Source organism: Lepidochelys kempii, chromosome 28 (assembly GCF_965140285.1).
Source record: "Lepidochelys kempii isolate rLepKem1 chromosome 28, rLepKem1.hap1, whole genome shotgun sequence".
In the NCBI taxonomy this organism is placed as follows: Eukaryota; Metazoa; Chordata; order Testudines; family Cheloniidae; genus Lepidochelys; species Lepidochelys kempii.
The window spans coordinates 302596-370278 of NC_136407.1; the positions used below are offsets into that span (position 1 = coordinate 302596).

At 64.1% G+C, this 67683-nt stretch overlaps 4 protein-coding genes across 6 annotated transcripts; 1 reads left to right on the top strand and 3 right to left on the bottom strand.

The window, feature by feature from the left end:
• Window positions 1–2496: 2496 nt before the first annotated feature.
• On the top strand, window positions 2497–9431 carry VGF (VGF nerve growth factor inducible). The gene is made up of 2 exons (XM_078850880.1): window positions 2497–2539; window positions 6229–9431. The coding sequence occupies exon 2, from the start codon at window positions 6236–6238 to the stop codon at window positions 7667–7669; it is 1434 nt and encodes a 477-aa protein (XP_078707006.1). The 5' UTR covers window positions 2497–2539; window positions 6229–6235; the 3' UTR covers window positions 7670–9431.
• A 2920-nt stretch (window positions 9432–12351) lies between these two features.
• On the bottom strand, window positions 12352–27236 carry AP1S1 (adaptor related protein complex 1 subunit sigma 1). Its single transcript, XM_078850879.1, has 5 exons — window positions 27143–27236; window positions 25009–25187; window positions 15214–15322; window positions 14096–14233; window positions 12352–12950 (listed from the first exon to the last, which is right to left on the bottom strand). Exons 1-5 carry the CDS (start codon window positions 27143–27145, stop codon window positions 12903–12905), a joined length of 477 nt encoding a protein of 158 aa, XP_078707005.1. The 5' UTR covers window positions 27146–27236; the 3' UTR covers window positions 12352–12902.
• Window positions 27237–30482: 3246 nt separating this feature from the next.
• On the bottom strand, window positions 30483–36092 carry SERPINE1 (serpin family E member 1). 3 transcript variants are annotated; one of them, XM_078850830.1, is made up of 9 exons: window positions 35998–36092; window positions 34391–34653; window positions 33864–34097; window positions 33531–33725; window positions 33211–33409; window positions 32833–32933; window positions 32608–32694; window positions 32277–32360; window positions 30483–31775 (listed from the first exon to the last, which is right to left on the bottom strand). In XM_078850830.1, the coding sequence occupies exons 2-9, from the start codon at window positions 34650–34652 to the stop codon at window positions 31738–31740; spliced, it is 1200 nt and encodes a 399-aa protein (XP_078706956.1). In that variant the 5' UTR covers window position 34653; window positions 35998–36092; the 3' UTR covers window positions 30483–31737. The 3 variants fall into 3 exon arrangements, with proteins under 3 accessions (XP_078706956.1, XP_078706958.1, XP_078706957.1); XM_078850832.1 differs by lacking the exon at window positions 32608–32694; XM_078850831.1 differs by lacking the exon at window positions 32277–32360.
• Window positions 36093–47261: 11169 nt separating this feature from the next.
• TRIM56 (tripartite motif containing 56) lies at window positions 47262–50211 on the bottom strand. Its single transcript, XM_078850998.1, is given in 4 exon segments — window positions 47262–48349; window positions 49103–49583; window positions 49585–50022; window positions 50024–50211. Coding segments are annotated over 4 exon segments (1821 nt in total). The 3' UTR covers window positions 47262–47635.
• Window positions 50212–67683: the final 17472 nt, after the last annotated feature.

Below are 67683 nucleotides of genomic sequence, written 5' to 3' on the forward strand. Positions count from 1 at the left end.
ACACACAACCCCCCCAGCACAAACACATTTCTACACACACACAACCCCCCCAGCACAAACGCATTTCTACACACACACAACCCCCCCAGCACGTACACACACACAACCCCCCCAGCACAAACACATTTCTACACACACACAACCCCCCCAGCACAGACACATTTCTACACACACACAACCCCCCCAGCACGTACACACACACAACCCCCCCAGCACAGACACATTTCTACACACACACAATCCCCCCCAGCACAGACACATTTCTACACACACACAACCCCCCCAGCACAAACGCATTTCTACACACACACAACCCCCCCAGCACGTACACACACACAACCCCCCCAGCACAGACACATTTCTACACACACACAACCCCCCCAGCACGTACACACACACAACCCCCCCAGCACAGACACATTTCTACACACACACAACCCCCCCAGCACGTACACACACACAACCCCCCCAGCACAGACACATTTCTACACACACACAACCCCCCCAGCACAGACACATTTCTTCACACACACAATCCCCACAGCACAGACACATTTCTACACACACACAACCCCCCCAGCACGTACACACACACAACCCCCCCAGCACAGACACATTTCTACACACACACAACCCCCCCAGCACAGACACATTTCTACACACACACAACCCCCCCAGCACAAACACATTTCTACACACACACAACCCCCCCAGCACAGACACATTTCTACACACACACAACCCCCCCAGCACGTACACACACACAACCCCCCCAGCACAGACACATTTCTACACACACACAACCCCCCCAGCACAGACACATTTCTACACACACACAACCCCCCCAGCACGTACACACACACAACCCCCCCAGCACAGACACATTTCTACACACACACAACCCCCCCAGCACAGACACATTTCTTCACACACACAATCCCCACAGCACAGACACATTTCTACACACACACAACCCCCCCAGCACAAACACATTTCTACACACACACAACCCCCCCAGCACAGACACATTTCTACACACACACAACCCCCCCAGCACAGACACATTTCTACACACACACAACCCCCCCAGCACGTACACACACACAACCCCCCCAGCACAGACACATTTCTACACACACACAACCCCCCCCAGCACAGACACATTTCTACACACACACAACCCCCCCAGCACAGACACATTTCTACACACACACAACCCCCCCAGCACGTACACACACACAACCCCCCCAGCACAGACACATTTCTACACACACACAACCCCCCCAGCACAGACACATTTCTTCACACACACAATCCCCACAGCACAGACACATTTCTACACACACACAACCCCCCCAGCACAAACACATTTCTACACACACACAACCCCCCCAGCACAGACACATTTCTACACACACACAACCCCCCCAGCACAAACACATTTCTACACACACACAACCCCCCCAGCACAAACACATTTCTACACACACACAACCCCCCCAGCACAAACGCATTTCTACACACACACAACCCCCCCAGCACAGACACATTTCTACACACACACAACCCCCCCAGCACAGACACATTTCTACACACACACAACCCCCCCAGCACAGACACATTTCTACACACACACAACCCCCCAGCACGTACACACACACAACCCCCCCAGCACAGACACATTTCTACACACACACAACCCCCCCAGCACGTACACACACACAACCCCCCCAGCACAGACACATTTCTACACACACACAACCCCCCCAGCACAAACGCATTTCTACACACACACAACCCCCCCAGCACAGACACATTTCTACACACACACAATCCCCCCCAGCACAGACACATTTCTACACACACACAACCCCCCCAGCACGTACACACACACAACCCCCCCAGCACAGACACATTTCTACACACACACAACCCCCCCAGCACAGACACATTTCTACACACACACAACCCCCCCAGCACGTACACACACACAATCCCCCCAGCACAAACACATTTCTACACACACACAACCCCCCCAGCACAAACACACACACACTGCAGCAGCTGCGCCGCACCCATGGCACGAAGCCGGCCCTAAAATTTATGGGGGGGCGTCCCACTAACCAGCCCCCCCCCGCTCTCCCCCGGGATGGGAGGATACATTATCTCCACGGCTCATTGATTCCCCCCCCCGGGGGGCGAGGCCTCCCTCCCGCTAGTAAAAGCTCCCCCCCCCCCTCCGCCCCATTCATCCTTTCATTCATCGCTCCCCCATTGAGCCCCTCCCGGCTTCCTCTCGTTCATTCATTCATTCCGAAGCAGCGTCCCCTCGCGGCTCCGCGCATGTGTGAGGCTCCCCCCTCCCCCTTCCTCCAATCCCGGTCGGATTTTATGAATGGGCCATTGACGTCAATGGGGCCCCCTCCCTACCCCACGTGGGCTCGCGCCTGTCTATAAAGGCGGCCCCTGTCCAGGGTGCTGAAGGCAGATCGCGCCCAGCTCTGGGGAGGGGGACGGACACAGCCCTGCCGCACGGCCGGTAAACAGCCCCCCCATACCCGGGCGTGGGGGGGGGGTGTCAGTGGGGATCCCCCTCCCTTTGCTGCATGTGTGGGGTGGATCCCCGGGAAAGGAGCGCTGGGAATCGGTACCCCGCTGGGGGAATGGGGGGGGTCCCTAATACAGCGGCGCTAGGAAAGGGGGACTCCGCTGGAGGAATTGGGGATCCCTGACATATAGGGACGCTAGAAAAGGGGGACCCCTCTGCGGGAATGGGGGGTCCCTAATACAAGGGCGCTAGGAAAGGGGGACCCCGCTGGAGGAATTGGGGGTCCCTGACATATAGGGATGCTAGGAAAGGGAGACTCCGCTGGAGGAATTGGGGGTCCCTGACATATAGGGACGCTAGGAAAGGGGGACCCCGCTGGGGGAATTGGGAGTCCCTGATACAGAGGCGCTGGGAACGGGTACCCGGTCGGGAGAAATTGGGGGGGTCCCTGATATAGAGGGGCGCTGGGAAGGGGGAATGCGGTGGAGGAGATGTGGTTGCAGGTAGCCAGGGTGGGGATTCCCTCATGCCGGGAAGCGGCTCTCCCAGCAGACCCGCATGCGGGGGCGGGAGGGTGGGGGGAAGGGAAGCGGGCAGGAGGCAGGGCGGAGAGAAAGACCGGGAGGAGGGGGGGGTTTCTCCCTTCCCGTGGGGAGAGAGGAGGGGCAGCCGCTCCCCCTCAAGTCTTCCGCCACCCCCTTTCCCCTGCACTCCTCCCCTCTGCACCCCTGCCTCTAATCCCCTCCCCATCGCACTCCCCCTCCGCTCCGCACCGCCATACCTCCCTCCCCACCTCCTGTCTGCAGCCCCCCCAGCCCCCTTTCCCTATTTCCCCTCCGCAGTCCCTCCCCCCCCCCAAGATCTTCCCCATCCCTGCTAGGGCGGGGCGAGCCCCAGGCGGCAGGGACGGGAAATCCTGCAGGCTGAGTGGAGGGATGGGGGTGAAAAGATAGACGTGCAATTGTGTGAGCGTGGGCTATTGCGTGTGTGCGTTCGTGCCCTGCCGTGAGCGGTGCTGGGCGTGTCATTGTGTGAGCCTGGGCTATTGCGTGTGTGTGTTCGTGCCCCGCCGTGAGCGGTGCTGGGCGTGTCATTGTGTGAGCCTGGGCTATTGCGTGTGTGTGTTCGTGCCCCGCCGTGAGCGGTGCTGGGCGTGTCATTGTGTGAGCCTGGGCTATTGCGTGTGTGTGTTTGTGCCCCCCCGTGAGAGGTGCTGGGCGTGTCATCGTGTGAGCGTGGGCTATTGCGTGTGTGTGCTTGTGCCCCCCCGTGAGCAGTGCTGGGCGTGTAATTGTGTGAGCGTGGGCTATTGCATGTTCCCCCCCGTGAGCGGTGCTGGGCGTGTAATTGTGTGAGCGTGGGCTATTGCGTGTGTGTGCTCGTGCCCCCCCCGTGAGAGGTGCTGGGCGTGTCATCGTGTGAGCGTGGGCTATTGCGTGTGTGTGCTCGTGCCCCCCCCCGTGAGAGGTGCTGGGCGTGTCATCGTGTGAGCGTGGGCTATTGCGTGTGTGTGTTCGTGCCCCCCCCGTGAGCGGTGCTGGGCGTGTCACCGTGTGAGCGTGGGCTATTGCGTGTGTGTGCTTGTGCCCCCCCCGTGAGCGGTGCTGGGCGTGTAACTGTGTGAGCGTGGGCTATTGCATGTTCCCCCCCCGTGAGCGGTGCTGGGCGTGTAATTGTGTGAGCGTGGGCTATTGCGTGTGTGTGTTCGTGCCCCCCCCGTGAGCGGTGCTGGGCGTGTAATTGTGTGAGCCTGGGCTATTGCATGTTCCCCCCCCATGAGCGGTGCTGGGCGTGTAATTGTGTGAGCCTGGGCTATTGCATGTGTGTGTTCGTGCCCCCCTGTGAGCGGTGCTGGGCGTGTCACCGTGTGAGCCTGGGCTATTGTGTGTGTGTGTTCGTGCCCCCCCGTGAGCGGTGCTGGGTGTGTCACCGTGTGAGCCTGGGCTATTGCGTGTGTGTGTTCGTGCCCCCCCCGTGAGCGGTGCTGGGCGTGTAATTGTGTGAGCATGGGCTATTGCATGTGTGTGCTCATGCCCCCCCGTGAGCGGTGCTGGGCGTGTAATTGTGTGAGCGTGGGCTATTGCGTGTGTGTGCTCGTGCCCCCCCCCGTGAGCGGTGCTGGGCGTGTAATTGTGTGAGCCTGGGCTATTGCGTGTGTGTGCTCATGCCCCCCCCCGTGAGCGGTGCTGGGCGTGTAATTGTGTGTGCGTGGGCTATTGCGTGTGTGTGCTCGTGCCCCCCCGTGAGCGGTGCTGGGCGTGTCACCGTGTGAGCGTGGGCTATTGCGTGTGTGTGTTCGTGCCCCCCCGTGAGCGGTCCTGGGCGTGTCACCGTGTGAGCCTGGGCTATTGCGTGTGTGTGTTCGTGCCCCCCCGTGAGCGGTGCTGGGCGTGTAATTGTGTGAGCGTGGGCTATTGCGTGTGTGTGCTCGTGCCCCCCCGTGAGCGGTGCTGGGCGTGTAATTGTGTGAGCGTGGGCTATTGCGTGTGTGTGCTCGTGCCCCCCCCGTGAGCGGTGCTGGGCGTGTAATTGTGTGAGCCTGGGCTATTGCGTGTGTGTGTTCGTGCCCCCCCCCGTGAGCGGTGCTGGGCGTGTCACCGTGTGAGCCTGGGCTATTCCGTGTGTGTGCTCGTGCCCCCCCGTGAGCGGTGCTGGGCGTGTAATTGTGTGAGCGTGGGCTATTGCGTGTGTGTGCTTGTGCCCCCCCCGTGAGCGGTGCTGGGCGTGTAATTGTGTGAGCCTGGGCTATTGCGTGTGTGTGTTCGTGCCCCCCCGTGAGCGGTGCTGGGCGTGTCACCGTGTGAGCGTGGGCTATTGCGTGTGTGTGTTCGTGCCCCCCCGTGAGCGGTGCTGGGCGTGTCACCGTGTGAGCGTGGGCTATTGCGTGTGTGTGCTCGTGCCCCCCCGTGAGCGGTGCTGGGCGTGTAATTGTGTGAGCGTGGGCTATTGCGTGTGTGTGCTCGTGCCCCCCCCGTGAGCGGTGCTGGGCGTGTAATTGTGTGAGCGTGGGCTATTGCGTGTGTGTGCTCATGCCCCCCCGTGAGCGGTGCTGGGCGTGTAATTGTGTGAGCGTGGGCTATTGCGTGTGTGTGCTTGTGCCCCCCCGTGAGCGGTGCTGGGCGTGTAATTGTGTGAGCCTGGGCTATTGCGTGTGTGTGTTCGTGCCCCCCCGTGAGCGGTGCTGGGCGTGTCACCGTGTGAGCCTGGGCTATTGCGTGTGTGCGCACATGCCCCCCCTCCCGGTGACGGTGTTGGGCGTGCAACTGCCAGGGTACCACTAACGTGTCCTGGCGATTGCGCACGCAACGGCTGTTGAGCGTGCAAAAGGAACGATAGGATGCGACTGTGGGCGTGCCCCCGTGCGAGGGGCTGGGGATGAGGGGGCGCATCTCCGCTGCCAACGAACCCGGGGTGGGGGGTTCCCGACTCTGGTTACCTTAGCAGGGAAGATTCGGCACCTCCGTGACGCCGGGGAAAGGCCACGCCCTTTTCTCTGCAGGGAAAGCAGATCCCTGGCTGGCGTGGGAGATTGCCTCCGGCTGGGGTGAATCCCTGGGGCTCTCCCTTTGGGGTGTCGGCAGGCCCGACCCCCCCTCCAGCTGGGCTGGAGAGGGGGCATGGCTCTGAGCCCGCAGGGGACTGACCCTGGCTGCACCCCCCATTCTCTGTCTCCCCTGCAGAAGCACCATGCTGGGCTCACACGCCCCTCTCCGTGGAGCCGCCCTGCTCCTCTCCATCAGCCTCCTGACACAGAGCCGCCTGCATGCTGCCCCCCTGCCCCTGGGGGAGGATGCCCGCCCCGAGGAGCCCCGCCAGCCCAGCCCCGCGCCTCCCGCCAAGGAGGTCCGGGCGAGAGCCCTGCCCGCCCCCAGCCGGGAAGGCGGGGACGCCAAGGAGGAGGAAGATGAGGACGAGCTCTTCCGAGACGTGGACCCCAAGGTCTTGGCCGCCGCGCTGCTTCAGGCCCTGGGCAACGGGGGCCACAACTCTCCGGACAAGCGCCGGGCTCCGGACGAGGAGCGGGTGCAGAGCCAGAGCCGGAGCACCAGCCTGGGGGCGGGCCGGGCCCGGGAGCAGCAGCTGGAGGAAGAGGAAGAGGAGGAAGGCAGAGACAGCAGCTCCCAGGAGCTGGAGAGCCTGCAGGCCCTGCTGCGGGAGCTGCGGCCGCTCAGCCCCGCGGCCAAGCGGGAGGGCGACCAGGGGGACGCCGGCCACAACGCGGTGCTGAAGGAGCTGGAGGAGTACGAGCGGCTGCGGGCTGGCACCAAGCGCCGGGCCCCGCCGGCCGAGCCCTGGGCCGGTGCCAGGAAACTGAGGCAGCAGCAGCAGCTGGAGCACCAGCTCCTGCAGCGGCGCTATGAGGAGCTGGCCGAGAGCCGGCGGCAGGCCGAGGAGGCCCGCAAGGCGGCCGCCGAGGAGGAGCGGCTGGCCGACATGGCCTCTGACCTGCTGCTGCAGTACCTGCTGAAGGGCCGGGAGGACGAGGGCGAGCCAGGGGCCAACGCCCGCGAGGAGGAGGAGGAGGAGGAAGAAGAGGGCAGGTTCCGGGGCGGCCGGGCTAAGGGCAGCCCCTTGCTCTTCGAGGACGAGGAAGGCAACGTGGCGGAGGACAAGCGCTCTGACGAGGAGGAGGAGGAGGAGGACGACGTCATCGACCCCAACACCATCGACCAGCTGATCGAGCTCTCCACCAAGCTGCACCTGCCAGCCGAGGACGTCATCGACATCATCAACGACGTGGAGAAGAAGAAGAAGGAGGCGGCAGCGGCACTGCCGGTGGTGGCCAAGCACCAGGCCAAGCCGGCCCCCTATGCCCCGGCCCGGCCCTACTATCCTGCTGCCCCCTGGCGCCGCCCCAAGCCGGACGAGCGGGACTGGAACGAGGTGCTGCACGGGGACGACTACCCCAAGAGGTACCTGGCCAAGCAGAACGACTTCTCCAACTACATCCAGCCCAGGGCGTTCCAGCTGCCTCCGCCGCCATCCTTCCACCGCAGCCGCCACCTGCCGGGCTCTCTGGCGCCCAGGGACGAGGCCGCCGCCGCCAGCCGGGCCCGAGAAGACGAGATGGAGAACTACATCGAGCAGGTGCTGATGGACCATGGCCAGGCGTTCCAGTGAATCGGGTCCACCCCCCCACCCCGAAATCTCAATCCCCCCAGCCCCATCTCCCCATGGAGAAGCGTGGTCATTCTGAGTGTCCCAAGCATTTCAGGTTGTGCATGAGTCAGGAGAACAAACCCCCTCCCTCCCCGCGCCCGCGCCGCCCCCCCCGGACTTTAGGATTCCCAGGGCCCCACCAAACCTGCCGCGCTTGAAGGAACGGGGGGGGGGGTGTTGTGGAAGGCGTGGGCCTGCCCGGCCATCGAAGGAACACGCCTCCCCCCTCCTTCCGAGGAGACGCTCTGTGCAGGTGACAGGAGGTGCCAGCCCAGGGAGAACCCGATCCCGACTCTCTTCTCCAAGCCCCCAGGGACAAGACCCCAGTGTGTCGTCAGCTCTCAGGCGCGTCAGAATCCTCCAAAGCCAGTGGCCCCAGCCCCTTCTAGTGTGGACATGAAGAATGTCCCCAAACCCCAGTCGGATGGGCAAATGGAGGCAACTTGCTCACTTCCCCTCTTACGATCCTGGACAGCAGCCAGTGAGGGGAGTCCAAAAAAATCTAGACCAGGTCACTGAAAACAGAGCAAAGACCCAATTGGCTCCAAAATTACCATCCCACCAGGACGATCTCTCGGCTTCAGGGTGTTTTTCCTTCTCTCATCTCAGCACTTTCCCACCCTCCTCCCTTCTGTACAATTTTCAAACACGAACGCAGGGAAGGGACGCGCAATATGTGGAAGTGAAAAAACGGAGAGGGTTGGTTTCAACATGAACTTCTGGCCATTCCTCGCGGGAGGAGAAAGCCAGAGAGTCCTGAGGCGGCGGGGGGATTTATAGACTCGGGGGAAACTCTGCCCCGCGGGTGGGTAAAATCGGCACCACTCCGTTGACTTTAAGGAACTGGTGACTTGACTTCAGGGGTGCCGATCCTAACACTTACAGGGGCCACAAACAGGTTTCAATGCCATCCTGTCTGAGCTCTTACCTAACTCAGGTGGAGCACAGACCCCCAGCCCATATCTGGTGGTTGAGCCAGAGTCTCTTTGCGAGAGACTCTCGAGATGAAGACTCTGAATTCTGGAGAAGGGCGTCCAATAGGGGCGGTCATCAGAAGAGCTCCAGGGTAGCAGGTTTACATGCCCGGATCTAGGTCACCAACACACCTTCTCTCTTGGACGATCCCACACTGATCCTTCCTGTTGCCCCAGAATTAAGCTTTGCAGGTGGCCGCCCTCCAGAGAAGGAATGAGGGGAGAACAGAGTGAGATATTCCATACCAAACTGCCTTATCAAGCTATCTTTCCACCGGGTTGTTTCTTCCATCAACTGACACCGAAGCTCGAGGTTAAATATTGTGACTCTGCCAGTGTTACGCAACCCAAAAACATGCCCCCCCAACCCCTGCCAGGCATGCCGCGTGCTGTGTCTTGCTGCGAATTCACCACCACCCGAACACTCAGAACCAGCTTCCTAAGGAAACTACCAGCATTTCCAGCCAAGCAACTGATCAGTTCTAACCCACGAAGAGGCTGCCGTTGACGGCGGGGGAGCGCGCGGCTTGGGGATGGGCGTTGTACTGAGGGCGTTTGCGCGTGTATTTTCACCTGCATCCAGTTTCCGAGTGTGTGAGATTCTTGGCTTTGTGGCGTCCGGTTCCCGGTCCTGTGCCGTTTGTTTCGATGTCCTGACCTCTGTGTCGTACTTAATAAAACACATTTGGCCTGTTGTAAATAGCATGTGGAATTACTAGTTTTGCTAAGAAATAAAAGCAACTATTTTATTACGAGTTACTCTCATTATTTACAGATGGCACTGGGGTCCCCGAGGAGACATTACGGAGATCCTATGCCAGTGGGCCCGTCTGGTTCAGAACCTGCCTCGCCTCCACCCCAGGCCAATGGGGCCACCCAGGCTGGCATCCCCCCATCATATCAAACCAAGGGCGCATCTAGCCCAGATCCCACCACACCCACCAACGCTTCAGATCATACCAAGGGCATATCTAGCCTGGATCCCAGCGCCCCCGCCCACCCCTCAGGTCAGACCAATGGGTCTATCTAGCCCGGATCCCACCACACCCACAACCTCAGGTCAGATCAATGGGCGTATCCAGCCCAGATCCCACCGCACCCACCCAGAACCTCAGGTCAGATCAATGGGTATATCCAACCTGGATCCCCGGTGAAACCACCTTCCTTTTATCTTACTGGTGCATAGCCATTTGCCCCTGCAGGCCAGTCTCCCCCACAGTGCAGCAGCCAGCACCCGGGGCTCGAGAGAATGCCACCTCACCATCTACCTAGGGAGTGGTATGATCTTCACCCAGCTGTGCATAAGCCCCCTACCAACTGATCCACACTGCTCTTCGCCTTGTCTCCACTGCCTGGGATTGGCGTTACTGCTGAGAGCTCACAGACCCCAGCCGAGAGCGGGGACCCCACAGGCCCTCAAAGCAACTGGCCTAAGCTGCCTGTTACAGGCAGGATGCAGGCATGTCTGGCTGAGATTCCCTGGTCTGGGGTCCACAGGACAGATGGCGGTACGAAAACCTAGTAAGCTATTACACATATCATGGTAGCATCTAAGGCATTAACTTGGCTCATCATCCAGAAATGCCCCTTGTGCCAGGTGCCGCACAGACCACTCCCCCCGACTGAGATCAGGGTCCCCCCTTGTTCTGGGCACCTCACAGACTCCCGACCAAAATTGGGGTTCTCCCCTCTTGTGCTGGGCACTGCACAGACAAAGTGAATGACAGTCTCTGCCCTACAGAGTTTACAGTGTAAATAGAAAAGGAGGACTTGTGGCACCTTAGAGACTAACCAATTTATTTGAGCATAAGCTTTCGTGAGCTACAGCTCACTTCATCGGATGCATACCGTGGAAAGTGTAGAAGATCTTTTTATATACAAACAAAGCATGAAAAAATACCTCCCCCACCCCACTCTCCTGCTGGTAATCGCTTATCTAAAGTGACCACTCTCCTTACAATGTGTATGATAATCAAGTTGGGCTATTTCCAGCACAAATGGCCCAACCTGATTATCATACACATTGTAAGGAGAGTGATCACTTTAGATAAGCTATTACCAGCAGGAGAGTGGGGTGGGGGAGGTATTTTTTCATGCTTTGTTTGTATATAAAAAGATCTTCTACACTTTCCACGGTATGCATCCGATGAAGTGAGCTGTAGCTCACGAAAGCTTATGCTCAGGTAAATGGGTTAGTCTCTAAGGTGCCACAAGTCCTCCTTTTCTTTTTGCGAATACAGACTAACACGGCTGTTACTCTGAAACCTGTCATAATGTAAATAGACAAATTCTCCCCATTCACACACAGGGAAACCAAGGCTGGAGAGATGCAGTGACTCACCCAAGGTCAAAACATCCACTCAATGTGCAGCGGCAGCCGGAAAAGTGAACAGAATGTTGGGAATCATTCAGAAAGGGAGAGATAATAAGACAGAAAATCTCATGTTGCCTCTCTATAAATCCGTGGGACACCCACACCTTGAATACCGTGTGCAGATGTGGTCGCCCCATCTCATAAAAGATACATTGGAATTGGAAAGGATACAGAAAAGGGCAACCAAAATGATTAGGGGTGTAGAACGGTGGCCATACGAGGAGAGATTAAGAATACTGGGACTTTTCAGCTTAGAAAAGAGACAACTAAGGGGGGGTATGACAGAGGGCTATAAATCATGACGGGTGTGGAGAAAGCAAAGAAGGAAGTGTTACTGACTCCTTCTCATAACACACGAACTAGGGGCCACCCAATGAAACGAACAGGCAGAGGGTTTAAACAAACCAAAGGAAGTATTTCTTCACACAACGCACAGTCAGTGTGTGGAACTCCTTGCCAGAGGACGTGGTGAAGGCCAAGACTATAACAGCGTTCAAAGAAGAACTAGAGATGTTCCTGGAGGACGGTCCAGCAATGGCTATTAGCAGGGCTGGTGTCCCTAGCCCCTGTTTGCCAGGAGCTGGGGATGGGCGACAGGGGACGGATCACTGGATGATTCATTCCCTCTGGGGCCCCCGGCCCTGGCCGCTGTCGGCAGACAGGACACTGGGCTGGATGGACTGTCGGGCTGACCCGGTACGGCCGTTCTTGAGGCCACACAGAGGGACTATGTCAGAGCAGGAGCCCTGAGTTCCAGCACCGGGAGCCGGGCCCAGATCTTTCACGTCGATGCCAGCCGGGCTGGCTCTGGGGGGCTGCGTTCTCACAGCGGGAGAGGAGGGGCCGAGCAGCGCTGTGGGCCTGCTGCCGGGAAAGGAGCTGAGTTAAACAGCAACAATTTCCCGGAGGGGACTGAGGGCGGGAGAACTATCCGGACTGGCAGAATTTGGGCCTGACCCGAGTTCCACGCAGCAGCCCCAGGAACGGGAGAACTGTCCCCCCTTCCAGGCAGGCCCAGGCTTCAGCGCCAGGCTGCCCACCACCTGCTGTCCTGGCATCCTGCAGGCCGCCCAGCCTGTTCCAGGGAGCGGGTCCAGGCGGCCCCAGCCGCAGGGGGGTTGGTTGTTCTAGGCACGGGGGGTGGGGTGGGGACAGACCCTCGAGAGCGACCCCGGCTGCGGAGCCATATAAAACTTACTGCACACAGCAGACGGGGGGAGGGAGGCAGGTGCAGACGCACCCATTGGGGTTAGCTAGAACCCCCCCCCCCACAAAACTCACTCTACACGGCCAAGTTCTCCACACACACTTTATTCCAAAGGGGGGGACCCCGTTTCCCGAAGGGGGGGCACACGCACTCCCCCACGCCCTGAGCTCCCCGCCCACGAAGACGCCGGGGGAAATGGGACCCCGGGATCGGCCTGCAGCCCCCGGCCCAGCGGTACCCAGCTGTGGTGTCGCAATTGCTCCGGGCGGCAGCAGGATCAGTGTGTCGGGGCGATCGCTCTGCAAAGGCCCCCCCTGGCCAGGCAGTGAACAGCCGCTCCCCTCTCCACCCTCTCCCTACTCTGAGAGGCCATCAGCAGGAAGGAGAACGCCTGGGAGCAGGGAAGGAGACGGACCCGGGTGGGGGGCTCTGGCAGGGTCTCGTGGACCCCCCGAGTGGTATATATATCTTTACACACAGTTCATGGGGCTCACCCCCCCGTCGGCTCCAGGGAGAACTGGTCCCACGTCCGGCTGCTGCCCCACGGGGCGAGGGAGACGGAGATGCAGCCCCCGCAGTGTCCGACGAAGCCGGGACGGACTGGGGGGGGGCGGGGGGGGAGGCACAGCGAACCACTCGCTACGCCAGCCCCATCTCCTCCAGCACGCTGCGGGGTGACTCATCCTCCTGCAGCACAGAGATAAGGGGGGAGGGAGGGGACGTCAGGGGGCGGGAGACAGAGTCCCTCCGTCCTCCCCACACATCGTGAACAGGTTCGAGCCCCGTGGCAGAGACGCTGCAGGGGGCTGGGATTCAGGGACAGCCCCAGAGAGGGCAGCGACCCCTGTTGTGGGCAGAGTGGGGGGCGCTGAGAACTCTCTTTCCCCCTCCCCCCAATACTGGGCTGGTCTCAGCCTCGCCGGCCTGTCCCCAGACCCTGGGCCACACCTCTGCCCCCTGAGCTAGGCCTGTCTAGCGCCCCCCAGCCTAGTGCCCCCAGGATGGCTGGGACCCTGGGAATGTCTCTCACCACCCTGGCATTAACCCCCAGGGTGCCGGAGAGGGGCTGGATTGAGTTACCACCCTGGCCTGGCATTAGCCCCGCCACGCTGGCCCCACAGCGCCCTCCGGGGACGGGCGAGGGACCCAATCGCCCCCACGCCCCAAGCCCGGGCGTTAACCCCTCGGGCGCCGGGCGGGGCGGTTGCTGGAGTTTGCGAGCGAGAAGTGGCTGCTGGCAGCCCGGTCGCCCACGCTGAGCACAGCAGAGAGCTGCAGAGCCGGTGACTCATCCCCCTGCACCACACACCAGGCAATGAAACAGCACCTGCAGTAGGAGCTGGGGACCCCCCCACCCCACCCCCCGCACTGCGACACAGCTGGGGCTGGAGACACTGCGGGGGGGGGGGGGGCACAGGTTCCCAGCCCCCTCACCCCAGCCACTAGTGTATGTATGTGTGGGGGGATGACCTGGCTGGGGGGTCTGAATGGATGTGGTCATGGAAGCAGCACCCAGGGGACAACATGGGGGGCTGCTCAGGGAGGGGGCGGCTGGGCTCTGATCCCCATCCCCGGGAGCGCGGTGGCACCCCAGGGGTTCATGCCCAGCTGGAGGGCGGCCCTGTGTCCGGGGGTGCCGGCAGGGGTTAATTCCTGTCTCGGGATGCAGGCGGGAGCAGGCCATGCCCAGCCCCGTGGCATGAACCCAGCGCTCTGGGGCTCGCGGCTGGTGCTGCAACTCCTGGCTCTGCTCCAGCTGGGGGGGAAGCATTGGCAGGTTACCCCCGCTCCCCCGTTGAGAGGCCCAACCCACCCCCCCCAGCTCCCCCTACCTCCTGCAGCAGGTCAGCCTGCTCGATGGCCTTCAGCACGCTCTTCTTGGAGGTGTCTTGGATCTCCCCGCCCATGAGGAACTCGTCCAGGATGAAATAGGCCTTCTCGAAGTTGAAGATGATATCCAGCTCGCATACCTGGGGCGGAAGGGAAGGAGAGGGGAGAATCAGGGCTGCCCGGAGCGGGGTGGGGGGGAGAACCCAGGAGTCCTGGCTCCAAGCCCTGCCTGCGACGCGCAGGACGGTGTAACTTACGCCGCTCCGGGGGGCGTGGGGTGGAACATCCCCACCCCGGAGTGACACGACTTACTCCTGCCCGCGTGGCAGCGTTGACGAAGCCTCTGCTCCCACCGGGTGGGCTGAACGGGTCGTTGAAAGGACTGGCCATGGCCAGCCCAGATCAGCGGCAAACCCGGTGGCCCGGACATTAACGCCTGGCGGCAGATTCCCCGGCTCTCCGCAGGGAAGCTGGGCATGACCCCGGCTGGAGACCACAGGACGGAGAGTTGCGAGGCGGGGGACGCGCAGCGTGGGCTTTGGAAGACGCTAGCCGCTCTCTGCTGGCCTGCCTGGGGAAGGACAACCGAGAGCGCGAGCCGGGAAACAGGGGTCACCTCAGCTGGGCGGCGTGAGCTGGGCTGCGTCCCAGTGACCAAGACACCCCTGTTCCGGAACGGCGCCCGGGCGGGGGAGTCCCGGGAGGCTGGAGCCCGGAGGCTCAGTCTAGGAGGTGTTGAGGCCACGGGACCTGCCCTGGCGGCAGAGTGGGGCCCTGGGGTCGCTCCGAAAGCCTGCGGCTCCGTGACAGGGAATTAGCTGGATTAGACCAGGCCCCGCTAAGCCCAATTAGCGTTTCTATCCCCCGCGGCTCAGCGGGCAGGGCTCCTGGGGGGATTAAGGAGGCAGAGTTAATGCGCAGGGGATTAGCTGGGATTTGACGGATCAAAGGATCCCAGGGTCACCCAGGCCCCTCGCCTAGGATCAGCAAGTCCCGCTGCCCGTCTCCAGGGCACCACACCCACCCTAGGGTCACTGCCTGCCCCATGCCCCCGGGACCCCAGACCCACGTGCCCGGCTGCAGGGTGCACGTGGGGGGTGGGCCAGGGGGCCGCACTCACGCTGCCGAAGTATTTGTCCAGCAGCTCCACGTATCGGTGGATCAGCTCCAGCGTGATCAACTCGTTGTCCTGGCCTTCGATGGCACAGCAGAAGTACAGGCTGGCGTACCTGGGGGTGCACGGCAGAGAGCTCAGCTGGGGGGGGCGGCGGGGGCCACATGGGAGGCTGCACGTTCCCCATAACCGGCTCCAATCCCAGGGCCCCACAGTACGTGCAGAGTCAGAGACCCCTGACTCTTCCTGTTCCCTCCCGTTATGCCCCCTGCTCCTCCTGGGCCCAGAGCAGGGCAGTGCAAGGGGAAACTGCCCCCCACCCCCAGGTTCCCCATGGCCCGTTCAGCCCTCCAGTGCTTCTGCTTGGGCCGCCAGTGTGGCACGTGGCAGGTGCTGACAATGCCGTGTGGCGGGGCAGCTGGGCCCTGGCTCCCAGCCCGGCAACGGGTCTGCAAGGATGACGACAGACTGCAGGCTACGGGCCAGCGAGTGGCCTGGAGACGGGGTAAGACTGGGGCACTGACTTCCACCTGGCCCCCAGGGCGGGGACTGGCTGGCTCGGGGGGGGGGGCAGGGAATTGGGCCTTTTGCTTCTAGGGGGCACCGACCCCCATCCAGCCCCAGGGCGGGGACTAGCTGGCTCAGGGCGCCGGGGAATGGGACATGGGGCCTGTCCCCTCTAGGGGGGGCTGGCACCAGGAAAATTCCTTTCTCCCCTAGGGTGGTGGTGGTGGGAAAGGATCTGTGTCTGGAGGGGATTATGGGGGGTCTATGCATGCGAGGGGGGAACTGTGTGTGGAGGGGATTAAGGGGGTTCTGTGCGTGCGAGGGGGGAGCTGTGTGTGGACGGGAATATGGGGGGTCTGTGCGTGTGAGGGGGAGCTGTGTGTGGGAGGAGCTGTGTGTGGGAGGGATTATGGGGAGTCTGTGCGTGAGAGGGGGGAGCTGTGTGTGCAGGGGATTATGGGGGGTCTGTGCATGTGAGGGGGAGCTGTGTGTGGGAGGGATTATGGGGGAGTCTGTGCGTGCGAGGGGGGAGCTGTGTGTGCAGGGGATTATGGGGGGGTCAGTGCGTGAGAGGGGGGAGCTGTGTGTGCAGGGGATTATGGGGAGTCTGTGCGTGAGAGGGGGGAGCTGTGTGTGCAGGGGATTATGGGGGGGTCTGTGCGTGTGAGGGGGAGCTGTGTGTGGGAGGGATTATGGGGAGTCTGTGCGTGCGAGGGGGGAGCTGTGTGTGTAGGGGATTATGGGGGGGTCTGTGCGTGCGAGGGGGCAGCTGTGTGTGCAGGGATTATGGGGGGGTCTGTGCGTGTGAGGGGAGCTGTGTGTGGGAGGGATTATGGGGGGTTCTGTGCGTGAGAGGGGGAGCTGTGTGTGGGAGGGATTATGGGGAGTGTGCGTGTGAGGGGGAGCTGTGTGTGGGAGGGATTATGGGGGGGGTCTGTGCGTGCGAGGGGGGAGCTGTGTGTGCAGGGGATTATGGGGGGGTCAGTGCGTGAGAGGGGGGAGCTGTGTGTGCAGGGGATTATGGGGGGGTCTGTGCGTGTGAGGGGGAGCTGTGTGTGGCAGGGATTATGGGGAGTCTGTGCGTGTGAGGGGGAGCTGTGTGTGCAGGGGATTATGGGGGGGTCAGTGCGTGTGAGGGGGAGCTGTGTGTGCAGGGGATTATGGGGGGGTCAGTGCGTGAGAGGGGGGAGCTGTGTGTGGGAGGGATTATGGGGAGTCTGTGTGTGAGATGGAGCTGTGTGTGGGAGGGATTATGGGGAGTCTGTGCGTGAGAGGGGGAGCTGTGTGTGGGAGGGATTATGTGGGGGTCTGTGCGTGAGAGGGGGAGCTGTGTGTGGGAGGGATTATGGGGAGTCTGTGCGTGAGAGGGGGAGCTGTGTGTGGGAGGGATTATGGGGAGTCTGTGCGTGAGAGGGGGAGCTGTGTGTGGGAGGGATTATGGGGAGTCTGTGCGTGCGAGGGGGGAGCTGTGTGTGCAGGGGATTATGGGGGGGTCAGTGCGTGCGAGGGGGGAGCTGTGTGTGCAGGGATTATGGGGGGGTCTGTGCGTGCGAGGGGGAGCTGTGTGTGGGAGGAGCTGTGTGTGCAGGGATTATGGGGGGGTCTGTGCGTGCGAGGGGGGAGCTGTGTGTGGGAGGGATTATGGGGAGTCTGTGCGTGAGAGGGGGAGCTGTGTGTGGGAGGGATTATGGGGAGTCTGTGTGTGCGAGGGGGGAGCTGTGTGTGGGAGGGATTATGGGGGGTCTGTGCGTGCGAGGGGGGAGCTGTGAGTGGGAGGGATTATGGGGGGTCTGTGCGTGCGAGGGGGGAGCTGTGTGTGGGAGGGATTATGGGGAGTCTGTGCGTGCGAGGGGGGAGCTGTGTGTGGGAGGGATTATGGGGGGTCTGTGCGTGTGAGGGGGAGCTGTGTGTGGGAGGGATTATGGGGAGTCTGTGCGTGAGAGGGGGAGCTGTGAGTGGGAGGGATTATGGGGGGTCTGTGCGTGCGAGGGGGGAGCTGTGTGTGGGAGGGATTATGGGGAGTCTGTGCGTGAGAGGGGGAGCTGTGAGTGGGAGGGATTATGGGGAGTCTGTGCGTGCGAGGGGGGAGCTGTGTGTGCAGGGATTATGGGGAGTCTGTGCGTGTGAGAAGGAGCTGGGTGTGGGAGGGATTATGGGGAGTCTGTGCGTGCGAGGGGGGAGCTGTGTGTGGGAGGGATTATGGGGGGGTCAGTGCGTGTGAGGGGGAGCTGTGAGTGGGAGGGATTATGGGGGGTCTGTGCGTGCGAGGGGGGAGCTGTGTGTGGGAGGGATTATGGGGAGTCTGTGCGTGTGAGGGGGAGCTGTGTGTGCAGGGATTATGGGGGGTCTGTGCGTGAGAGGGGGAGCTGTGTGTGGGAGGGATTATGGGGGGTCTGTGCGTGCGAGGGGGGAGCTGTGTGTGGGAGGGATTATGGGGGGTCTGTGCGTGCGAGGGGGGAGCTGTGTGTGCAGGGATTATGGGGGGTCTGTGCGTGCGAGGGGGGAGCTGTGTGTGCAGGGATTATGGGGGGGTCTGTGCGTGAGAGGGGGAGCTGTGTGTGCAGGGATTATGGGGAGTCTGTGCGTGCGAGGGGGAGCTGTGTGTGGGAGGGATTATGGGGAGTCTGTGCGTGCGAGGGGGGAGCTGTGTGTGGGAGGGATTATGGGGGGTCTGTGCGTGCGAGGGGGGAGCTGTGAGTGGGAGGGATTATGGGGGGTCTGTGCGTGCGAGGGGGGAGCTGTGTGTGGGAGGGATTATGGGGAGTCTGTGCGTCAGAGGGGGAGCTGTGTGTGGGAGGGATTATGGGGAGTCTGTGCGTGAGAGGGGGAGCTGTGTGTGGGAGGGATTATGGGGGGGTCTGTGTGTGTGAGAAGGAGCTGTGAGTGGGAGGGATTATGGGGGGGTCTGTGTGTGTGAGAAGGAGCTGTGTGTGGGAGGGATTATGGGGAGTCTGTGCGTGCGAGGGGGGAGCTGTGTGTGGGAGGGATTATGGGGGAGTCTGTGCGTGAGAGGGGGGAGCTGTGTGTGCAGGGATTATGGGGGGTCTGTGCGTGCGAGGGGGGAGCTGTGTGTGCAGGGATTATGGGGAGTCTGTGCGTGAGAGGGGGAGCTGTGTGTGGGAGGGATTATGGGGAGTGTGCGTGTGAGAAGGAGCTGTGAGTGGGAGGGATTATGGGGAGTCTGTGCGTGCGAGGGGGAGCTGTGTGTGGGAGGGATTATGGGGAGTCTGTGCGTGCGAGGGGGGAGCTGTGTGTGGGAGGGATTATGGGGGGTCTGTGCGTGCGAGGGGGGAGCTGTGTGTGGGAGGGATTATGGGGAGTCTGTGCGTGAGAGGGGGAGCTGTGTGTGCAGGGATTATGGGGGGTCTGTGCGTGAGAGGGGGAGCTGTGTGTGGGAGGGATTATGGGGGGTCTGTGCGTGCGAGGGGGGAGCTGTGTGTGGGAGGGATTATGGGGGGTCTGTGCGTGCGAGGGGGGAGCTGTGTGTGCAGGGATTATGGGGGGTCTGTGCGTGCGAGGGGGGAGCTGTGTGTGCAGGGATTATGGGGGGTCTGTGCGTGTGAGGGGGAGCTGTGTGTGCAGGGATTATGGGGGGGTCTGTGCGTGAGAGGGGGAGCTGTGTGTGCAGGGATTATGGGGAGTCTGTGCGTGCGAGGGGGAGCTGTGTGTGGGAGGGATTATGGGGAGTCTGTGTGTGCGAGGGGGGAGCTGTGTGTGGGAGGGATTATGGGGGGTCTGTGCGTGCGAGGGGGGAGCTGTGAGTGGGAGGGATTATGGGGGGGTCTGTGCGTGCGAGGGGGGAGCTGTGTGTGGGAGGGATTATGGGGAGTCTGTGCGTGCGAGGGGGGAGCTGTGTGTGGGAGGGATTATGGGGGGTCTGTGCGTGTGAGGGGGGAGCTGTGTGTGGGAGGGATTATGGGGAGTCTGTGCGTGCGAGGGGGAGCTGTGTGTGGGAGGGATTATGGGGGGTCTGTGCGTGCGAGGGGGGAGCTGTGTGTGGGAGGGATTATGGGGAGTCTGTGCGTGAGAGGGGGAGCTGTGAGTGGGAGGGATTATGGGGGGTCTGTGCGTGCGAGGGGGGAGCTGTGTGTGGGAGGGATTATAGGGAGTCTGTGCGTGAGAGGGGGAGCTGTGAGTGGGAGGGATTATGGGGAGTCTGTGCGTGAGAGGGGGAGCTGTGAGTGGGAGGGATTATGGGGGGTCTGTGCGTGCGAGGGGGGAGCTGTGTGTGGGAGGGATTATGGGGAGTCTGTGCGTGTGAGAAGGAGCTGGGTGTGGGAGGGATTATGGGGAGTCTGTGCGTGCGAGGGGGGAGCTGTGTGTGCAGGGATTATGGGGAGTCTGTGCGTGTGAGAAGGAGCTGGGTGTGGGAGGGATTATGGGGAGTCTGTGCGTGCGAGGGGGGAGCTGTGTGTGCAGGGATTATGGGGAGTCTGTGCGTGAGAGGGGGAGCTGTGAGTGGGAGGGATTATGGGGGGTCTGTGCGTGCGAGGGGGGAGCTGTGAGTGGGAGGGATTATGGGGGGTCTGTGCGTGCGAGGGGGGAGCTGTGTGTGGGAGGGATTATGGGGAGTCTGTGCGTGCGAGGGGGGAGCTGTGTGTGGGAGGGATTATGGGGGGTCTGTGCGTGTGAGGGGGAGCTGTGTGTGGGAGGGATTATGGGGAGTCTGTGCGTGAGAGGGGGAGCTGTGAGTGGGAGGGATTATGGGGGGTCTGTGCGTGCGAGGGGGGAGCTGTGTGTGGGAGGGATTATAGGGAGTCTGTGCGTGAGAGGGGGAGCTGTGAGTGGGAGGGATTATGGGGAGTCTGTGCGTGAGAGGGGGAGCTGTGAGTGGGAGGGATTATGGGGGGTCTGTGCGTGCGAGGGGGGAGCTGTGTGTGGGAGGGATTATGGGGAGTCTGTGCGTGTGAGAAGGAGCTGGGTGTGGGAGGGATTATGGGGAGTCTGTGCGTGCGAGGGGGGAGCTGTGTGTGCAGGGATTATGGGGAGTCTGTGCGTGTGAGAAGGAGCTGGGTGTGGGAGGGATTATGGGGAGTCTGTGCGTGCGAGGGGGGAGCTGTGTGTGCAGGGATTATGGGGAGTCTGTGCGTGAGAGGGGGAGCTGTGAGTGGGAGGGATTATGGGGGGTCTGTGCGTGCGAGGGGGGAGCTGTGTGTGGGAGGGATTATGGGGAGTCTGTGCGTGTGAGGGGGAGCTGTGTGTGCAGGGATTATGGGGGGTCTGTGCGTGAGAGGGGGAGCTGTGTGTGGGAGGGATTATGGGGGGTCTGTGCGTGCGAGGGGGGAGCTGTGTGTGGGAGGGATTATGGGGGGTCTGTGCGTGCGAGGGGGGAGCTGTGTGTGCAGGGATTATGGGGGGTCTGTGCGTGCGAGGGGGGAGCTGTGTGTGCAGGGATTATGGGGGGGTCTGTGCGTGAGAGGGGGAGCTGTGTGTGCAGGGATTATGGGGAGTCTGTGCGTGCGAGGGGGAGCTGTGTGTGGGAGGGATTATGGGGAGTCTGTGCGTGCGAGGGGGGAGCTGTGTGTGGGAGGGATTATGGGGGGTCTGTGCGTGCGAGGGGGGAGCTGTGAGTGGGAGGGATTATGGGGGGTCTGTGCGTGCGAGGGGGGAGCTGTGTGTGGGAGGGATTATGGGGAGTCTGTGCGTCAGAGGGGGAGCTGTGTGTGGGAGGGATTATGGGGAGTCTGTGCGTGAGAGGGGGAGCTGTGTGTGGGAGGGATTATGGGGGGGTCTGTGTGTGTGAGAAGGAGCTGTGAGTGGGAGGGATTATGGGGGGGTCTGTGTGTGTGAGAAGGAGCTGTGTGTGGGAGGGATTATGGGGAGTCTGTGCGTGCGAGGGGGGAGCTGTGTGTGGGAGGGATTATGGGGGAGTCTGTGCGTGAGAGGGGGGAGCTGTGTGTGCAGGGATTATGGGGGGTCTGTGCGTGCGAGGGGGGAGCTGTGTGTGCAGGGATTATGGGGAGTCTGTGCGTGAGAGGGGGAGCTGTGTGTGGGAGGGATTATGGGGAGTGTGCGTGTGAGAAGGAGCTGTGAGTGGGAGGGATTATGGGGAGTCTGTGCGTGCGAGGGGGAGCTGTGAGTGGGAGGGATTATGGGGAGTCTGTGCGTGCGAGGGGGAGCTGTGTGTGGGAGGGATTATGGGGAGTCTGTGCGTGCGAGGGGGGAGCTGTGTGTGGGAGGGATTATGGGGGGTCTGTGCGTGCGAGGGGGGAGCTGTGTGTGGGAGGGATTATGGGGAGTCTGTGCGTGAGAGGGGGAGCTGTGAGTGGGAGGGATTATGGGGGGTCTGTGCGTGCGAGGGGGGAGCTGTGTGTGGGAGGGATTATAGGGAGTCTGTGCGTGAGAGGGGGAGCTGTGAGTGGGAGGGATTATGGGGAGTCTGTGCGTGAGAGGGGGAGCTGTGAGTGGGAGGGATTATGGGGGGTCTGTGCGTGCGAGGGGGGAGCTGTGTGTGGGAGGGATTATGGGGAGTCTGTGCGTGTGAGAAGGAGCTGGGTGTGGGAGGGATTATGGGGAGTCTGTGCGTGCGAGGGGGGAGCTGTGTGTGCAGGGATTATGGGGAGTCTGTGCGTGTGAGAAGGAGCTGGGTGTGGGAGGGATTATGGGGAGTCTGTGCGTGCGAGGGGGGAGCTGTGTGTGCAGGGATTATGGGGAGTCTGTGCGTGAGAGGGGGAGCTGTGAGTGGGAGGGATTATGGGGGGTCTGTGCGTGCGAGGGGGGAGCTGTGTGTGGGAGGGATTATGGGGAGTCTGTGCGTGTGAGGGGGAGCTGTGTGTGCAGGGATTATGGGGGGTCTGTGCGTGAGAGGGGGAGCTGTGTGTGGGAGGGATTATGGGGGGTCTGTGCGTGCGAGGGGGGAGCTGTGTGTGGGAGGGATTATGGGGGGTCTGTGCGTGCGAGGGGGGAGCTGTGTGTGCAGGGATTATGGGGGGTCTGTGCGTGCGAGGGGGGAGCTGTGTGTGCAGGGATTATGGGGGGGTCTGTGCGTGAGAGGGGGAGCTGTGTGTGCAGGGATTATGGGGAGTCTGTGCGTGCGAGGGGGAGCTGTGTGTGGGAGGGATTATGGGGAGTCTGTGCGTGCGAGGGGGGAGCTGTGTGTGGGAGGGATTATGGGGGGTCTGTGCGTGCGAGGGGGGAGCTGTGAGTGGGAGGGATTATGGGGGGTCTGTGCGTGCGAGGGGGGAGCTGTGTGTGGGAGGGATTATGGGGAGTCTGTGCGTCAGAGGGGGAGCTGTGTGTGGGAGGGATTATGGGGAGTCTGTGCGTGAGAGGGGGAGCTGTGTGTGGGAGGGATTATGGGGGGGTCTGTGTGTGTGAGAAGGAGCTGTGAGTGGGAGGGATTATGGGGGGGTCTGTGTGTGTGAGAAGGAGCTGTGTGTGGGAGGGATTATGGGGAGTCTGTGCGTGCGAGGGGGGAGCTGTGTGTGGGAGGGATTATGGGGGAGTCTGTGCGTGAGAGGGGGGAGCTGTGTGTGCAGGGATTATGGGGGGTCTGTGCGTGCGAGGGGGGAGCTGTGTGTGCAGGGATTATGGGGAGTCTGTGCGTGAGAGGGGGAGCTGTGTGTGGGAGGGATTATGGGGAGTGTGCGTGTGAGAAGGAGCTGTGAGTGGGAGGGATTATGGGGAGTCTGTGCGTGCGAGGGGGAGCTGTGTGTGGGAGGGATTATGGGGAGTCTGTGCGTGCGAGGGGGGAGCTGTGTGTGGGAGGGATTATGGGGGGTCTGTGCGTGCGAGGGGGGAGCTGTGTGTGGGAGGGATTATGGGGAGTCTGTGCGTGAGAGGGGGAGCTGTGAGTGGGAGGGATTATGGGGGGTCTGTGCGTGCGAGGGGGGAGCTGTGTGTGGGAGGGATTATGGGGAGTCTGTGCGTGTGAGGGGGAGCTGTGAGTGGGAGGGATTATGGGGAGTCTGTGCGTGCGAGGGGGGAGCTGTGTGTGGGAGGGATTATGGGGAGTCTGTGCGTGCGAGGGGGGAGCTGTGTGTGGGAGGGATTATGGGGAGTCTGTGCGTGAGAGGGGGAGCTGTGTGTGCAGGGATTATGGGGGGTCTGTGCGTGAGAGGGGGAGCTGTGTGTGGGAGGGATTATGGGGGGTCTGTGCGTGCGAGGGGGGAGCTGTGTGTGGGAGGGATTATGGGGGGTCTGTGCGTGCGAGGGGGGAGCTGTGTGTGCAGGGATTATGGGGGGTCTGTGCGTGCGAGGGGGGAGCTGTGTGTGCAGGGATTATGGGGGGTCTGTGCGTGTGAGGGGGAGCTGTGTGTGCAGGGATTATGGGGGGGTCTGTGCGTGAGAGGGGGAGCTGTGTGTGCAGGGATTATGGGGAGTCTGTGCGTGCGAGGGGGAGCTGTGTGTGGGAGGGATTATGGGGAGTCTGTGTGTGCGAGGGGGGAGCTGTGTGTGGGAGGGATTATGGGGGGTGTGTGCGTGCGAGGGGGGAGCTGTGAGTGGGAGGGATTATGGGGGGTCTGTGCGTGCGAGGGGGGAGCTGTGTGTGGGAGGGATTATGGGGAGTCTGTGCGTGAGAGGGGGAGCTGTGAGTGGGAGGGATTATGGGGGGTCTGTGCGTGCGAGGGGGGAGCTGTGAGTGGGAGGGATTATGGGGGGTCTGTGCGTGCGAGGGGGGAGCTGTGTGTGGGAGGGATTATGGGGGGGTCTGTGCGTGCGAGGGGGGAGCTGTGTGTGGGAGGGATTATGGGGGGGTCTGTGCGTGAGAGGGGGATCTGTGTGTGGGAGGGATTATGGGGAGTCTGTGCGTGCGAGGGGGGAGCTGTGTGTGGGAGGGATTATGGGGAGTCTGTGCGTGAGAGGGGGAGCTCTCTGCTGGGGCTGCCCCCCGCCGCTGGGACCCTCACCGCTAGACGAGCCGTTAATGGGCTCCTGGCGCCCCCTGAAGGGCCCTGGTACGCACCAGCCAAGGACTCCGAGGGGTGACTGGCAGGGGGAAGGGGGGGCACCTGGACACAGCCTTCAGTGGCCAGATTTTCAAAACGGGGCGGGGGAGGGCCCTCCCTCAAAGTCCCCCACCCCATTAGGGCCCCTGGCCGCTGCCTGTCCGGACGGGGCTACGACCGCTCCCCACGGGTCCTTCCCTGGCCCCCTCTGCTTCACGCCACCCCCGGGCCTCGCCCTAGCGGGGGGCAGGGCGGGGAGGCAGCTGCAGGTGCTGACTCACAGCGGGAGCCTCACCTGGCGGCGGGGTGGGGCCGCCGCTGCTCCCAGCCAGGGGGGCGGGGCCGCCAGGTGAGCGGAAGGGCGGGGTGGGGGCGGGGTGTGTGTGGGGTGGGGGGCGGGAATCACCTTTTGTAGACCACCTTGAGGTCCCTCCACTCCAGGAAGCTGCACATCTTGGGCTTGCGGGCGAGGACCACCTGCATCAGCTCCCGCACCATCTTCTTCTTCTCCTTGTCCGAGGTGGCCAGGTACCACTTCTGCAGCCGCAGCTTCCCCTGCCGGCTGAACAGGAGCATGAACCGCATCTGCCGGGGGTGGGGGGGGAGACCGGCTCAGACCGGACGCCTGGGTCCCACCCCCCCGCTCCGCGCCTCAGTTTCCCCACCCTGTGACACAGCGCGCGGCGGGTGGCAGGCTGGGGCAGCGAGGGCCCTAGCAGGCTGGCTGCGACCCCCATCCCCTCGGGCTGCCACGCAGAAGCAGCTGCTGCAGACCCCAGCCCCCGGCGGAGGGGGGTCCCGCAGCCCTGCCCCCCCCCCAGGCCCCACGTGAGGCCCCAGCCCCGGAGGGGCTAGCGAGGCGGCCAAGGATCGAGACGCCCGTGGCTGGGCGAGCCGGAAGCCACCTGCTCCGGGCCCGCCAGGGAGCCGGATGGAGACGTCATCGCCGGGCCCGGACCCGTCCCGGGCCCCGCCATTAGTCACGATGCACTGCCGTAGCCCTGCCCGGGCTGTTCGCTGGGGCAGGCCCGGCGACCCCAGGCAGCCCCACTCCTTTCAAAGGGGCTCCAAGGAGGAGCCGCTCGGACCCTGCGCCGGGCCCGGCCGGACGCACAGCTCCTGTCTACACTAAGGGTTGCAACAGCGTAGTCCCATCACAGCCGTTCGACTGCTTCTCCCCCCCACCCCCAACACACACGATCCCCGCACGGGCCACACAGGCCCTAGCTCCACCCGGGACAGCTCCGGGGTGTGACACCTCTCCTCGGCACGTCCGCACCACCCCGTGACAACCGTGCTGCCACACAGCACCCCAAGCGGGGCCCCATCACCCACCACGCAAATCGCACAGCGCCTGACACGTGGCGCGCAGGTCCTGTCTACACTAGGAGCGGCAAAAAGCCGGCCCCCTCGGGGTTGCAAACGTCACACGCAGCCCCCGCGTGTTGCCGCAGCTCAGGGGTTCAGCCCTGCCTCCGGCACCCAGGTCCTGTCTACACTAGGGGTGGCAACAGTGTTCGAAGCCGTTTCCCAGCAGGGACACAAGCCACGTGGCAGGCGGGTTCAGATCGCAGAGCTGGGGGCGGGTGGGGGGGGCACCGTTCACGTGGCTGTTCACGAGACAGTGCGTGGGGCAGATGCGCCCTGGGCCCCGACCCCCGAAATGTAACGGATTCTACGCCAACCCAGCCCCACTGGCCACCTCCGCTCCCTGCTGCCCGGACTCCTGGGTCCGTGAGCGCCCAGCGGCCCCAGCCGAGGGTGCCCCCCCGCCCCCAGCCCAGCCCCCACCCTGAGCTGCCACCTGTGGGCTGCCCCCCAGCTCAGCCTCCGCCCTTCTCCCCTAGCCCCCCTCCCCAGGGGCACAGTGCCCCACGGCCCCCCTCCCGCATCGCCAGGTGCTCCAGCCCCCCCATGGGCTCAGCCCCCCCCAGGTTCCCCCCACGGCCCCCCCAGTCCCCCTCCCGCATTGGCAGGTGCTCCAGCCCCCCCCACGGGCCCAGCCCCCCCAGGCTCCCCCCGGCCCCCCCAGTCCCCCTCCTGCATCGGCAGGTGCTCCAGCCCCCCCCACGGGCCCAGCCCCCCCCAGGCCCCCCTAGTCCCCCTCCTGCATCGCCAGGTGCTCCAGCCCCCCCCACGGGCCCAGCCCCCCCCAGGTTCCCCCCACGGCCCCCCCAGTCCCCCTCCCGCACCGCCAGGTGCTCTGGCCCCCCCACGGGCCCAGCCCCCCCTCAGACTCCCCCCACGGCCCCCCCAGTCCCCCTCCCGCATCGCCAGGTGCTCCAGCCCCCCCACGGGCCCAGCCCCCCCTCAGACTCCCCCCACGGCCCCCCCAGTCCCCCTCCCGCACCGCCAGGTGCTCCAGCCCCACCACGGGCCCAGCCCCCCCAGGCTCCCCCCACGGCCCCCCCAGTCCCCCTCCCGCATCGCCAGGTGCTCCAGCCCCCCCCACGGGCCAGCCCCCCCCAGGTTCCCCCCAACCCCCCCACATTGCCACGTGCTCCTGCCCCCCCCCACCGGCCCGGCCCCCCCGTGCTCACCATGGCGCCGCCTCCCCCCACCGGCCCGTCCGGTCCGGTCCGGTCCGGTCGCCTCGCTCAACCTGGCCAGGTACCGAGCCCGGGCCCGGCCTCGCCGCGCTGCGCATGCGCCGGGGAACGCGGGGCAGGAGCCACTTCCGGGAGGGGGGAAGGGGGGAGCCGTCTCCCTGGCAACGGGGGCAAGAGGGCGGGGGCGGGGGAAGCCGTTTCCATGGCAACGGGGGCAGGGGTGGTGGTGGGATCTGTAACTATGGCAACGGGGGTAGAATGGAGGGGGCGAGGGACCCATAACCAGGGGCAGGAGCCGCTTCCGGAAAGAGGAGGGGGGAGCTGTTTCCATGGCAACGGGGGCAGGAGGGAGGAGGCGGGTGACCTGTAACCCTGGCAACGGGGGCAAGAGGGGACTGTTTCCATGGCAACAAGGGCAAGGTGGGTGGGTGGGTAACCTGTAACCATGGCAGCAGGGGCGGGGGGGGCGGGTGACCTGTAACCCTGGCAACGGGGGCAAGAGGGGACTGTTTCCATGGCAACAAGGGCAAGGTGGGTGGGTGGGTAACCTGCAACCATGGCAGCGGGGGCAGGTGACCTGTAACCGCGGCAATGGGAGCCGTGTCCATGGCAACGGGGGGCACGATAGGTGTGGGGGGGGCGGGTTGGGGGGCCCTGCCTCCTTTGCAAGGTGGAGGGAGGTGGGGCCCAGGGGAGGGGCTGGGTGTGTCTCCATGGCAACGCAGGGAGGTGGTTGCTGGGGCAGAGGAAGGGAGTGTCAGGGGGCAGGGATCCTGGGGGGCCTGAAGGCAGGGGGGGATGGGGCAGGAGGGGCCCAGGACAAAAATGGAGGGGGTCCATGGGGGAATGGGGGCCGTGGCAGAGTGGACGGGGCCATGCGGGATGGGAGCATGGTGGAGTTGAGGGGGGCCACGGGGGAATGGGGGCCATGGCAGAGTGGAGGGGGGCCATGCGGGATGGGAGCATGGTGGAGTTGAGGGGGGCCACGGGGGAATGGGGGCCATGGCAGAGTGGACGGGGCCATGCGGGATGGGAGCATGGTGGAGTTGAGGGGGGCCATGGGGGAATGGGGGCCATGGCAGAGTGGACGGGGCCATGCGGGATGGGAGCATGGTGGAGTTGAGGGGGGCCACGGGGGAATGGGGGCCATGGCAGAGTGGAGGGGGGCCATGCGGGATGGGAGCATGGTGGAGTTGAGGGGGGCCATGGGGGAATGGGGGCCATGGCAGAGTGGACGGGGCCATGCGGGATGGGAGCATGGTGGAGTTGAGGGGGGCCACGGGGGAATGGGGGCCATGGCAGAGTGGAGGGGGGCCATGCGGGATGGGAGCATGGTGGAGTTGAGGGGGGCTATGGGGGAATGGGGGCCATGGCAGAGTGGAGGGGGGCCATGCGGGATGGGAGCATGGTGGAGTTGAGGGGGGCCATGGGGGAATGGGGGCCATGGCAGAGTGGACGGGGCCATGCGGGATGGGAGCATGGTGGAGTTGAGGGGGGCCACGGGGGAATGGGGGCCATGGCAGAGTGGAGGGGGGCCATGCGGGATGGGAGCATGGTGGAGTTGAGGGGGGCCACGGGGGAATGGGGGCCATGGCAGAGTGGAGGGGGGCCATGCGGGATGGGAGCATGGTGGAGTTGAGGGGGGCCACGGGGGAATGGGGGCCATGGCAGAGTGGAGGGGGGCCATGCGGGATGGGAGCATGGTGGAGTTGAGGGGGGCCACGGCAGAGTGGAGGGGGGCCATGCGGGATGGGAGCATGGTGGAGTTGAGGGGGGCCACGGGGGAATGGGGGCCATGGCAGAGTGGACAGGGCCATGCGGGATGGGAGCATGGTGGAGTTGAGGGGGGCCATGGGGGAATGGGGGCCATGGCAGAGTGGACGGGGCCATGCGGGATGGGAGCATGGTGGAGTTGAGGGGGGCCACGGGGGAATGGGGGCCATGGCAGAGTGGAGGGGGGCCATGCGGGATGGGAGCATGGTGGAGTTGAGGGGGGCCATGGGGGAATGGGGGCCATGGCAGAGTGGACGGGGCCATGCGGGATGGGAGCATGGTGGAGTTGAGGGGGGCCACGGGGGAATGGGGGCCATGGCAGAGTGGAGGGGGGCCATGCGGGATGGGAGCATGGTGGAGTTGAGGGGGGCTATGGGGGAATGGGGGCCATGGCAGAGTGGAGGGGGGCCATGCGGGATGGGAGCATGGTGGAGTTGAGGGGGGCCATGGGGGAATGGGGGCCATGGCAGAGTGGACGGGGCCATGCGGGATGGGAGCATGGTGGAGTTGAGGGGGGCCACGGGGGAATGGGGGCCATGGCAGAGTGGAGGGGGGCCATGCGGGATGGGAGCATGGTGGAGTTGAGGGGGGCCACGGGGGAATGGGGGCCATGGCAGAGTGGAGGGGGGCCATGCGGGATGGGAGCATGGTGGAGTTGAGGGGGGCCACGGGGGAATGGGGGCCATGGCAGAGTGGAGGGGGGCCATGCGGGATGGGAGCATGGTGGAGTTGAGGGGGGCCACGGCAGAGTGGAGGGGGGCCATGCGGGATGGGAGCATGGTGGAGTTGAGGGGGGCCACGGGGGAATGGGGGCCATGGCAGAGTGGACAGGGCCATGCGGGATGGGAGCATGGTGGAGTTGAGGGGGGCCATGCGGGATGGGGGCCATGGCTAAGTCGAGAGGGAACATGAGGGGGAGGGATGGGGCCCAAGGCTGAGTAGAGGGGGGCACAGCCAAGGGGAGGGGGGCCATAGGGGAGGGTGGGGCACAGCTAGGCCTGGGGTTCTGCCCCCTCTCCCCCGGGGCATCTCATCCCCCCTGCACCACGCAGCCGTGCAGCGGAGCTCGCCGACCACGCACAGGACCGAGCGAAGGGGGTGCCGCAGGCCGAACTGAGCCCCGCACCCAGAGGGAAGCCACCCCCTGCCACTCGGAGGCCGCCACCCTGCCAGCAGGTAAGAAGGCCGAGGGCCTGCCCCACAGAGGAAGGAATGGGTGGATGGCACACCCCTGCAATCAGGGCTGACCCCACTGCTGCGCGAGGGGGCGTGTGCTGCGGGGAGCAGGGCTTGGAGGGTAGTGGTGGGGGGGTTCCCCTTGCAGCAAGTGCTGCCCCCCAATGCCATGGGGCAGGGCTGACCCTACACCCCATTTATCAGCCCCCGCTACAGCCTGTGCCCCCACCCCAGCCCCTTCCCACAGCCAGCGGGCAGGGATCGGGGCTCAGAGCACAGCATGGGTGCGGGGGGTGGGCCCGTGGATCCGGAGAACGCAGGGTACCAGGGCCAGGGATAGGGGCAGCGAGCAAGGCTGGGGCCATACCAAGCCGACACCGTGTTTCCATAGAGATTTTTTTATTGCTTTTCTTACATCTCAAAAGTGTAATAGAAACCATTTCATTCAAAAATCCATACACACCCCCACACGCGAACACATCCCATACAAGTACAGAAATCCTGCCTCGCCGCAAAGGGGAGAGGGGGGTCCGGGCAAGGAGAGGGGGTCCCCACGCACCAAAGGCCCCGGGTGGGTATAGGAAAATGGATGGTGCCTCAGGGCGGCTGAGGTCACAGCCCTTTAAGGCACTGCTGTTAACCGGGATGCCTGGGGTCAGTGGTGGGGTATTTAAATCCCCACCCTGCGTGCTGTTCCTTTCACACCGAGGAGGAAGCTGTGGGCGGTGAGGGGGTGGGAAAACATGACTGTCCAAGGCCCACACCACCTCAGTTATTTTTAAACAGCTGCTGATATTTTTGGGGGGCTGCGTGCGGCTGGTGAGGGTGACTCACCACCGGCCCTTATCTGCACGCGCAGCCCTGCCGGCCGCATGTGCCGATTGCTTCACCCGGCTTCCTGTGCGGCGGGGAGCGACACAGGCCGAGAAAAGGAGGGCTGCCCGCCCGCCCTAAGGCGCCCGCCGAACTGTCAGAAGAGCAGCTCTTGGGGGAGAAACGGGGAGTTTGTGCTTCCACAGTGGACAAAAGGTTAGAGCGGCATCGCTCTGGCAGCCCCTTTGGGGCACCCCACTCGCCCACCCACCCCATGCAGGCCCCTCAAGTGCAAACAAAGCTAGGAATATATTAGGTCCTCTACAATATATTACTCTCCCATACATTCATGCCCAGCCCATGGGGGGCCCTCCAGCCCCCCTGACCGAGAAGAGGGTTCCTGACACCCCCCCAGAGGAGAGGGTGAGGTAGCAGCCTCCAGTGCAAACCCCCTGGAATCCATGCAAATCCTGGGGCCTGGGCACGGTAGGACCAAGGGAACTGAGTCGCTGTGGGGTAGATGCAAGCCCCAGGCTGGGCCCCACAGGGCAACAGCATACCTGGGATTTCCGGCCATCAGGGACAGCCCAGCGACTGCCGTCCGACATGGTGCCAACACTGAGTGGCATGGGCCCCCTTGAGGGGCCTGCTGCCCTGAAATCCATGGTGGGGAGCGGGGGGGGGGCAGGGACACCCCCAGAGAGTCAAACTGAACAGGACAGGCACCTTCTCCTCACACTGGGAGGGGTGGGTGGGGCAGAGCCCCTGCCCCCAGAGATGGGCTCGCTTCCCAGTCTGCTCCTAGCGCAGGGGGGTCCCCGCGCTCAGGGCTCCATCACCTGTCCCATGAAGAGGATGGCACCTGGGGGGCAGAGAACAGGGGGGTGAGTGGGTGGGGGAGTCAAGATGGTCACAGCTGGCCTCCTCCCAACCTTGCCCGCTCCACTGCTCCCCCTCCCCACACCACTCTCTCCTTCCCTCACCGTAGGCCAGAGGGCACAGGCCCACACCAAGCTGTATGGTGCTGAGCCCCTGCCCCGTCCTCTGACAGCTGGGACGGGCAGCAGGGTGCCAAGGTAGGTGGGCCCCATGGCTGAGCCCTTCCTGGCATTCCTCAAGCCTTAGGGAAGAGGCTGGGCACTGTGGGTTCTCTCCCTGGCTCTGGGAGGGGAGAGGGGGCTGGTGGATGAGAGCAGGGGGGCAGGGAGCCCGGACTCCTGGGTTCTCTCCCTGGCTCTGGGAGGAGAGAGGGGTCTGGTGGGTTAGACCGGGGGTGGGGCAGGGAGCCCGGACTCCTGGGTTCTCTCCCTGGCTTTGGGAGGGAACAGGGTCCAGCTGTTCAGGACACGGGACTGATCCTCACCTGTGGGGTTATGCCGCACCATGAAGAGGAAGGGCCTGTCCATGATGATCTCCAGGGGGGCCATCCGGGCGTAGAGGATGGCGGCTGGAAGAAAGGCACCAGACGTCACCCCCGGGAGTCGGCTGGGCTGTCCCGCTAACAGAGCTGCGAGATGTTGGGGCCACAGCGCTCAATGCCCCCGTGGGATGGGCCATGGCAGACTAGAGAAGCTCTCTGGCTGGGCCCCTCTGTACCCCCAGCCCGGCCAGCTGAGGCGAAGCTGTGGGATGGGGAGCTCCCAGGCCAGCCCCCAGTGCACCCCTGGGAGCCGTCAGGCCAGTGACCCGCTCACCTGTAGCGGAGGCGGCTTTGGTGCCGCTCTCATTCACCTCGATCTTCACCTTCTGCAGGGCCTGGGCCACATACAGAGACTCCTCAGCTGCGAGAGAGACAGAGCCGTGAGCTGGGGTCCCGGCCCCAGCACCTCCCCCCTCCCAGCACCCGAGGGACGAAGCACAGGCAGGTAGGAGACAGAGTGGGCGGAAGGGGCATCCCCATGCAGGGGTGAGGCCCTCACCTGAGAGGCTGGTGAAGTCCGCGGCGCTGGGGTTGAAGACGTCCCTCACGCCCAGCTGCTGCAGGGGCCGGCGCAGGTCGGATTCACTCTCCAGGGAGAACCTGTAGGGGGGCGAAGTAGGGGCTCGGCACCAGGAGTGGGGTGGTGGAAACAGCTGCAGCCCCCCCAGTGTCTGACCCGGGAGTGTGGGCACAGAAAACCCCATGAAGTACCACATCGGCACCAGGGCTTCACCTAGTGCCCTGGTGCAGAAATAGAACCCAGGAGTCCTGGCTTCCAGCCCCCCCTGCTCTCACCCACCAGCCCCCACTCCCCTCCCAGAGCCAGGGAGAGAACCCAGGCATCCTGGCTTGAGGACAAGGTGGGGCGGGTTCTCACTTGGGAAGCACGAGCAGCCGGGGCACTCGGGTCATGTTCGCCTTCCACTCGCCCACCAGCCGGGCGTCGAGGACTCGGGTCAGGGCGGCCAGGGGCACCTCTCGGCGGTACGGGGCGGCGATGAGCATGCTGAGCGTTTCCCCGTGGTACGGCAGCTCCAGCACATCGTAGTCCACTTGGTCCGGGGTGGAGAACTCGCCTGGGTGGAGCGGGAAGAGACGGGTTAACAGGGCAGGGCCGCCACCCCCCACTCCCTGCCCGGGCTGGGGAGGGTCAGACCCGCCAACCGCCCCCCACCCCCGCCAGGGGCCGCCACTGACCGTAGTTGAACTTGGCCGTCTGCTCCATCATGGGCACCACCACGCTGCTCCCGTCCGACTTGTGGAAGACACGCCAGCGTGTGGCCGCCTCCGGGAAGGGCAGCTTCCAGAGCCCCTTGAAATACACCGCGTTCACCAGCACCAGGCGGGTCAGGTCGTCCACGGTGCCCGGCCCCAGTAAGTCACTGATCATCCCTGCAACCACGGGCGGGGGTTGGGGTCAGAGGGCAATGGAACCCAGGAGTCCTGGCTCCCAGCCCCCCTGCTCTGACCCACCAGCCCCCACTCCCCTCCCAGAGCCCGGGAGGGAACCCAGGAGTCCCAGCCACTCACCGTGGGTGCTGTCCTGGACCCAGGCGTTGATGATGAAGCGAGCCCGCTCGCCCTCCGTGAAGTTGACCTGTTTGACGGTCTGGCGGAAGGCACGGGTGAACGTCTTCATGAACCTGGGGGCCAGCCCCAGGTCCCGCTGCACGAAGAGCGCGTCGGCAACGTCCACCTTGTCCTGGTTCTTCGGGGCCGTCAGCTCCTTGCGGAGCCACCGCAGGGCCTGGGGGACGCCCCGCTCTGCAGGGGAGGCATGGCTTGTCAGGGCAATGAAGGGTTAACGCTATGAAGGGTATCTCACAGTGTGGAGACGGGGCAGGGCAGCTGGTTATATGGGGACCCCTCGCCCGGCGCTGAGATGCGCCCATGTCTGGGGCAGGGTGTCTGGTTATCCAGGGACCCCTTGCCCGGCGCTGAGATGCAGCCACCTCTGGGGCGGGGCGGCTGGTTACACAGGGGCCCACTCGCACCATGCTGGGGCATTAGGACCAGCACTGACTGGTGGGGAGAGCGCCCCTTCCCCAGCCCCTTACCATTGACCCCGTACTCCATGGCTGCCTTGATCTGACTCCGGCTCTCCCCAGCAGCTGCCATCTGCAGCATGGCCAGCACAGAGGCCACCCCGAAAGGGGAGAAGGCCACGTTACGATCCGGGGATGCCTTGGCCACCTCCCGGAAAACCTTCACCCCAAAGTCGGCAGAGAGATGGGCCACACGGGAGCCGGTGGGGTGGCGCAGCGGGTCGGCCACGCACAGGAGGGCCATGCCGGCCAGAACCACTAGTGGGAGCTGCATCCTAGAGGGAGAAAGCAGGAAGGGTTAGAAGAGAACTCAGGAGTCCTGGCTCCCAGCCACTCACGGTGCTCTAACCCACCAGCCTCCACTCCCCTCCCAGGGCCGGGGAGAGAACCCAGGAGTCCTGGCTCCCAGCCCCCCTGCTGTAACCCCCAGCCCCCACTCCCCTCCCAGAGCCAGGGAGAGAACCCAGGCGTCCCGGCTCCCAGCCCCCCCTGCTCCAACCCACCAGCCCACACTCCCTTCCCAGAGCTGGGGAGAGAACCCAGGAGTCCTGGCTCCCAGCCCCCCTGCTGTAACCCCCAGCCCCCACTCCCCTCCCAGAGCCAGGGAGAGAACCCAGGCGTCCCGGCTCCCAGCCCACCCTGCTCCAACCCACCAGCCCACACTCCCTTCCCAGAGCTGGGGAGAGAACCCAGGAGTCCTGGCTCCCAGCCTCCCCTGCTCTGACCCACCAGCCCACACTCCCCTCCCAGAGCCGGGGAGAGAACCCAGGAGTCCTGGTTCCCAGCCCCCCCTGCTCTGACCCACCAGCCCACACTCCCCTCCCAGAGCCGGGGAGAGAACCCAGGAGTCCTGGCTCCCAGCCCCCCCTGCTCTGACCCACCAGCCCACACTCCCCTCCCAGAGCCGGGGAGAGAACCCAGAAGTCCTGGTTCCCAGCCTCCCCTGCTCTGACCCACCAGCCCCCACTCCCCTCCCAGAGCCGGGGAGAGAACCCAGGAGTCCTGGCTCCCAGCCCCCCCTGCTCTGACCCACCAGCCCACACTCCCCTCCCAGAGCCGGGGAGAGAACCAGAAGTCCTGGCTCCCAGCCCCCCCTGCTCTGACCCACCAGCCCCCACTCCCCTCCCAGAGCCGGGGAGAGAATCCAGGAGTCCTGGCTCCCAGCCCCCCCTGCTCTGACCCACCAGCCCCCACTCCCTTCCCAGAGCCGGGGAGAGAACCCAGGAGTCCTGGCTCCCAGCCCCCCCTGCTCTGACCCACCAGCCCACACTCCCCTCCCAGAGCCGGGGAGAGAACCCAGGAGTCCTGGCTCCCAGCCCCCCCTGCTCTGACCCACCAGCCCCCCTGCCCTCCCGGAGCCGCGTGGAACATCAGCGCTTAGTGGCACCTCTACTCGCCCCCTCTACAAACAGCCACGGCTCCCCGTAAGCCCCGCGCTGCGATGGGGCAGCTCCCTCCCCCAGCCAGGGAGCCCCAACCCCAGGCCGATTCCAGCCTGGACACCCCGCCATCCCCTAAGCAGGGGCTGTCCAAGGGCGCACGCCCCGGGCCGGCTCCAGGGAGCCGAGAGCCCAACCCCCGGTGTGTGTGCGCGCCCCCACCCCAGCCGCTGTGCTCACCTGGAGACGTGCCGGGACCCAGAGGCAGTGCCAAGCGCCCCAGTCCCTCCGCCTTATATGCGCTCTCCGTGCGCCCAGGGCGCAGGAAGCCGGGTGAACTCATCCCGCCCCGCCCCGCCTCCCCTTCTCCTCCCCCCCTCTGCGTGGGGGACGGGACACCCCTCCACGGCTGCAGTGCCCAGGTCCTAGCGCCTGGCTTGGTGTGTGTGTGTGTGGGGGGAAGCCAGCAGGGCGGGGGGTTGGGGTTCCTGTCCTGTCCCGACTCCCCTCTCCAAGGGCTGCTGGCATCGGGGACCCCAGAGGGCAGGCGTGGCCCTGTGCCCTGATGCGCTCACTGTGGGCCCCAGCCCCCCCCCCGCCGTCCTCACCAGGGGGGTGCGATACCCCCAAGATAAAGGGGGGGCTGAGTCCCTTTTGCTGCCCCAGTGCACAGTGACCCCCCCCCAGGGGACAGCATCCTCTGCTGTCCCCCCCCCCCCCGCCAGTGCATCTCCCCCTTGCTGCCAGGTCTGGCCCTGGGGGGATGAGGGGGGCAGAGCTGGGTCAGACTGGTGGGGCTGTGTTGGGGGGCAGAGCTGGGGGACGTTGCTATGGGGAAGCTCTGGAACAAAATAAACAAGAAGCCTGTCTTGGCAGGGTGTGTGTGTGTGTGCGGGTGCGTCAGACAGGCCTGTCTTGGCAGGGTGTGTGTGTGTGTGTGTGTCAGACAGGCCTGTCTTGGCAGGGTGTGTGTCAGACAGGCCTGTCTTGGCAGGGGGTGTGTGTGTGTGCGGGTGTGTCAGACAGGCCTGTCTTGGCAGGGGGGGTGTCAGACAGCCGTGCGTGTGAGGGGTTTGTGCTGGGACAGATGCAGTGTCTGCCTGGGGAAGTAGTGTGCGAGGGGCGAACGCCTGTTTCTACAGGGAGGAGGTTCTCAGCATGTGAACTTGGGTGTGGAGGTGTGTGTCAGACAGACCTGTGTGTGTGTGTGTGTCTGGTTGTCTCTGTGTGTGTTTGCGGCTGGGTGCCTCTATGTGTTTGGCTGGCTGTCTCTGTGTGTGTGTGTGGGGGGGGGGAGGGCTGGGTGTCTCCTTGTGTGTGTGCATGTGTGGCTGAGTGTGGCTGGGTGTCTCTATGTGTGTGCGATTGGGTGTCTCCCTGTGTGTCTGGGTGTCTCCGTGTGTGTGCCTGGCTGGGGGTGCCCGTGTGTGGCTGCATGTCTCCGTGTGTGTGTGTGGCTGGGTGTCTCCGTGTGTGTCTGGGTGTCTCCGTGTGTGTGCCTGGCTGGGGGTGCCCGTGTGTGGCTGCATGTCTCCGTGTGTGTGTGGCTGGGTGTCTCCGTGTGTGGCTGGGTGTCTCCGTGTGTGTGTGTGGCTGGGTGTCTCCGTGTGTGGCTGGGTGTCTCCGTGTGTGTGTGTGGCTGGGTGTCTCCGTGTGTGGCTGGGTGTCTCCGTGTGTGTGGCTGCATGTGGTCGGGTGTCTCCGTGTGCGTGTGCGTGTGTGTGTGTCTCTGGGGGCTCTGGGTGTCCCAGCCCAGGGGCAGGGGGACACAGGGTCCAGAGGAAGGGGGGGTTCATGGGAACATCCCCACATCCTTCCCCCCCAGCCCTGATGACCCACTGCCCCACAACCTCATCCTGCATGGCCCCCTGCCCCCAGTCCAGAGTCACTCTGAGCTCCCCGGGGCCCCCTTTCTGGACCACGGCCTCCCAGCTCTCCCCCTCCAGCTTGGGACCCTGCCCCACCCTGAACTGCTGGGGGGAGGGAGGGCTGTGAGCTTCGGGGGCCTTCCCCCCAAGGGAGCGTTTCTCCCCCCCCCCCCGGGCTGAGCCACATCTTTCCAGAGTGGCCTGTCATGGGTGAAACCACTGTCCCCTTGATGACTGCCCCGGGATTCCCCCCACAGCGGGGCTGATGTCAGCCCCCTTCCTGTGGGGTAACAGGAAGGCCGCCTGTGGGGAAGTTTCACAAAGGGGCTGGAATGTTGGCAAAGACTGGGGGAAACACACTGGGGCGGGGGGGGGGACGGCCAGCGGTTGGTGGGGTCATGAACCAGGTGGGGAACTGGGAGGGCGGGGGGGTGACTCCCAGCTTCTATTTTTGCCCTTGGCTACAGCCCACTTCCAAAAATAGCCCTTGGCTTTCACTTCCCTGGATGAGAAACTCACAACCCAGCCCCCCACCCCCCAGGACGCCTGGGTTCAACCCCACCCCAGCTGGGCAGGGAGTGGGGTCTAGGGGTTAGAGGTGGGAGGGTGGGGGCTGGGATCCAGGACTCCTGGGTTCTCTCCCCAGCTGTGGGAGGGGAGTGGAGGCTGGTGGGTTAGAGCGGGGGGGCTGGGAGCCAGGACTCCTGGGTTCTCTCCCTCTGGTGGGACATGTACCTAGAATTGCCCTGATCATTTGCCCTCCCCGCGCCCAGATCCCATCACAGGCCTGGCTGGGGGGGGGCAGGAGCAAGGGGCAGGTGTGTGTGGGGGTCTGGCAGGCTGAGAGAATGGGAAGCACCAGGTTTGCTGCGGGGCAGGGGCAGCTGGGGGCAGTTAGCTCCATGCCCCAGGCTGCCCCTGGGCCTGTGTCCTCAGCTCCTGAGTCAGAGCCGGCCCCGCACAGCCTCAAATTCCTGGCTGCCCTGCCAAGGCTCTGACTCCGGGGGGGTCCCCAGCTCCAGCCTTATTGCAGGGGGTTGGAATCAGAAGGGATGGACCCCTCCCTTCCACACTGGGGCAGCAGCCTGAGGTCCCCATTTAGCCCCCGCAGAGCCCTGGGGACTGGCTCCCCCATGGGCCCGCTGAGAAATAGGAGGCACAGGGCCCCCTTCTGTCTCCTGAGCTGAGCCGGAGCGGGCAGGGCCATGTACAGACATTGGGTGGGGGGCAGAGACTGTGGTTTGGGGGTCTCTGACCCCAGCCTCGCCCCACAGCTGTGACTCAGGCCTGCGAGCCCACGCCGGCCCTGGTCCACTCACATCTGGTCCCCATCTCGCTGTGGCCGGGGCCGGCTGCCAAGGGGAGCTTTGAATCCCTGCTGGTTCCCCAAGACTCCAGCAGCCCCCGCAAACTGGGATCTGACTCCGGAGTGCTGAGAAACAGGGACAGGGCTGCCGTTGCCCCGCCCCTACAGCCCCCCACTGCTGCCAGTGACCCCCAGCCCCCGGTCACCTCCCAGAGCCAGGAGGAGAACCCAGGAGTCCTGGCTCCCAGCCCCACCTGCTCTAACCCACCAGCCCTCACTCCCCTCCCAGAGCCAAGGAGAGAACCCAGGAGTCCTGGTTCCCAGGCCCCTGTGTCTGCTGGTGACTGGACGAGGGGGCGACCGGCAGAACATTCCATCCCAGCCACTCATCATCCAGAGCCGACGGCCAGGGTCTCCCCACAGTGACCAGGGGCTGAGCCGGCATTCCTGACCCACTCGCTCAGAGCCTGGGCCTGGACGGGGGTCTAGTGGTTAGAGCCAGGGGGCTGGGAGCTGGGACTCCTAGGTTCTCTCCCCAGCTCTGGGAGGGGAGTGGGGGCTGGGGTTAGAGCCGGGGGGCTGGGAGCTGGGACTCCTGGGTTCTCTCTCCGGCTCTGGGAGGGGAGTGGGGGCTGGTGGGTGAGAGCAGGGGGGCTGGGAGCCAGGACTCCTGGGTTCTCTCTCCGGCTCTGGGAGGGGAGTGGGGGCTGGTGGGTGAGAGCAGGGGGGCTGGGAGCCAGGACTCCTGGGTTCTCTCTCCGGCTCTGGGAGGGGAGTGGGGGCTGGTGGGTGAGAGCAGGGGGGCTGGGAGCCGGGACTCCTGGGTTCTCTCTCCGGCTCTGGGAGGGGAGTGGGGGCTGGTGGGTGAGAGCAGGGGGGCTGGGAGCCAGGACTCCTGGGTTCTCTCCCCGGCTCTGGGAGGGCAGTGGGGGCCAGTGGTTAGAGCCAGGAGCAGGTCTGGGGCTGGGCTGGATCCAAACCCCAAAACCCAGAGCTATTTCCGCCTCTGACGGCACTGCGGGGGTGGCGGGGGCCGTGGAATCCCTCGGACTCCAGAACTTTCCATGTGCCCGGGGAACGTTTTGGGAGCTAAAAATAGCCAGCGAGCCCCCCCGCCCCCCCCCACCGGGCCAACACCTTCTGAGTGACGCCCTGCAGGGCCAGGGGCAGAGGGAAGGGTGGGAGGAGGCTGGCCTGTGACCCATTCCCTGCCTTCCCGAGTCCCCCAGCCCGGGGCAGATCAGAGCTGGCGCCCCCAATCCCGCTCTGTGGGGTTCCCCTTTGGAGGCAGCCGCAAAACACCCTGGAAGTGTCCAGGAAGTGCCCGGGGGGAGGGAGGAAACAGGTGGTGTGGGGCGTGCGCTGGGGGGAGGACGCCGACCCGGAAAAAACAGCTCCCGCGGCTCCCAGCCCCCCAGCAGCTGTCCCAGTGTGGGGATCCCCAGCCTGTCATTCCCTCCAAGCATGGGGCGGGGGAAAGCCTGGTGCCAGCTTCTGGGAAACCACTGAGCGGTTTGCGGGGGCGGGCATGAGGGCAAGGGGGTCACTGGGGGAAGAGCCGGGTCAGGGTGGAGCTGGGAGGGCTGCTGCCGTAGGGCTCACCTGCTGGGGAGCTGGGGGGGTGCTAGGGCCAACCGGGACACTCCTGGGGGGCCAGGAGGCTCTGCAAAGACGTGGCTCCCCACTGCCCTGACACCCCCCCATTCCCAGACACCCCGTGTCCCCACAACTCCCAGCTGGGGTGCTGGCTCCCAGAGGGGATCCCTCCCCCCCCCCCGCACCAGGGCGTGGGGCAGCCAGATCCCTGAGGCTGTTTACCCAGCTGGCTCTGGGGGAAGGGCTGGAGGGTCAATATTGACCCAGAGGGAGAGCCTGGCGCCCCAGCGGGGCTTGGGGCAGGGCCCCAGACACCCACACTTGGAGCTGGGGGGGGGAGCAATGTGGGGGCTCCTTTGGCGGGGGGGGGGCCAGGACTCAGCCCGGCACTTTCCCTGAGTGCTCTCAGCCGGATGAGCCATGGCTTCATCACAGCTGCTCCGGGCGCCTGCGGCTACCGGCCCGTGTTCTCGACTTGACTCACGGCCACATCACCCTGGCTGCCAGACCGAGCCTGGGGGCGCCACAGGCCGGGGGGGTGGGTGTCTGCACCCCCATTCCTCCCCCCGGGTCTGGGCTGCACCCGCCCGACAGCACCCCGATCTCGGCTGGGTCTGGCCAGTGGCCGCCCGACGGGGCCCCGATCTCGGCTGGGTCTGAGCCGCGCCCGCCCGACGGGGCCCCGGTCTCGGCTGGGTCTGGGCCGCGCCCGCCCGACGGGGCCCCGATCTCGGCTGGGTCTGGGCCGCGCCCGCCCGACGGGGCCCCGATCTCGGCTGGGTCTGGGCAGCGCCCGCCCGACGGGGCCCCGATCTCGGCTGGGTCTGGGCAGCGCCCGCCCGACGGGGCCCCGATCCTGGCTGGGTCTGGGCCGCGCCTGCCCGACGGGGCCCCGGTCCCGGCTGGGTCTGGGCCGCGCCCGCCCGACGGGGCCCCGATCTCGGCTGGGTCTGGGCCGCGCCCGCCCGATGGGGCCCCGCTCTCGGCTGGGTCTGGCCAGCGCCCGCCCGACGGGGCCCCGATCTCGGCTGGGTCTGGGCAGCGCCCGCCCGACGGGGCCCCGGTCCCGGCTGGGTCTGGGCCGCGCCCGCCCGACGGGGCCCCGATCTCGGCTGGGTCTGGGCCGCGCCCGCCCGATGGGGCCCCGCTCTCGGCTGGGTCTGGGCAGCGCCCGCCCGACGGGGCTCAGGTCTCGGCGGGGTCTGGGCCGCGCCCGCCCGACGGGGCCCCGATCTCGGCTGGGTCTGGGCAGCGCCCGCCCGACGGGGCTCAGGTCTCGGCTGGGTCTGGGCCGCGCCTGCCCAATGGGGCCCCGAGCCCTAGGGCCGGGTGGGAGCCGGCGCCCCCTCGAGGGCATAGGCCCCGCGCCCCATTGGGGCTGTATTGGGGCAGCTCCCTGGGCCTCCCCCATGGGGCAGGCTGGGAATTCCCGGCACAGGCATGGGTCCCGTCACAGCGCCCCCCTGGCCCCTGGGAGCAGCTCTCCCAGCCCAGACGGTGACCCTGGTTTCCTCTCCCGGTGCAGACGCTTCCTTCCTGGCACTGGTCCCATGTCTGCCGAGCCAGGGGCTGGGAGCTGCCAGCCGCCTTTCCCAGAACCCAGGTGTCCGGGGGGCACCGCAGCCCCCCTGGGGTTCGCACGTGCAGGCTCCTGCTGCGGCGTCTCCGCCCCTCCTGGTCCTGGGCACTTGCCCAAAATCTCCAGCTCCCGGAGTCACGGGAGCCCGGCCTCGGCCCCGCGGTCAGACAGACAGCGCGGGGAAAAGCTGGGGGACGTGGCTCTGAAAACGGGGGCCGGGGCAGGGGGTCACCTCCCAAATCCTTCAGCAGGGGCGGGGGTTGGGGTAAGAAATTGCCCTTAAAATTGCTGGGGTCCCGTCCCCCAATCCCTGATCTTTGGGGTTTGGCCACGAGGAAAGCTCAGCGCCCCCAAATTCTGCCCTCGCTCCCCGCCCCTTGAGTAGGGGCCAGGCCCCCCTGGAGTCACGGTGCAGGGGGCCCGGGGCCGGCGTCTGACGCAGCCGCATCCCTGGGGCTTGGGGGCATCTGGTGGGGCCTGGCATGGGGCTGGGGGGCAGGCGTGGTGTGGGGAGGGGCCTGTCCGGGAGCCCTGGGGCTGTGGGGGCATTGGCCAGTCGCAGATGGATGGACACCAAGATGGCCCCCGGCACAGAGCCCCACACGCCTCCACCCCCCATCTCCCCACACTTCTTCCCCTGCCCCATCCCTCCTCCACCCCCTATGTTCCCACCCTTCTTCCCCTGCCCCATCCCTCCTCCACCCCCCATCTCCCCACCCTTCCCCTGCCCCACATCCCTCCTCCACCCCCCATCTCCCCACCCTTCTTCCCCTGCCCCACATCTCTCCTCCACCCCCCATCTCCCCACCCTTCTTCCCCTGCCCCACATCTCTCCTCCACCCCCCATCTCCCCACCCTTCCCCTGCCCCACATCCCTCCTCCACCCCCCATGTCCCCACCCTTCCCCTGCCCCACATCCCTCCTCCACCCCCCATCTCCCCACCCTTCCCCTGCCCCACATCCCTCCTCCACCCCCATCTTCCCACCCTTCTTCCCCTGCCCCACATCCCTCCTCCACCCCCATCTCCCCACCCTTCCCCACATCCCTCCTCCACCCCCATCTCCCCACCCTTCCCCTGCCCCACATCCCTCCTCCACCCCCATCTTCCCCTGCCCCACATCCCTCCTCCACCCCCATCTCCCCACCCTTCCCCTGCCCCACATCCCTCCTCCACCCCCATCTCCCCACCCTTCCCCTGCCCCACATCCCTCCTCCACCCCATCTTCCCCTGCCCCACATCCCTCCTCCACCCCCATCTCCCCACCCTTCCCCTGCCCCACATCCCTCCTCCACCCCCATCTTCCCCTGCCCCACATCCCTCCTCCACCCCCATCTCCCCACCCTTCCCCTGCCCCACATCCCTCCTCCAGCCCCCATCTCCCCAGCCCCTTCCCTGTGGCCCCTGCTCCCCCCTCCTGAGGCCCCGTAAGCCCCATGCCCCTTCCCGAGCCCCCTCCTGCCCCCCTGAGCTCCCCTCCTGAGCCCCCCCAAGCCCTTTCCCCCCTCCTGAGCCCCCCACCCCTCCTGAGCCCCCTGCTCCTCCTCCTGAGCTCCCCCAAGCCCCCTGCCCCTCCTGAGCCCCCTGCCCCCTCCTGAACCCCCTGCTTCCCCCTCATAAGTCCCATGGTCTCCGCTCCTGAGCCCCCCTAAGTGTCCTGCCCCCCGCTCCCCCTATAACCCCTCCTAAACCTGCGCCCCCTCCTGAGTCCCCTGCTCCCCCCTCCTGAGGCCCCCCAAGCCCCGTGCCCCCTCCTGAGTCCCCTGCTCTCCCCTCCTGAGCCCCCCAATCCCCCTGCCCTCCAATCCCCCTGCTCTCCCCTCCTGAGCCCCCCCAAGCCCTCTGCCCCCTCCTGAGACCCCCTCCTGAGTCTCCTTGTCCCCCTCCTGCTCCTCCCTGCTTGAGCCCCCTCCTGAGCCCCGATAAGCGCCTGGCCCCCCGAGCCCCGTGCCCCTCCTGAGCCTCCTGTTCCCCCTCCTGAGCCCCCCGTTCCACTCCCTGCAGCGCAGCCCCCCAATTGCCCCCAACCCCTCCTAAGCCCCACCCCACTCCCTGTAGCCCATCACCCCTGATGAGCCCCTGCCCCCTTGTGGACTGATCCCAGCCCCCCAACTGATCTCCTGCCCCCTCCTGGCTCCCCCACCCGCCCCCCAGTGCAGCGCCCCCTGCTGGTCCCCCCCCAGGACAGAGTCAGCAGCCGCTAGATAAAATCCATCTCTGTTTATTGGCGGGTCGTTCTGGTTTTACACCTTGAGACGCAGGGCGGGTCGGACAGACAGCCCCCCACCGGGCCCCTACCGACGCCATCGGTGCCCCCCTCCCACACTCAGCCCACGGCGGCTCCTGGGCGAGCCCAGTGCAGTGGGCCATGAGGCCGGGGCCCCATATCGCTTGGCTGGGTGCCCGCCCATTGGCACAAAGTGCGGGGAGGCAGTTTGGGTCTGGTGCCTTCGGGGGCCGTTCTCCCACCGTCCCACAAACCAGTGCCCCCCCCCAGCCCAGCATGCCCACAATAGGGCAATCCCTTGCACCCTCAGCCACAACCCCTGCGCACACAGGCTCATGCTCAGCGCACATTCACCCGGGCATGCTCACATTGCTCACAGTGACACTAACGTGCTCATTGCACACACACGCCTCAAATACTCCCACTCAGAGATCACAGACACACTAATGCACACCCAAATGTGCGCACCAACACACGCTAATGCATGTACTCACTGTGACGAAGAGAGACTGTTCTTAATGTTTCCTCTGAATAGTGTGGGGGTGCCTCAGTTTCCCCTAGGCAGTTCTTAAGTCTCTAGGGGGTGGGGTAAGGGTGTAGGATCCTTGCAGAGCCCTAGAGGGCAGGTGTGTGCAGGGGTCTGGACACAGAGAATGGCCGACACCCTGTTTCCTGGCCACGGATGGCCTGGGCCCTTCCCCCCCTGCGAGGTGAGAGCTGAAGGGTTGGAGAACAAAGGAATCAGGTGACCTCCTGGCCCGGGAAAGGGACAAAGCCCAGAGGAGGGGGTGGGCTGGGGGGAGTTTTCAGTTTGGGGCTGGCTGGGGACATGGAGTGAAGGGCAGATGGGGTTGCCTGGCTCACTGATCCCCAAAATGGACCCAGCTGAGGGGTCCTGTTCTCTGCACCTACAAGCTCTGTGTCAGACCATGTTCCTGTCGTCTAATAAACCTTCTGTGTTACTGGCTGGCTGAGAGTCCTGTCTGACTGTGGAGTTGGGGGGCAGGACCCTCTGGCTTCCCCAGGACCCCGCCTGGGCGGACTCGCTGGGGGAAGCGCACGGAGGGGCAGAGGAGGCTGAATGCTCTGAGGTCAGACCCAGGAAGGTGGTAGACGGGTGAGCTGTGTGTCCTGCAGACAGGCTGCTCCCCGAGAGATTACCGAAAGAAACAACACTGTTTGCTCAAGAAACTCCCTGAAAAAACACAAGATCAAATCCGCACAGACACACCCCTGGAACCCTGACCTGGGATATTCTATCTACTACCCAAGATCCATAAACCTGGAACTCCTGGGCGCCCCATCATCTCAGGCATTGGCACCCTGACAGCAGGATTGTCTGGCTATGTAGACTCCCTCCTCAGGCCCTACGCTACCAGCACTCCCAGCTACCTTCGAGACACCACTGACTTCCTGAGGAAACGACAATCCATCGGTGATCTTCCTGATAACACCATCCTGGCCACTATGGATGTAGAAGCCCTCTACACCAACATCCCACACAAAGATGGACTACAAGCTGTCAAGAACACTATCCCCGATAATGTCACGGCTAACCTGGTGGCTGGACTTTGTCCTTACCCATAACTATTTCACATTTGGGGACAATGTATACCTTCAAGTCAGCGGCACTGCTATGGGTACCCGCATGGCCCCACAGTATGCCAACATTTTTATGGCTGACTTAGAACAACGCTTCCTCAGCTCTCGTCCCCTAACGCCCCTACTCTACTTGCGCTATATTGATGACATCTTCATCATCTGGACCCATGGAGAAGAAGCCCTTGAGGAATTCCACCATGATTTCAACAATTTCCATCCCACCATCAACCTCAGCCTGGTCCAGTCCACACAAAGGATGCACTTCCTGGACACTACAGTGCTAATAAACGATGGTCACATAAACACCACCCTATACCGGAAACCTACTGACCGCTATTCCTACCTACATGCCTCAGCTTTCACCCTGACCACACCACACGATCCATCGTCTACAGCCAAGCTCTGCGATACAACCACATTTGCTCCAACCTCTCAGACAGAGACAAACACCTATAAGATCTCTGTCAAGCTTTCTTACAACTACAATACCCACCTGCGGAAGTGAAGAAACAGATTGATAGAGCCAGAAGAGTACCCAGAAGTCTCCTACTACAGGACAGGCCTAACAAAGAAAATAACAGAACGCCACTAGCCGTCACCTTCATCCCCCAACTAAAACCCCTCCAACGCATTATTAAGGATCTACAACCTATCCTGAAGGATGACCCATCACTCTCACAAATCTTGGGAGACAGGCCAGTCCTTGCCTACAGACAGCCCCGCAACCTGAAGCAAATACTCACCAGCAACCACACACCACACAACAGGAACCTACCCTTGCAACAAAGCCCGTTGCCAACTGTGCCCACATATCTATTCAGGGGACACCATCATAGGGCCTAATCACATCAGCCACACTATCAGAGGCTCGTTCACCTGCACATCCACCAATGTGATATATGCCATCATGGGCCAGCAATGCCCCTCTGCCATGTACACTGGCCAAACTGGACGGTCTCTATGTAAAAGAATAAATGGACACAAATCAGATGTCAAGAATGACAACATTCAAATCCAGTCGGAGAACACTTCAGTCTCTCTGGTCACTCGATTACAGACCTAAAAGTGGCAATTCTTCAACAAAAAGCCTTCAAAAACAGACTCCAGCAAGAGACTGCTGAATTGGAATTAATTTGCAAACTGGACACCATTAACTTAGGCTTGAATAAAGACTGGGAGAGGATGGGTCATTACACAAAGTAAAACTATTTCCCCATGTTTATTCCCCCCCCCCCCGCACCCCCCACTGTTCCTCAGATGTTCTTGTCAACTGCTGGAAATGGCCCACCTTGATTAGCACTACAAAAGGTCCCCCCCCCCCGCCGCTCTCCTACTGGTAATAGCTCACCTTACCCGATCACTCTGGTTACAGTGTGTATGGTCACACCCATTGTTTCATGTTCTCTGCGTATATAAATCTCCCCACTGTATCTTCCACCGAATGCATCCGATGAAGTGAGCTGTAGCTCACGAAAGCTCATGCTCAAATAAATTGGTTAGTCTCTAAGGTGCCACAAGTCCTCCTGTTCTTTTCACAGAGAGGAGACTCCCCCAGAGTCCTGCCTGGCTTCGTAGGGAGCAGGTCCAGAGCATCGCCCAGGGACTCCGGGACACTCACACTCACACACACACAGGAATGCACACACACACGCACACCCACAGTCTTCTCAGCTCTCCCCTGCCTGTGTGTCCCACTCCGGCTCAGTGACGCAGGTACTGGATGTGAAAGACATGGACGGTGCCGTCGCTCAGCGCCACGGCGAAGTGCCCGTCCCCGGTGACGGTGGCCACCCGGGCTCTCTCGATGCCGTGCCGGGCGGTGAGGAAGGGCCCCAGCGCTTCCCCGCCTGGCCCGAACGCCATCACCTTGTTCGGCTCCCGCAGGGCCACGTAGAAATGGCCCCTGTCGTCGGCGCAGACGGCCCCCGGCTGGCACCCCTCCAGCCGCTCCTCGCCCAGCTCCGCCAGCAGCTGCCCGCCGTCAAACGCCACAAGGCTGCGCCCATGCCAGTCCGAGGCCACGTAGCGGCCGCCCCGGCCGGCCACGAACACCATGGCCAGACGGTCGTGCCCGTCCGGGAAAATCTTCTCCACCAGCTCCCCCGCCACGCTCACAGCCACGGCGGCGCCCCCCTCCGCTGCCGCCGTGATGGCGTGGCTGGCCTGGGTGGGGGGCAGGGCATTCTGCCAGACCAGGGCGCCATCCTGCTCCGCCAGGTAGAGCCGGGAGCCGGCGGTGTAGGCCACCCGGCTGCCCACGGCCGCCACGCTGCAGGGGGTCGCGCCCCCGTGGACCGGGATGGCATCCCGGAAGTCCACCTGCAGCGAGAAGCACTTGAGGCTGCGGTTCTCCTCGTCGGCCAGGAGCAGCTCCCTAGGGCCCAGGGGGCAAATCCCCGTGATCCGGGGCCGGTGCTGGTGTCACGGAGTCTGGGCGATGCTCTGGAACTGCTCCCCATGAAGCCAGTCAGGACTCTGGGGCAGTCGCCTTTCGGTGAGCAGCCTGTCTTCAGGACACACAGCTCACCCGGCTTCCACCTTCCTGGGTCTGACCTCGGAGCATTCAGCCTCCTCTGCCCCTCCGTGTGCTTCCCCCCAGCGAGTCCGCTCAGGCGGGGCTCCTGGGGAAGCCAGAGGGTCCTGCCCCCCAACTCCGCAGTCAGACGGGACTCTCAGCCAGCCAGTAAAACAGAAGGTTTATTAGATGACAGGAACATGGTCTAAAACAGAGCTTGCAGGTGCAGAGAACGGGACCCCTCAGCTGGGTCCATTTTGGGGGCAGTGAGCCAGACAACCACGTCTGCCCTTCACTCCATGTCCCAGCCAGCCCCAAACTGAAAAACCCCCTCCAGCCCCTCCTCCTCTGGGCTTTGTTCCTTTCCCGGGCCAGGTGGTCACCTGATTCCTTTGTTCTCCAACCCTTCAGCTCTCACCTTGCAGGGGGGAAGGGCCCAGGCCATCAGTTGCCAGGAAACAGGGTGTCGGCCATTCTCTGTGTCCAGACTCCTCCACACACCTGCCCTCTAGGGCTCCGCAATGACCACACACCCCCATCCCACCACCCAGACACCCAAGAACTGCCCAGGGGAAACCGAGGCACCCCCACACCACCCAGAGGAAACATCAAGAACAGTCCCACTTCGTCACAGCTGGTCATCGGGGACCCGCCCCGAGAAGCTGCAGGAGAATCGGGCGGTGGGGAGCGGCCGGCACAGCGGAGGCTGCGGGGCAGGGGGCCGGCGGCTGCGGGGCAGGGGCTGGCGGCCGCGGGGCAGGGGCTGGCGGCTGCGGGGCAGGGGCGTCATGTTGGCCACTCTCCTCCCCTTGGCCGTCCGGCTTGGCCTCGCCCAGGTCCAGCTGGAAGAGGCCACTCAGGCTCTGGAGTTCGGCGTGGATGACCAGCCGGGGGCGCGGCCCCCCAAGGGGCTCCCAGCGGAAGCCCCGGAGCCGGCCGAGCCGCTGGCTGATCAAGGCCTCCAGCGAGACGATCTCCACCGGCCGGCCCAGGGCCAGCACCTTGCGGGTGACGTCGGCTGTGCCGCGGGCCAGCTGCTCCTGCAGCTCCAGCTTGGTCCGGAGCAGGCCGGCCGCCTTCTCGCGCCCTTCCACGTGGCGCCGCAGGGCGGCCAGCACCTCCTCCAGCGCCGCCCGCCCCGCCGTCTCCTCCACGCCGGCCAGCAGCTCGGCCACCCGGGGCCGCCTCCTCCAACGTCTGGCAGGGGTGCTCCAGGTGCGGGCCCAGCCGGCACTCCCGGCAGATGGGGCCGGCGCAGGGCTCCTGGGCCGGGTGCTCGGGGCACCGCACGGCCTGGCGCTGCCGGATCTCCTCGTCGTGCTCCCCGGAGAGGTAGCCCTGCAGGCTCGCCAGCCGGTGGGCGTGGGTGAGCCGGGAGCAGCGGTGGCCGGCGGCGCAGGTCTGACACAGGCTGTCGGTGCAGCCCAGGCAGCGGGAGACGGCCGGGCGGCCGTCCTCCTGCCCGATCAGCGGGCACAGGGCACAGGTCAGCCCCGCCTCGCCCACCGGCCGCAGCAGCTCCAGCAGCCCGTTGACGAAGAAGTTGGTCTTGAGGCCAGCCACCCCCTGCGGCAGGGACACGTCCTCCGCACTCGGGGCACCGCAGCCCCGGCCCCTCGCCCAGCAGCCCCTCCAGGCAGCCCTGGCAGTAGGTATACAGGCAGGGCAGGATCTTGGGCCCGCGCAGCCGCTCCAGGCAGATGGGGCAGGTCAGGAAGTCGGTGGCTAACACGTCCTAGAGGGATGGGGCGTCCGCGGCCATGACGCCACGGCAAAGGGCGGGGGGGGGGGCGGGGGTCGTACCCACGGGGCCCGGGCACCGGCAGAGACACAGCGGCAGGGAGTCTGCTGGAAGCACCTAGGACGGGTATGGAGAGGTTACAGGACCCGGAGCCAGGACTCCTGGGTTCTCTCCCCGGCTCTGGGAGGGGAGGGGGGGCTGGTGGGTTAGAGCAGGAGGGGCTGGGAGCCAGGACGCCTGGGTTCTCTCCCCGGCTCTGGGAGGGGAGGGGGGGGGCTGGTGGGTTAGAACGAGGGGGGCTGGGAGCCAGGACGCCTGGGTTCTCTCCCGAGCACTGGGAGGGGAGGGAGGGCTGGTGGGTGAGAGCAGGGAAGGCTGGGAGCCAGGACGCCTGGGTTCTCTCCCCGGCTCTGGGACGGCAGCTGGGGGCTGGTGGTTACAGCTGCGGGGCCTGGGAGCCAGAACTCCTGGGTTCTCTCCCCGGCTCTGGGAGGGGAGTGGGGGCTGGTGGGTTAGAGCAGGGGGGGCTGGGAGCCAGGACGCCTGGGTTCTCTCCCCAGCGCTGGGAGGGGAGGGGAGCGGGGGCTACAGCTCTGTTTGCAGTGGGGTGCGGGGTGCCGGGGGGAGCCCTAGGGGAGACGCAGCTGGGCCTGTGGGGGGCGGGGGGGGAGTTACCTCAGCCCGCGGGGGGGGGCGGTTCAGGCCTCTCGACTCCCCGCAGTGCAGGCTCCGGCGTCAGGGTGGAGAAACGAAAGTGAAAGTGGGGCCCAGGGGCCGGGTGTTTCCGAGCCTTCGGTCCCCCAAACCCAGATGGGAGAGCGACCCCCGGGCTGCCAAAGACCGGCCCGCAGCCCCACAGGGCCCTGCCCACCTCCCAGCCCCCCCGCACAGCCCAAAGCCCTCCCGCCACCGTGGCAAGCTCCGCCCCCAGGCCCCCACACAAATCCACAGCCCCTAGCCCCACAGGGCTGCGTGCACCTATCATTTTGCCCCCATCCCCGGGCCTCAGTTTCCCCATTTGGGCAATGGGGGTGGCCCTGCTGGTCCCAGCTGGTGGTCTCTGTGCTGGAAGGGCTTTGAGATTAACGTGGGGGGGGGGGGGTGGCTGCAGCTCTGGGCACCCGGCCTCTGGCTGAAGGGGGTGAGCCCGGCTGTCCTCCCCGCGCCCCAAAACCGCAACCCTCTGCCCCGGCTCTGCCCCGGCTCTGCCCCCCCCGCTGGTGCTGGAGGGGAGAGTGCAGTGCGCAGGGCCGTGTCTGGGGGGGGGGGGACGCGTTTGCACGGCCGCATTCGTGTCTTCTTGTGCACGCATGTGCGGGCGTGTGTCCGTGGCCAGGTGCATTGTGCGTTGCTCTGCGCGGATGTTTCTGCACACGGGGCTCTGTGGTGTGTGTCACGGGCTCCGTGGGGGTGCAGGCGGGTGGCTAACTTCTGTGTGCAGGGGGTGCGTGTCTGCGGGTGGTTGTTAGCCTGTCTGCACCTCCGTACGCCTCACTGCGTGATGTTGCCGCGCGCACTTGTGAGCACGTGGCTCTAGGTTTCCTGTAATGTGCGTGGGTGTGCAACAGTTTCATGTGTGGGTGTGGCTAGTGTGTCCGTGTGTGTGTGTGTTACTGTGAGTGTGCGTGTGAGGTTAGTGTGTGTGTGCAGACTTGCGTGCATTAGTGTCACTGTGTCCGTGTGTGTGTCCGTGTGTGTTTGTCTGTGTGCGTGTCCGTGTGCGTGTCCGTGTGCGGGTGTGTCCGTGTGTGGGTGTGTGGGTCTGTGTCCGTGTGTGTCTGTGTCCGTGCGGGTGTGTGTCCGTGCGGGTGTGTGTCCGTGTGTGTGTCCGTGTGTGGGTGTGTGTCCGTGTGTGTGTGTGTGTGTGGGTATGTGTCCGTGTGTGTGTGTCCGTGTGCATGTGTGTGTCCGTGTGTGTCCGTGTGTGTGCGGGTGTGTCCGTGTGTGTCCGTGCGGGTGTGTGTCCGTGCGGGTGTGTGTCCGTGCGGGTGTCCGTGTGTGGGTCAGTGTGTGGGTGTGCGTCCGTGTGTGTGTGTGCGGGTGTGTGTCCGTGTGTGTGTCCGTGTGCGGGTGTGTGTCTGTGTGTGTCCGTGTGTGTCCGTGTGTCCGTGTGTCCGTGTCCATGTGTGGGTGTGTGTCCGTGTGTCCGTGTCCGTGTGCGGGTGTGTGTCCGTGTGTGCGTGTGTGTGTCCATGGGTGTGTGTCCGTGTGCGGGTGTGTGTCCGTGTGTGTGTCCGTGTGCGTGTGTGGGTATGTGTCCGGGTGTGTGCGGGTGTGTGCGTGCGTTCGTGCCAATGTGTCCCTGTGTCTGCGTGTGCACAGATATGTGGGTTAGTGTCCGTGTGTCTGCAGACGTGGGTGTGTGAGTGTCCCGGAGTCCCCGGGCGATGCTCTGGACCTGCTCCCTGCGAAGCCAGGCAGGACTCTGGGGCAGTCTCCTTTCTGTGAGCAGCCTGTCTGCAGGACACACAGCTCACCCGGCTTCCACCTTCCTGGGTCTGCCCTCGGAGCCTTCAGCCTCCTCTGCCCCTCCGTGCGCTTCCCCCAGCGAGTCCACCCAGGCGGGGTCCTGGGGCAGCCAGAGGGTCCTGCCCCCCAACTCCGCAGTCAGACGGGACTCTCAGCCAGCCAGTAACACAGAAGGTTTATTAGACGACAGGAACATGGTCTAACACAGAGCTTGTAGGTGCAGAGAACAGGACCCCTCAGTCAGGTCCATTTTGGGGGGCAGGGAGGCCAGCGCCCCCTCTGGGCCCCCCTCCATTTCCCCAGCCAGCTCCAAACTGAAACTCTCCAGACCCCCGTCCTCTGGCCTTTGTCTCTTTCCCGGCCCCTGATCTCTTTGTTCTCCAACCCTTCAGCTGGCACCTTGCAGCGGGGAAGGCCCAGGCCGTCAGGAGCCAGGGTGTCGGCCATTCTCTACACCATCACACTGGCCGCCTAGGGCTCTGCCACAATCCCACCCCCTTATCCCCCCACCTAGAGACTTAAGAACTGCCTGGGGGAAACTGAGGTACCCCGACAGTATTCAGAGAACACATTAAGAACAGTCCCGCTTCGTCACAGTTACTATCAGTGTGGGCGTGGAGGTGTTGGCCTGCGTCCATGCAGCTCTGTGCGTGCGGCCGTGCGAGGTCTCTGGGTGCGGCTGTGTGTCTCCACGTTCGCACTGGGTCGCCGCGTGAGCCAGACTCCCCGGCTCCGTGCTTGCGTTGCTTGGGGGTGGGTGGCTGGCTCCTCGGGGCCACAGGGGTGGGGCCCGCGCCGTGGCTTCTCTGCGTCCCTCCGTGCGCACAGGGCTCGGGGCGGGGGTTTCTCTCCGGGACGCTGTCGTGCCACGTTGCACGTGTCCAGTGCAGAGTGTGCGAGTTTGCACACCCAGGTGGGCCGCAACATCTGTCTCTCAGGGCAGCGCTGTCGACCCACCGGGTCTGTGCTGTGACCCTCAAGGGGTCCCGCTCTTCCGTCCTCCGCGGCCTCCAAACCCTCGGGGTGGGACCTCCAGGGTCCCGCCCACCTGCTCCTGCTGGGGAGTTGAGCGCAGCTGGCCTGGCCCACGGGCAGTGCCCTCGGGGGCTTGGCGTGCGGATCCGGCTTGAAGAAGAGCCACGAGAAGGGTCTGAAAGCCGGCCGGAGCGCGGGGGAGCCTCCTGGAGCTTAACCCAGAGCCAGTCCAGGGGCGATGCAAGGCCGGGGCGAACATCGCCGTGGTGGGGGAGCCAATATTTAATCGCGGGTGCTGGCGTCCGGCACAGACAGCGTAAGCCCGGCCAGGGGTGCGGGACACGTTTGGCCAGGCAATGAGACGGCTCTCAGCGACCGTAACTCACCCCGGGACGGCCCCCCTCCGTCAGCCACATCTGGGCTGTGTTTCTACCCGCTCGGTGCTGGGGAGGACTTAGGGGGCAGGTCTGCGGCCCTGGGCGCTACCAGGGGGGTGGGGGTCAGAGCAGTGGGTCACAAAGGTGACGGCAGGATTCAGAGGGGCCAGAGCCAGGGTTCTGCCGGCACGATCCGCTGGCTCACCGTGCCGGTCTCTCTGCCCCCTTTTCCTTGGGGTCCCATATGAGCCCCCCCCGTGGGTCCTAATGCCCCATTTAATACTGGTTCCCTCCACCCGCATCATGCCTCTGGCTGCCCTGCCCATGAACTTGCTCCTGTTCCATTGACCCCAAACCTACCCCAGCTCCCCCCGTAACCCCAAACCTACCCCCAAGCTCCCCTTGTAACTCCAAATCTATCCCCAGCTCCCCCCCGTAACCCCAAACCTACCTCTAGCTCCTGCTGTTAACCCCAAATCCACCCGCAGCCCCTGTCATAATCCCAAACCCACCCCAGGCCCCGCCGTTAGCCCCCAACCTCCCCCATCTCCTGTCACTAACCTGAGCCTGTCCCCTGGTCTCACCCCTTCCTCCCCTACTGATGGACGGGGCCGTGCCTAGCTTTTCTCCGAGAGGGGCGGTGGTGCAGCCCCCTGCTTGGGGTGCCCTGAAGCCTCCGCCAGCCCCGAGATGGGGCAGGACCGTGAGGGCTGGATCCCTCGGCGAATCGCCCTGGTCTGTCCGCTCCCCGCGAAGCACCGGGGGCTGTCAGGCGGGAGCTGGGGCCGGGGGTCCCTGCACGGCCAGGGTTATGCTCCGTCTGCGTCCCGGGGGCGACGGTCCCAGGGCGAGGGGTCCGGCTGAGACGCGTCGAGCACCCACCAAAACCCCCCTGCCCAGAAGCCCCTGCTGTCGGCCTAGACCGTGGGCTGCGGCTTCCTGGGCTCTCGGCAGATCCTAGCGGCACCGGCTGGGACCCGGGGGGCCCCCGTCGCGCCAGGCGCTGCACGGACCCCAAATACGATGTGGGTTCCCCCCACGCTCACCGCGGTCCTGAGTGGCCCGGCCCAGGGTTCAAGTCAGCATCGGTCGGCTGCACAGTGCTCCCCTCCCCCTGCTGGGCCCGTTGGCCCCTGGGGGCCAGGCGGGGGGGAGGTGAGGTCAGCGCCCCCACCGGCAGCGTAGGCACTCCGTGACCTTTGACCTGTCGGTCTGCAGCCAAAAGTGTGGGGGGGGAGAGAGAAGAGTTGTGAGACCTTGCAAGGAAGGTGCATTAACAGAAAAGTCGTCCCCCCCCGCCTCCTCGGCGGGGGGCAGCCGCAGGATCCCCACCTCCCACACACACACCTCCCCGGGGGTCCAGCCTCAGGGTCCCCCCACACATCGCCCCGGGGGGGGCAGCTGCAGGGTCCCCCCCACACCTCCCCGGGGGTCCAGCCTCAGGGTCCCCCCACACATCGCCCGGGGGGGCAGCTGCAGGGTCCCCCCCACACCTCCCTGGAGATCCAGCCTCAGAGTCCCCCCACACATCGCCTCGGGGGGGCAGCTGCAGGGTCCCCCCCACACCTCCCTGGAGATTGAGCCTCAGGGTCCCCCCACACATCGCCTCGGGGGGGCAGCTGCAGGGTCCCCCCCACACCTCCCCGGGGGTCCAGCCTCAGGGTCCCCCCACACATCGCCCGGGGGGGCAGCTGCAGGGTCCCCCCCACACCTCCCTGGAGATCCAGCCTCAGAGTCCCCCCACACATCGCCTCGGGGGGGCAGCTGCAGGGTCCCCCCCACACCTCCCTGGAGATTGAGCCTCAGGGTCCCCCCACACATCGCCTCGGGGGGGCAGCTGCAGGGTCCCCCCCACACCTCCCCGGGGGTCCAGCCTCAGGGTCCCCCCACACATCGCCCGGGGGGGCAGCTGCAGGGTCCCCCCCACACCTCCCTGGAGATCCAGCCTCAGAGTCCCCCCACACATCGCCTCGGGGGGGCAGCTGCAGGGTCCCCCCCACACCTCCCTGGAGATCGAGCCTCAGGGTCCCCCCACACATCGCCTCGGGGGGGCAGCTGCAGGGTCCCCCCCACACCTCCCCGGGGGTCCAGCCTCAGAGTCCCCCCACACATCGCCCCGGGGGGGCAGCTGCAGGGTCCCCCCCACACCTCCCTGGAGATCCAGCCTCAGAGTCCCCCCACACATCGCCCCGGGGGGGCAGCTGCAGGGTCCCCCCCACACCTCCCTGGAGATCGAGCCTCAGGGTCCCCCCACACATCGCCCTGGGGGGGCAGCTGCAGGTCCCCCCCCCGCACCGCCCCGGGGGTCCAGCCGCAGGCCCCTGCCCAGCGCCGGGCGGATTCTCTCACCAGCAGGAGGGCGCCGCTGAGCAGCACAAAGGCTGTGAGGGCGACGATGCTGAGGGTGCCGCCGACCCGGTCGATTTGCACCTCGCAGCTGGCGCCCAGGTACCAGAACCGGCCGCTCTCCGGGCAGCTACGGGGGGCAGATGCCGCGGGTGAGAACGGCCCCGAGCCCCTTCCTCGGGTGTCCCCCCCGCCCCTGGGAGGGGCTCGAGGCAGGGCTTGGGGCCTGGGCGAGACTTCCCCGGCCAAGGGAGAAGCAGGGTGAGGGCTAAGGGTTACAATTCAGGGGTCAGGAGTTAGAGTTCAAGGCCAGGGTCGGGGGTTAGGATCTGAGGTCAGGGTCGGGGCTTAGGGTTCGAGACCAGGGTCGGGGTCGGGGTTAGGAGCAGACTCGGAGTTCGAGGCCAGGGTCGGGGGTTAGGGTTCGAGGTCAGGAGTTAGGGTTCGAGGCCAGGGTCGGAGTCGGGGTTAGGATCAGGGGTAAGGGGTTGGGGGTTAGGGTTCGAGGTCAGGGTCAGAGTCGGGGTTAAGGTCAGGGTTGGGGTTAGAGTTAGGGGTCAGGGGTTAGGGTTCGAGGTCAGGGGTTAGGGTTCGAGGCCAGGGTCGGAGTTGGGGTTAGAGTCAGGGGTTGGGGGTTAGGGTTCAAAGTCAGGGTCAGAGTTGGGGTTAAGGTCAGGGTTGGGGGTTAGGGTTCAAAGTCAGGGTCAGAGTTGGGGTTAAGGTCAGGGTTGGGGTTAGAGTTAGGGGTCAGGGGTTAGGGTTCAAGGCCAGGGTCGGGGGTTAGGGTTCGAGGCCAGGGTCAGAGTCGGGGTTAGGAGCAGAGTCGGGGTTGAGGCCAGAGTCAGGGTTCAAGGCCAGGGTCGGGGGTTAGGGTTCGAGGCCAGGGTCAGAGTCGGGGTTAAGGTCAGGGTTGGGGTTAGAGTTAGAGGTCAGGGTTCGAGGTCAGAGTCAGGGTAAGGGGTCAGGGGTTAGGATTAGAGGCCGGGGGTTAGGGTTCGAGGTCAGGGGTTAGGGTTGGAGGCCAGGGTCGGAGTTGGGGTTAGGGTCAGGGGTAAGGGGTTAGGGTTCGAGGTCAGGGTCAGAGTCGGGGTTAAGGTCAGGGTTGGGGTTAGAGTTAGGGGTCAGGGGTTAGGGTTCAAGGCCAGGGTCGGGGGTTAGGGTTCGAGGCCAGGGTCAGAGTCGGGGTTAAGGTCAGGGTTGGGGTTAGAGTTAGGGGTCAGGGGTTAGGGTTCAAGGCCAGGGTCGGGGGTTAGGGTTCGAGGCCAGGGTCAGAGTCGGGGTTAAGGTCAGGGTTGGGGTTAGAGTTAGGGGTCAGGGGTTAGGGTTCAAGGCCAGGGTCGGGGGTTAGGGTTCGAGGCCAGGGTCAGAGTCGGGGTTAAGGTCAGGGTTGGGGTTAGAGTTAGAGGTCAGGGTCAAGGGTTAGGATTGGAGGTCAGGGGTTAGGGTTCGAGGTCAGAGTCAGGGTAAGGGGTCAGGGGTTAGGATTAGAGGCCGGGGGTTAGGGTTGGAGGTCAGGGGTTAGGGTTGGAGGCCAGGGTCGGAGTCAGGGTTAGGGTCAGGGGTAAGGGGTCGGGGGTTAGGGGCAGGGATCAGGACATAGGCAGGCTTGGAAGGATGCGAGTTTTCAATCGGTCAAGGCCCGTTTCACGGGCCCCCTGCGACGTTCCCCTAGACACGGTGCAGACGGGCCAAGCCCGCAGGACGCCGGCCGAGGGTCGAGGCGATAAGGCCGGGGGCCGTGTGGCTTTTGACCAGCTGTGACCCTGACAGTGGGTGGTTTTTGACGGCTCTGCACCTCAGCGTCTATTCTCATTAAAACAGCGGCTCTGTCACCCTGCCGTGGTCTGATCCCCGAAATTTCAGGGATTCAATTCCAAGGCCGGACGGGACCATTATGATCCTCTGGCCTAGGATGGCCGGACATCCCGATATTAGGGGCTTTGTCTTATATGGGCAACCATCCCTGCTCCCCTGAAAAAACATGTCCCGAATTTTCACACTTGCTGTCTGGTCACCCTAATTTAGTCACCCCCCCACCCCCGTATCACACGGGCCAGAGACCTGCCCCCCAAATAATCCCTGCAGCAGATCTGTTAGAAACAGCCGGTCTTGGAGACTCCAGCCTGTCCCCGGGGAGAAATTGTTCCCGTGGTTAATAACCCTCCCGGTTGGAAATTTGGTGTCTTATTTCTAGCCTGAATTTGTCAAGCTTCAGCCTCCAGCGGTAGGGAGGGACCGGGCTATAGACCACTGTCTGCTAGCGACAGAGAGCCCGTGAACAGATCCAAACAGAAAGAGAAAACGCTTACAAAGAGACATGGCTTGCCGCTGTCAACCTTGTACGTTTGGCCAGGCCTAGGTATGGAGCAAGGGTCGGGGAGGGTCCCCTCTGAGAGGGGAATGGGGGTTAGGGCACAGGGCCAGGGTGGGGAAGTCACCTCCCAAGGAAGGATACAGGTTGGGGTCATGGATAGGGCACAGGGCCGTGAAGGGGGAGTTCTCCAGCCAGGGCGGGACCCAGGCTGTGTGTGTCATTTCCCCGCTGTACGTGGGGGTGGGTGGGTGACACTTACCGGCAGTGGGCGCCGGCACGGGACACCCGGCACTGCCCTGCGTTGCAGCCGAGGGCGCCCGGCGCCCCCCCGGTGCACAGGGAGGTGCAAGTGAAGCCGTCGGGCGTCGGGTGGGGGAAGAAGTGGGCGCTGAATTCGGGGGGCAGCGTCTGCCTGCAGATCTCTGGGGAGGGGAGAGGGGGGCCGGTGAGAGACCCGCCGGCCCCACCCCAGTTCTGGGGGTGCGACACCCCACAAGGGAGCGGGGTGGGGGGGCTCACCTGCACCGTTGAACTCTGCTGTCGTCCGGCTGGTCACCTCGGTGGAGGAAGGATTGAAACACAGAGCGCCTGCGGCCGGAGAGAGATGCCCTGGGTGCCCGGCTGCTGGGGACGTCCCGGGCAGCGAGGGGGCAAACTGCCCCCTCCCGGCTTTGCCAGAGCGTCCGTCTGCCCGTCCTGCCCCGATACGCCCCGCTGTCCGTCCAGCTGCCCAGCCGCCCAGCCACCCCCTCCCCAGATACGTTCCTCTGGCCGTCCATCCGCCCCCACCATCCTCCCTCCCCAAATATCCTCCCTCCCTCCCTCCCTCCCTCCCCAGATATGTCCCTCTGTCCGTCCATCCGCCTAGCCACCCCCTTCCATCCCCCCTCCTCCGATACATCCCTCTGGCCGTCCATCCGCCCCCGCCATCCTCCCTCCCCAATCAGTGCCACGCTGGTGCGGTCCGAAGCGTTGCCCCACCCAGGACAGGAGGGGGTCCCCTGCCCAGGCTCCCCCCACCCCACCGCTGGGGACTCACGCGAGTTGCTGGTGCAGACGACCTGGTTGCGGGCTGCCAGCCTGATCTCTTCCGCCAGCCGCCAGGGCAGGTCCTCCAGCGTGGCGTTGAGCCGGGCGGTGACCGGGACGGCCAGGGCCACCCTATGGGCCACCACGACACTGCCCGGCCTGGGGGAGCAAACGCCCGGGGCCCCGTCAGCCTGTGCCCACCTCCCCTGCCCCGCCTGTGGGGACCTGCCAGGAGAGAGTCTCGGGGGACCCGGGGGCTGCTCCCACGGCGGGGGGGTCCCCCCATCCCCGGCCCGGGTCAGCCTCCGCCACCACCCTGCATGTGGTGCAGCCGGGATAGCAAGGGAGCAGCACACACGTGTGCAAGGACACACACACATCCCTCCCTCTCTGAGCCAGCAGCCCGCTACCCCCTCCCTCTGAGGTTTTTTTCGACATGTTGGTGCTGGCGGGGGGTGAGGGGGACGGGACCTCAGCAGGAACATCTGCCACCCACCTAGGGGCGCCAGCGATCGGGGCCCGCGAGTGGTGCCGGGGGTCCCAGGTTTCTGACACTCACGTGAGCTCCAGGATCTCCAGGTCCTGAAAGCCCGGGATCTGGCTATAAACCGGCTTGATCTGGAAGGAAGGGAAAAGGGACATGTGTCACCGGCCAGGACTGCCCTGGCCCACGCTCACCGAGCTGGGGTGGGGGGAGCCCAGTGCCCGCAGCTCGGCCCTCACCAGCAAACCAGCGCTGGGAATCCCCCCGTCCCCGACTCAGGTCCATTCGTCCCCATTATACAGCTGAGAAAACAGAGGCAGAGCATGGCTCTGGCCCCAGCCGGAGGCCTCTCACCCTGACAGCCCCCCCACCCCCCCCGTGGGGGTTTCCCTCTCATCCCGGTTTCTCCCCCGGGGCTCACCTGCTGTGTGAACAAGCTGCTGAACCCTCGCCAGGCCGGAGAGGAGGCGTTCGCCAGGGCAGCGGTGAACTTGCGGTTAGTCACCTGCAGCGTCACGGCCATTGTCACGTTCACCTCTTGGCAGGGGAGAGACCAGAGACCCCAGTGAGAACCCCCAGGAGCCAGGCGCCCACTTTGCACCCTGTGGGACCGGGACCCCCCACTACAGAAGGGATGTGGACAAATGGGAGAGGGTCCAGCGGAGGGCAACAAAAATGATGAGGGGGCTGGAACGCATGAGTTATGAGGAGAGGCTGAGGGAACTGGGATTGTTTGGTCTGCGGAAGAGAAGAATGAGGGGGGATTTGATAGCTGCTTTCAACTGCCTGAAAGGGGGTTCCAAAGGGGATGGATCTAGACTGTTCTCAGTGGTGGCAGATGACAGAACAAGGAGCAATGGTCTCACGTTGCAGTGGGGAAGGTCTAGGCTGGATATTAGGAAACACTATTTCACTAGGAGGGTGATGAAGCACTGGAATGGGTCACCTAGGGAGGTGGTGGAATCTCTTTCCTTAGAAGTTTTTAAGGTCAGGTTTGACAAAGCCCTGGCTGGGATGATTTAGTTGGGATTGGTCCTGCTTTGAGCAGGATACCTGATACTAGATACCTCCTGAGGTCCCTTCCAACCCTCATCTTCTATGAGTCTATAATCCCATAGGCTGGTCGGGCTGGCGTCTCCATCACGGGCGATGGTTAAGTCACGGTGGGAGGCTTTTCTGACCTCTAGGCTCTGGGAATTACTCGGGGGCTGGGCACTATGGGGCTCACAGCTGCTCCCTCCGGCCTTGGGGTCTAGGGAAACCAGCCCCGGGCGTAACTGGAGCATCCGGGGTCCTGCCTGCAGCGGGAAGTCGGTGACTGGGGGGCTCCACCCTGAACTGGACGGAGAAGAAGGGCCCTGGGGTGACTTGAAATATCACTGACATTTCACAGCCACCTGAAGTCTTTCTTGTCTGACCTTCTTGGGTGAGGGGGTGGGGATGTTTTTTCTCTTTGTTTTGTGGGTTTTCGTTTTGATTTTTTTGGTTCAAAAATTGGAACTTCTGGAGACAAGTGTTTTGAGTTTGGAAAACCAAAACTGGCCCTATTGGAAAACGTTTTCCCGCTGCGTGGTTAAAAACAAACAAAAAAAACCAAACAAACCAACCATCGACCCCGGCACTGGGGATTGCGGGGGGAGCGGGGAGGCCTGAATATGAAACACAAATGAAACGTACGTGGCAACTTCGTGGAAAATGGGGAATTTGGGGAGGAGGGGGAATCAAAACGTTCCTGTGAATTATTTTTGTTTCCAGAAAAAAAGCCCTTTTTGGGGCCAAGGAAAACATTGGTTTTATGAAGGAGCCAATGGGGGCCCTGAATTGGGAGGGGGGGGTCCCAGCTATTATAAGCAGTTACCTGTCTACCTACTCACCCTCCATGCTGTCCCCATCCTTAGCAGACCAGGAATTAAACTGGTTTATCCAACACAGACAGGCCTGGGGTGACCAGAGCACAAGTGTGCGAAATCGGGGGAAAAAGGGGATTAGTTGTGTGTATAAGACAAAGCTTCTAATAATGGGATGGTCCCGGTAATATCAGGACGTCTGGTCACCCTAGGATCCAGGGACCAAACCTTTATTTTCGCAGGTGGGGGAGGACGGGCCTGGCTCGTGGCCTGGCTGGGATGCTCCAGTCTGGACTTCACTGGGCGCTCAGAGGGTGTGGAGCCGGGCCAGTTTAATCTGGATACAGAGGCAGACCTTCCTACCGACTTCGAGTGTGATGGTGCCCACGGCGAATTCGCATTCCAGCCCGTGGAAGAAGCGGGGGCATTTGCATTCTGCCCCGGTCCAGACCCCCCCGTTCTGGCAGAACCTGGTGTCCGGTAACTCACAGCGGGGGCCGAAGTAGCCAGCCGGGCAAAGGCACTCGGTGCCATTTGGCGTGCCACCATTCTGGCAGGGCGCTGAAAGAGACAAGCCATCATCCAGCGGCTCAGCGCCAGGTGGGACAGGGGCTGCACCTGACCACCCCAGCGCCCCCTCCCAGCACCCCCAGCCACAGATAGCAAAGCACCGTACGGAGGCTGGTCACCGTCATTTGCACTGGTACACGGGGGAGAGAACAGAGAAAGGAAGAGGCCTACCACCAAGAGACCATGCTAAAGCTGGGGAGAGAAGTAGGAGTCCTGGCTCCCAGCCCCCCCCTGCTCTAACCCACCAGCCCCCACTGCCCTCCCAGAGCCGGGGAGAGAACCCAGAAGTCCTGGCTCCCAGCCCCCTGCTCTAACCACCAGCCCCCACTGCCCTCCCAGAGCCGGGGAGAGAACCCAGGAGTCCTGGCTCCCAGCCCCCTCTGCTCTAACCCACCAGCCCCCACTGCCCTCCCAGAGCCGGGGAGAGAACCCAGAAGTCCTGGCTCCCAGCCCCCTGCTCTAACCACCAGCCCCCACTGCCCTCCCAGAGCCGGGGAGAGAACCCAGGAGTCCTGGCTCCCAGCCCCCTCTGCTCTAACCCACCAGCCCCCACTCCCCTCCCAGCGCCGGGGAGAGAACCCAGAAGTCCTGGCTCCCAGCCCCCTGCTCTAACCACCAGCCCCCACTGCCCTCCCAGAGCCGGGGAGAGAACCCAGGAGTCCTGGCTCCGAGCCCCCCCCGGCTCTAACCCACCAGCCCCCACTGCCCTCCCAGAGCTGGGGAGAGAACCCAGGAGTCCTGGCTCCCAGTCCCCCTGCTCTCACCCACCAGCCCCCCCCTCCTCCCAGAGCCAGGGAGAGAACCCAGGAATTCTGACAGGAGTTAGGATTTACACCACAGAGGAGTCACTCTGATGTCACTCCAATCTGAATCTGCCCTGGGGCATTTGTTCTTAATGCACAACATAAAAATACATGGTATAAACGTGTAAGAGCAAAGGGTCCATATATGGCTATACGGCTCATCACAACCTTCACCGTATGAGACAGTCACCCACCTGCTGTCGTGGTGCTCCAGGATAGGGTGGGCGAGGACACAACAGTGCTTGTGCTCGTAGTGGGAGTGGGGGTGGTATCAGTAAGGGGTGGAGTCTCAGGTGTAGCTGTGGAGGTGGCGGGTGGAGTTGTCGATGGTGTAGCGGTGGTGTTGGTGGCGGGTGTAGCGTCAGGTGTAGCGGTGGGGGTGGTGGTGATGTCAGTCAGGGGTGGAGCGTCAGGTGTTGTTGTTGGTGTCGTTGTGGAGATAGCTGAGGTGTTGGTGGCGGGTGTAGTGTCAGGTGTAGCTGTGGGGGTGGTGGTGATGTCAGTCAGGGGTGGAGCGTCAGGTGTTGTTGTTGGTGTCGTTGTGGAGATAGCTGAGGTGTTGGTGGCGAGTGTAGCGTCAGGTGTAGCTGTGGGGGTGGTGGTGATGTCAGTCAGGGGTGGAGCGTCAGGTGTTGTTGTTGGTGTCGTTGTGGAGATAGCTGAGGTGTTGGTGGCGAGTGTAGCGTCAGGTGTAGCTGTGGGGGTGGTGGTGATGTCAGTCAGGGGTGAAGCGTCAGGTGCAGCCGTTGGTGTAGTTGTGGAGATAGCTGAGGTGTTGCTGGTGGGTGTAGTGTCAGGTGTAGCTGTGGTTGGTGTAGTTGGGATGGAGGCGGCGAGTGTACTGTTAGGTGTAGCGGTGATGGTGTCAGTAAGGGGTGAAGTCTCAGGTGTAGCGGTGGGGGTAGCCAAGGTGGCGGTGGTGGGCACAGGGTCAGTTGTAGCTGTGGCGGGTGTAGTTGTCGATGGTGTAGCGGTGGTGTTGGTGGCGGGTGTAGCGTCAGGTGTAGCTGTGGGGGTGGTGGTGATGTCAGTCAGGGGTGGAGCGTCAGGTGTTGTTGTTGGTGTAGTTTTGGGGGTAGCTGAAGTGGTGATGGGTGTAATACTGGGTGTAGCTGTGAGGATGCGGGTAGCAGCGGTTGTACTTGAGGTAGCGGTAGGGCTCGTGGCAGTGACGGGTGTCACGGTGGTTACAGCTGTGGCGGGTGTAGCCGTGGAGGTGGTGGTGATGGGTGTCACGGTCACGGCAGTGGTGGTGGGCGTAGCCGTGATTACGGAAGGGGCGGTGGCCGAGGCCCTGGGGCCGGCAGCCGGGATGGGTGTGGCCCGGGGGACGGGAGGCGGCCTGGCCGCAGCGGGGCTGCTGGCGGATCCCGTGAAGTCGCTGGTGTTGCGTCTCTGTCCCGGCGCCAGAGTCCTGCCCTCAGTCTCCTCACGCTTCGCTGGGTGCCGGGGGTTCCCGGCCCCTACTCTCACGTCCGGTGTGAGATCACCCCAAATGCCTGCTCTGGCACCCGTGGGCGCCCCGGCACCCCAGCCCCTGGCCGGTGCGTCTCCTCCTTCCTGCAGCGTTTCCCTCTCCGGTCGCCATGGGCGTCCTGCAGGAAGAACATTGTACGGGTGGGTTTGGGGCTCTCCTAGGCCAAGACCCGGGAGGTGGGGCCGGCCTGGGGCTCCAGGCTGGCCTCTTAGCCCCCTAGCTGAGCGGTAGCCAGTTTTGCAGCCTGGCAGGTCACTTTCCCCTCGGAGGAGAAACAGGTGATGCGGACCCGGGGCATGGAGATTTAGTTGGGGTTGGTCCTGCTTTGAGCAGGGGGTTGGACTAGATACCTCCTGAGGTCCCTTCCAACCCTGCTATTCTGTGATTCTGTGATTTTCTTATTTCCGGGGCGCTGAATAATTGGAGCCGAAGGAGAGCCATCAGAACGACCCGGGGGCGGGGGGAAATTCTCAGCCCATGTGCGACCCGGAGCTCGGTCTGTCCAGCTCAATGCAGAGGACGAGCGGAGACGCGATCCCTGCGAGAGCTACGACAAAATCCCGCACAAATGGGGTGGGGTGTGGGGTGTGGGGGAAGAGGAGCCTCGTTAAACCACATCGAATGATGTGCGTGATGCCTTTGGGGGGCCGGTGTGGTCACCACTGCGTTTTGCTGGGGAATTGTTGGCGCTAGGAGGGTCAGGGAGAATAGATCAAAGGATTTCCGGGGGACAACGCGAGTGACGGGAGCAAACGACCCATCTCTGAGCCTGTCCTTTCCAAGCTGTGCCATGGGAGCCCCGTTTCCTGCTAAGGACCTGCTCCCGGGAACTCCAGGTCAAAGACCTACCGCAGCTCTGTGGCAACTTGTAACTGTTGGCAAGTTACTGGGCTCACGCAGGGGGAAGCGGGTGCAATCGTCTGACCTGGGCCAGACGGGCAAAATGTCCCCCAGTCCTGGATCCTGGCAGCAGAGGATTCACCGGCCCCCTCGCCCAGGGGGAGCGTGCAGAACAGGGCAGGGACAGAGAGATCCCCCCGCCCTCCGTCTTCCCCGCCCGCCCACGACACATGACCAAAACTTTCCCCCATTTCACAGCTTCAACCGCCACCCACCCCCTCCATCAAACTCTCTCTGGAGCGCGCCCGCCCCAGCGTCCGCTTCCTGGACACGATGATGGGCTTTAATAGTGGCATCTGACAGATGACCATCGCCAAGAGACCCCCGGATCGCCCCGCCTACCTTCCCAGACCCCGTCACTTCCCCGAACGCGCCAAGACACCGGTGACCTGCAGCCCGGCTCCCTGAGGGCGCAGAATCAGCTGCGAGGAGACAGTCCGGGGTACGCACCATCACACGCTCAATCCCACCTTCACCAAACAGGGCCACTCACCCAGAGAAGTAGATCACAGCACAGAACGGGCCATCCACATACCCCAAGAGAAATAACCCCCCACCTCCGACTGCACACCCCTAGCGTCACCCACCGCCCACACGGGGTGTCAAACAATTACAACCCAGACCCCGCCCTGGAAGAAATCTGTCCTGAACCCCCTCTTCTGGCCTTCGAACAACCCCGAGCCTCTCCAGGCTCATCATCAGGAGCAAGCTCCCCGCAGACCAGGACCCACTAACTCCAAGCGACACCAGCCCCTGCCAGAACAAGGGGCACAAAACCTGCAGCAGGCGATGATCAACCCCCCTTTCATTTCCAGATCTAGGGGTCCTACACCCACCTGGGGAACCCCCTCCAGGGTGCTAAATACCCCACCTGCAATGACATAGGGGGGAACCAGGCAATCGCCCCCAGGATTGAACACACGCAGGAAAACCATAAAAGACAAAACTGCCCCATCACCGGTGGGCGAACCCTTCTCACAAAGCAGGGAGCTGAAATTCATCACTTTGCCAGACACCAGAGACTCGAGAGACAAGATGGATGTGTGGCTTATTACAGCACTAACCCCTCTGTATTGTCCTATGACGGCTGCGGCGTTAACAGGCCACTTCTCCTTGAATGGTCCCTTACAAAACACGCTAAACAATCGGTCCCACCTTGCATTTCGCTGTGGTGCTGGGAGTCCCTTTCCCAGGCCTGGAGCAGAGCTCTGTGTGAGCTCGAAAGCTCGTCTCTCTCCCCAACAGAAGTTGGTCCAATAAAAGCGATTACCTCCCCCATCTTGTCTCTCTCATATCCTGGGACTGACACGGCACCGACCACACGGCAAACTCCCAGCTTCTAGTAGTCAGAGGTTTCGGGTCGCCTTGAGCATGGGGTTGCGTCCCTGACCCTCTTGGCCATCTGCCATCGATGGTCTGATCCTCCGTGAACTTATCTATTTCTCTTCTGACCCCAGTTATGCTTTTGGCCATCACAATATCCGGTGGCAGGGAGTGCCACAGACGAGTTACGTGCTGGGCGAAAAATTACTCCCTCGTTTGTATGAAAACTTTCCACCCTCCCCCCCGCCCCCGGCAGCTCTCCTGGCCTCTGTTCCCTGGACCCCATCTCACGGGGACCCTAGAGGGGGCAGAGGGGTATCTGGATCTGGGATGGTAAACGACGAGGGGACCCAGAGGTCCCGCAGAGACCCCACAGCTGCATCCCCGGTGTGGGAACTTCCGGATAACTTAACGAACTGCATCCGATGGAGCGGGCCGTAGCCCACGAAAGCTTCTGCTCAAATAAATTTGTTCGTCTCTAAGGCGCCACAAGTCCTTCTGTTCTTTTTGCAGATACAGACTAACACGGCTGCGGCTCTGAAACTCAATGAACGCAGTAAACACCAGGTGCCCCTGAGA

What these genes read in the sequence shown, in the direction of transcription:
- VGF (XM_078850880.1), top strand. Translation starts at nt 6,236, where the DNA reads ATGCTGGGCTCACACGCCCCTCTCCGTGGAGCCGCCCTGCTCCTCTCC.
- SERPINE1 (XM_078850830.1), bottom strand. Translation starts at nt 34,652, where the DNA reads ATGCAGCTCCCACTAGTGGTTCTGGCCGGCATGGCCCTCCTGTGCGTG. An exon ending in GGACTTCACCAGCCTCTCAG is followed by an intron (nt 32,695 to 32,832) that starts GTGAGGGCCTCA and finishes TCTCTCTCGCAG; the next exon opens with CTGAGGAGTCTCTGTATGTG. An exon ending in GGTGCGGCATAACCCCACAG is followed by an intron (nt 31,776 to 32,276) that starts GTGAGGATCAGT and finishes TCTGCCCCCCAG; the next exon opens with GTGCCATCCTCTTCATGGGA.
- AP1S1 (XM_078850879.1), bottom strand. An exon ending in CTCAAGGTGGTCTACAAAAG is followed by an intron (nt 15,323 to 25,008) that starts GTGATTCCCGCC and finishes GTGCACCCCCAG; the next exon opens with GTACGCCAGCCTGTACTTCT. An exon ending in AGGCTGACCTGCTGCAGGAG is followed by an intron (nt 12,951 to 14,095) that starts GTAGGGGGAGCT and finishes TCTGTGCTGCAG; the next exon opens with GAGGATGAGTCACCCCGCAG.